The sequence below is a fragment of the Populus nigra genome, chromosome 1, assembly GCF_951802175.1.
Source record: "Populus nigra chromosome 1, ddPopNigr1.1, whole genome shotgun sequence".
Classification (NCBI taxonomy): Eukaryota; Viridiplantae; Streptophyta; class Magnoliopsida; order Malpighiales; family Salicaceae; genus Populus; species Populus nigra.
Genome location: NC_084852.1, coordinates 13580568 through 13651219, shown reverse-complemented (window position 1 = coordinate 13651219; position 70652 = coordinate 13580568). Strand labels below are relative to the sequence as shown.

At 32.6% G+C, this 70652-nt stretch overlaps 7 protein-coding genes and 4 non-coding genes across 16 annotated transcripts; 8 read left to right on the top strand and 3 right to left on the bottom strand.

The window, feature by feature from the left end:
• Positions 1 to 1631: 1631 nt before the first annotated feature.
• On the bottom strand, positions 1632 to 9994 carry LOC133702833 (uncharacterized). 5 transcript variants are annotated; one of them, XM_062127160.1, is made up of 10 exons: positions 9874 to 9984; positions 8739 to 8889; positions 8366 to 8634; positions 7811 to 7956; positions 6378 to 6477; positions 5279 to 5812; positions 4492 to 4829; positions 3807 to 3951; positions 3552 to 3629; positions 1632 to 1947 (listed from the first exon to the last, which is right to left on the bottom strand). In XM_062127160.1, the coding sequence occupies exons 3-10, from the start codon at positions 8538 to 8540 to the stop codon at positions 1826 to 1828; spliced, it is 1638 nt and encodes a 545-aa protein (XP_061983144.1). In that variant the 5' UTR covers positions 8541 to 8634; positions 8739 to 8889; positions 9874 to 9984; the 3' UTR covers positions 1632 to 1825. The 5 variants fall into 5 exon arrangements, with proteins under 5 accessions (XP_061983144.1, XP_061983136.1, XP_061983152.1 ...); XM_062127152.1 differs by lacking the exon at positions 8739 to 8889 and having other exon boundaries at positions 9874 to 9994; XM_062127168.1 differs by lacking the exon at positions 8739 to 8889 and having other exon boundaries at positions 5279 to 5785; positions 9874 to 9994.
• Positions 9995 to 14745: 4751 nt separating this feature from the next.
• LOC133681112 (uncharacterized) lies at positions 14746 to 21850 on the top strand. Its single transcript, XM_062104220.1, has 9 exons — positions 14746 to 15158; positions 15257 to 15391; positions 16286 to 16396; positions 17281 to 17565; positions 18631 to 18830; positions 19312 to 19606; positions 19922 to 20032; positions 20789 to 20980; positions 21477 to 21850. The coding sequence occupies exons 1-9, from the start codon at positions 14814 to 14816 to the stop codon at positions 21822 to 21824; spliced, it is 2022 nt and encodes a 673-aa protein (XP_061960204.1). The 5' UTR covers positions 14746 to 14813; the 3' UTR covers positions 21825 to 21850.
• A 2640-nt stretch (positions 21851 to 24490) lies between these two features.
• Positions 24491 to 26960, top strand: LOC133680766 (large ribosomal subunit protein eL32z). Its single transcript, XM_062103750.1, has 4 exons — positions 24491 to 24633; positions 24739 to 24842; positions 26348 to 26529; positions 26627 to 26960. Exons 2-4 carry the CDS (start codon positions 24753 to 24755, stop codon positions 26754 to 26756), a joined length of 402 nt encoding a protein of 133 aa, XP_061959734.1. The 5' UTR covers positions 24491 to 24633; positions 24739 to 24752; the 3' UTR covers positions 26757 to 26960.
• Positions 24907 to 24989, top strand: LOC133681209 (small nucleolar RNA U31b). The gene has a single exon (XR_009836459.1). It is a non-coding gene; the product is annotated as a small nucleolar RNA U31b (small nucleolar RNA).
• Positions 25488 to 25564, top strand: LOC133681212 (small nucleolar RNA U31b). The gene has a single exon (XR_009836461.1). It is a non-coding gene; the product is annotated as a small nucleolar RNA U31b (small nucleolar RNA).
• LOC133681242 (small nucleolar RNA Z195/SNORD33/SNORD32 family) lies at positions 25641 to 25718 on the top strand. Its single transcript, XR_009836477.1, has one exon. It is a non-coding gene; the product is annotated as a small nucleolar RNA Z195/SNORD33/SNORD32 family (small nucleolar RNA).
• On the top strand, positions 25784 to 25866 carry LOC133681243 (small nucleolar RNA Z196/R39/R59 family). Its single transcript, XR_009836478.1, has one exon. It is a non-coding gene; the product is annotated as a small nucleolar RNA Z196/R39/R59 family (small nucleolar RNA).
• Positions 26961 to 30765: 3805 nt separating the features above from the next.
• LOC133681038 (vacuolar protein sorting-associated protein 29) lies at positions 30766 to 33166 on the top strand. Its single transcript, XM_062104125.1, has 3 exons — positions 30766 to 31085; positions 31704 to 31841; positions 32686 to 33166. The coding sequence occupies exons 1-3, from the start codon at positions 30954 to 30956 to the stop codon at positions 32989 to 32991; spliced, it is 576 nt and encodes a 191-aa protein (XP_061960109.1). The 5' UTR covers positions 30766 to 30953; the 3' UTR covers positions 32992 to 33166.
• Positions 33167 to 46292: 13126 nt separating this feature from the next.
• On the bottom strand, positions 46293 to 50300 carry LOC133693775 (pentatricopeptide repeat-containing protein At5g46460, mitochondrial). Its single transcript, XM_062115091.1, has 2 exons — positions 47024 to 50300; positions 46293 to 46642 (listed from the first exon to the last, which is right to left on the bottom strand). Exon 1 carries the CDS (start codon positions 50038 to 50040, stop codon positions 47866 to 47868), a length of 2175 nt encoding a protein of 724 aa, XP_061971075.1. The 5' UTR covers positions 50041 to 50300; the 3' UTR covers positions 46293 to 46642; positions 47024 to 47865.
• Positions 50301 to 52256: 1956 nt separating this feature from the next.
• LOC133693782 (membrane protein PM19L-like) lies at positions 52257 to 53672 on the top strand. Its single transcript, XM_062115105.1, has 4 exons — positions 52257 to 52577; positions 52693 to 52912; positions 53132 to 53177; positions 53290 to 53672. The coding sequence occupies exons 1-4, from the start codon at positions 52448 to 52450 to the stop codon at positions 53380 to 53382; spliced, it is 489 nt and encodes a 162-aa protein (XP_061971089.1). The 5' UTR covers positions 52257 to 52447; the 3' UTR covers positions 53383 to 53672.
• Positions 53673 to 56309: 2637 nt separating this feature from the next.
• Positions 56310 to 60097, bottom strand: LOC133672017 (nucleolin 2-like). 2 transcript variants are annotated; one of them, XM_062092601.1, is made up of 4 exons: positions 59632 to 60097; positions 57314 to 58623; positions 57114 to 57213; positions 56310 to 56616 (listed from the first exon to the last, which is right to left on the bottom strand). In XM_062092601.1, exons 1-3 carry the CDS (start codon positions 59729 to 59731, stop codon positions 57124 to 57126), a joined length of 1500 nt encoding a protein of 499 aa, XP_061948585.1. In that variant the 5' UTR covers positions 59732 to 60097; the 3' UTR covers positions 56310 to 56616; positions 57114 to 57123. The 2 variants fall into 2 exon arrangements, with proteins under 2 accessions (XP_061948585.1, XP_061948584.1); XM_062092600.1 differs by having other exon boundaries at positions 56310 to 56619; positions 59632 to 60096.
• Positions 60098 to 70652: the final 10555 nt, after the last annotated feature.

Below are 70652 nucleotides of genomic sequence, written 5' to 3'. Positions count from 1 at the left end.
CCTAATTAATTAGGTTCTTTTCTTGTGGAAGTTTTACTATTAAAATCAGAGTCCATCTCAACTAACATAGCATGAACATCTTTTGCATACTCAGCATCATCACAAATAAATATTTTTGCATCAAAATCTTCTCTTTTAACAACATTTTTATTATTATCATCAAATTTTAGTGATTGATTTTTTTTCTTTGAGCATAACTCTAAAAATAGCTCTCAAAACTGATCATGGATTCATGCTCACTCACATTATGATCTTTCAATTTTCTCTTCTTTATCTTTATTAATCGACATGATAATTCTTCAACTTGCATTTATAATTTTATCATCTCTAATTGATGGGTCAACTATGTAATTTATCTTTGCATGTCCCCCTCCTACATGAGCATGTTATATTCTACGACCATCTCTCCCAACCATGATTATTTAATAGCACATAATAACTAATTATTAAGAATTGTTAGACTCTGATATCATTTGACACCGACAAGAGCAAATAATAATGGAGTTTGATATAAGTCAAAATCTTCAAAGATGAATAACACCATAGCTATAAGAAAATTTTTCAAATACTTAATTTTATTAATTAAAAGGGCGAAAATTTTGTTTAATGGGATAAATCCTTTGTTTTGATAAAAAAAAAATTCCTTATGCGATTGATATGCATGCAAAATATAGATTTAACTGGAAAGAAAATCCTATAGAGTGCAGATTGCGTTTGTGTAATGGTTGGAAGAGTTTTCGTATAAAGAAAACATTGTCCGAGGATTAAAAAAGAAAATTCCTCATTGATGCCATGAAATGATGGGTTGTGACAGTTGATTTGATAGAAATTGTAATCTTTTAGCTTTTACACGTCTATGATTTCAGCCAGTGGCATGGCCTTCATCTTTCAATTTTGGGATACATCTTTCATAATGACCCCATCCTGGCGTTTATAAGACCAATTTGTTTCAGGGACAAATCATGCAAATTGCTAACAGCGAGAGACTTCTGTTTTTTTGATGTTTTTATGAGTTCAAGATCTTGTAGTCTGTATGTATTATTGCAGCAGCTGCCCTGGGGTTCTACTTGGCAGAATACAGGCGATACACCTAGCTGCCTTTCTCACGACGACATCTTCATTATTGATCCAAAAAAACATGCTCGTCTGGGACTGGGATGTACGCGCAGTCAGTTTCACTTGCCTCCTTTCCAGTTTTCAGCGAGGGTTTCGTTCAATTTTCATTTTTTCCCCTTCCAAACTAAGGCTAGCTTGACTTTCCGACGCTAGTTCTTATTGTTAGTGATGATGGTATTTGCATGTCACATGCCAAGATACATGGCAGCTGCTAGCGCAACTGTTACTAGCACTGCAAAGCGCAAGACGTTTTTCTATTTTGGAACAAGCATGAAGGATTTGGTGGCTGCACAACCCTCCATCTCTCCAGGAAAAACCGGTGCTAAAAAAATACACGTTTTATTCAACAATCTGTAGGCAAAATGATTTGGCATATGCATTTCACTCTAAGCAAATTAAAAAGGCAATCCCAGAATTCAAATTAAATACAGTGAAGATACACAGAAAGGCAATGAAACTGAGCTAACGCAACACATATAGAGACCATCAGATCATGCTCTGCCCTTTTGCAAATATTGGAGAAATAACTACTAGTATAGTAGCAATTATACCAATTGGATGTTCTATGCTAGTTTACATAGAGATCAGTCATTGGTTTAAGAACAGAAACTGACCACGCAGCCAATCCGTTCTTATCAGGATACAAACAAGACTACACAACAAAATCCATTCTTAACATTGCTTAGTAAATTCATAGAACAATGAATTGTCAGCAGAGTCCATTCTGTAGCAAAGTGCCGTATCTACAAAGTAACAGGAAAAAATAGCAAAATAACCCAACGTACCTATACTTTCCATTAGCAGATAATCTAGTATGTTTCCTCAAATGACCTGCAGGTAAGGCATGCGAAATTACGAAAGAGAAAAAGATCATTCAGCAGATGTTAATATGACAGGCACGCAGGTCTTTTTGTATATCAGACACTTCGTCACCATTTTCTTCCCAAACCATGGGTGAAGGAGCATTTCAAACCCATGTTCTTTTAACAATCCGCTTGATGGCCTTGAAAAAGACCTACATGGTCACCCTAATCAGATTTGGATATTTACATAATCCACCCTATATATCATATTTCAGACTCAAATGCATAGCACTAACTCCAGATCCCTTACTCTCATAGTCTCAGGATATCAAACCTAAAACTCACATAAATTTTCACATTGGCTATTGATAATCCTCGGGATTTTAGGGGGGGGATTCTAACCAATAAGCTACAGCCACATGTTCATAACGCATGCCAAGTGAATTGAGTACCTAAAGATAACCTTAATTCCTCCAAATCTAATGAACCACACCTACAGACATGGTTGTGCTCAACTTTAAAATCCACACTTTCTCTGGCTATGATCATCTCTCAAAGAATTTGTACCGAAAGGAGTAAGAAAGCCCTGAAGCATGATATGTATTATCAAAAGGACAAGTATCATTATAAAGGAAGCATTGTTATGCATTGCAAATAAGCAACATGTAAACACTGAGGAGAATCATTTAATAAGCCGCATTTAAGGTGTAATTTACTCGCAGACAGCTTGCCCACAATCATCCTGCCTAAGCAACCACCCCCTATCAAACCACACACTAACTTGAGATAGTGCACATAAGAAATCAGAGGAATGAAGGTATGTCCAATCATCAAGATCTAATTGAATGCTTAAAAGATATGAGGACATGAAAATGTAAAAAATAAATGCGCAATAATTGATAAGAAAACATGAAAATTAAATCAGCGCATAAAAAATCCATAACAAAACTTGAAAATTAAATCAGTGCATAAAAATTCCATAACACAGATATAATAAATTGTGCAATATAAATAGTATTGTTTAAATAAGACTTAAGTTTTTTTTTACTTTCCATGGCTTTTAAGTGATAATAGATGGCCATGCAATTAAATGGCGTATCATTAAAATATTTGCTTTTAAACCTACTCTCTTAAAAAATATAAACTAACCTACTCCTTTAAAAACTATAAAATTATCTATACTGATTGAGTCTGTTCACAAAGCTTCTTGAAATACATAGAAACCATTCCCTGCTTATCAACCATCATTCGCCTTAAAAACATGTTAAGATATGCAAGTTAAACAATAGTCAAACTATGATCTCAGAAGATAAATAATTATGCTTGATGAAGTAACTATGAAGCCTCAACAATATTTCAAGACTAAAGAAGCCATGTTGAAAGGAATGGGCCTAGAAGTTTCAGGTTCAAGGTTCTAATTTATTACTGCTAGCCTAGAATTTGAATATTTTCATACTGAAGAAAAACTAACACAAAAGATAGCAGTACATGTAGATGAGCACCAATTAAGATAGCAAACAAGAGTTTTGCAAAATTATATTTCACAAGATAAAGTTCATATACACGCCCTTATGAGTTTGGTTGCAACTTAACTGTACAGTAAAATGAAAGGGAGACATTCACTACAACTACCTTGTGGGAAAATTAGATAGAGCACCCCATGGAGTTGTGAGCTTAAAGGAGAAAAGGAAAGGGTCCAATCACCAAGAGCTGACCCAAGAATGAGACAAACACTAGTTTATTCTATAGTTAAATATATCAAAAGCTTCAAGAGAAAAGAAAATGGACATTCTAAATCAGAGACCAAATTTTGCTTAAAAGATAAACCAGAGGAAAGAGCAAAATTCAAGCTAGTAAGGAAAAAGAAGCTCTTTTATTCCTTGTTACCAAATCTCTTTGCAATTATGGGCCGGACATCATCAGCATCAACCAGGGTCTCTAAGAAGGGTAGTAATGAAATTAGTGCGCAATCTGATGGATCAGTAAACCAACTCTTAATAGGAATCCCATTATTTACTTGCAGCCTGAAAACCTGAAATCACCGAAAGAGAACAGTTAAAAAATCAGAGTAGATTCAATAAGAAGACTTTTCTTTGTTCCTGCCATTTTGACACCCAAAATCCTTTTTCTCAAGGAAGGGGAAGCTAGACAATGCTTCCCATGATACTAGCATTGATAAAAAAAAAGAAAAAGGAAGGACCTTATTTTCATCTCTTTCCACTTTTGATGTAATGAGTTCTACTGCCTTCTCCACTCTAGTGCCCTGACCTAAGATAAGAACTTTGGTGTGTTCCACTTTCTACAGTTTACCCCCAGCGTAGTCAGCTCAGAACATCCCCAAATCTAATTGTAGAAGATTAGATACATAGATTGACACCTAATTTGGTATCGGAACTAAAATGACCACACAACACTAACCCATTTACCTAGACAACAATCATAACCAAGGATGATAACTGCAGCTCATACAGCAATAAAATTGGACAGATGAGGAAATATGGAGGAGGCAGGGAGGAGGGGAATAGCAAAGTGCAAAACTAGCAAAGCAAAATGGGCAGGTAAATGTAAATACCTGTGGCGAATTATCAATTATGGCAACTTTAGCAAGATCAACACCTAAAACTGTCAAATCTTTTGTGTAACTTCCATCTGAAAAAATACATGATTCACGATAAAGCCGCTGAGATATAAGCTTTCTATCAGGGTCCAGTATGTCCAAAAGCTGTGCAGCATAGATGCTCTGGCTAGCTGTGAAGATAACAACTTCAAACATCTCTGCAACTCTCTCCAAGAAAGTGTGGAGATGAGGCCTCTGTTTTACGTACACTATGTGCTCTTTCATATTGAAAAACACAGTAAAGGTGAAGTCTGCATCATCACAGTGTTCCAATGTTGAGTGGACAAGTGTTTCTGAGAAAAGAAAAGCCATCTGTGACTCAACCTTTGTATTGTACATGGGACATAATTCTTCAATTAAATTAATTAAGGAGAAAATGATGCTGAAAACACAATTATAACCAAAAAGTTTATGACGGAATTTCAAATCAACCAACCTATCACTATCTTCTCAGAGATGGCCATTAAAATAGTGTTTAGACTTCGGATAAAGCAGAAGCACAAGTAAAAGAGTCAAAGGATCAAACTCAACAATATCACGTCCACATATATTAGAAACACGGAGTATTGTATTCAGACCCACTGACCTATCCACTAACTTATCTCAATTGTTATGATTCAAATAGTTTTGTCAAAAGGCAGCAGGATTAATAGAAAAGTTGAAGAATCAAACTCAAAAATATGAAAGGAGAAGGCATATTACATGGACCAGTAACAAGACATAAATAACGTAAATTTCTTACCATCCAAATCAAGCACTAGGGTTACGGACTTTCTTCTGCAAGACTCCTTAGGGTGGATAGAGGGCAGAAAATTTGAAACCACATCAGATAATTCAGGTAAATTTTTTATAAAGAACTGAGGATCAAAGTCTTCTGCTTGGTCTGAGTCAATGTTTAGATCAGATTCCCGGTCACAAGATCTTATCTGATTAATTGCTAGATATAAGCTACTATTATCTGATTCTATCGTGGCTTCTTCACATGATTTCATATCATCAGAGTCGCTCATTTTTGCAGTATCCTCAAGAAAAGGTAGTATCATGCACTCTTCAGCCACATCAAACAACATACTTGGCTCAGCGTACTTGTAATCAGGAAAAGGATTGGCATCGGTGAAATCATTAGCAACAGTGCTCCCATCAAATGGTAAGCTAGCAATAATCATGTCAGAAATAAAGAAATCTGATATGTTGCAAGTTTGATAATCACATGAGCTTCTGTTATCATCACTGTCATCAATACCCAGACCTGGCACGTTAAGATCACTGTTACTCCCTACAAAAGAAATTAAAAGAAAACTAATCAAACTGGATATTGTCATAGAAAAAGTCACTAAAAATGAGTAGCTCCAATGCAAAACACTTGGGAGTTTTCCATTAAAGTTTTATCTTTACCAATACACTAATTAATAATCAGTGTTGTTGACTTTATGTTAGCTTCCATATACAAGCACATTAAAGTTAGATCCTAGCAAAGCTGGATACCAGAGCAAAAAATGAAATTGTTACTGATGTCCAATGCAATCCTTGCCTCTACCAGCCAGCAAATGCTTTGAAGGTAAACATGTCCTCGAAGTCCTTGCTTTCAAATAACCAACATTCTTCAAAATAAATTTTGCAATACCACATATAACAATAAATTGTCTCATTATGATAGCATAAACAAGAGACAAACAATAAAACATTCATTTGTATAGAATTGGCTGTCATGCAGGCAACTGAACAGGAAAAATAGTGCTGCAGGTATTGTAGGGATATGGCTTTCTTCCATTTCTTTAGTATTGAAAGTGCATTAATGACTATTTTTTTTATGCATTTAGATGCAGAAGTTTGAGCTATACCTGCATCATCATAAATATTTGCCACACTGTGGACTTCAATGAGCTCCAGAACAGGAGAAAAAATTGTCTCCAAGTTTGATGCAAAGTTATATATAGATTCCTGCATAAAATGAACTATCATAAGAAACCATCCAAAAAAATGATTAAAAACACAGTGATGATGCTACTGAAAGCATTTCCAGAAATAGATCGAGGGAAACATGAGTACATTGAAATCTATCCAAAAGTAGTTCAATTTTAAGCATCTTTAACTTCCTAGGCAAAGGGAAGTATTAGGTAGTGAAGAGTCACCTTAATCGCTAAAGACTACCAATTTCCATGGGCTTTCTTATTCTACGAGCCTGTGAAGAAAAAGGAAGAACCTTCGCACCTAATGCAGTTTCAGGCATCACTTGATGGCTTAAAAGGAAGTATTCGGAGTTGTTAACATGTGGTACTAAGATATGACAAGTGCAGCCAAGAATTACTGCATTGCATGAGTTTATTATGCAATGTATTGTTGGAAAAGATGTCTATATCAGTTCTTTTATTCTATAGTGCAGTGTGGGTAAATTCTCCTTAACCCGAAAAGAGAACATCAAATAAGTCACCAGAGATGGGATGCAACCTAGACAAAAGAGTACGAAAAGCAGAAGAAATATACAGGGAAGAATAAACAACAGGTGGCAAAAGCTAGATTGAAATGTACAAACTCCGGACACTAAAAGAAAGAGAATTGAGTTACATCATCAGTGAACTTCCCATTAAAATAGTACCATTGAATAATAGTTGAATGAAACAAAATGTAAAGTATAACATATATAACAGAAAGAATATTTGAATTGCATAATCATGAAAGAAAATGACAGAAAGAAATATCAACTAGTCTGAAAACAAATCATAAAAGTTTATGAGTTAGTCAGATACAGCAATTAAAAAGTACTTAGAAATGCAACCAAAACCAAATTCTGATAGAAGATAAACTACTATATCTGTACAAAATACAAATCAAATGGGAGAAGAAAGATGGCAACAACAGTAACAAAACCATATGTACAGATTTGAAAAAAATAATAATAATGAATATAATCTACTACCATACTTAATATTAAAAATTTGAACGCACTCAACTAATGATAAATGTTATAAACAGCACTTGTATAATTAGCATGACATTGTCTACATGCTTCAAATTCATAATATCATTATTGTAAAAAGTTAAAGTTTTGAACGAACTCTAGCAATGATAATGATTATAAATGCGAGGTGTAAATGAACATAATTACGCATGCAGCACATGCTTGAAATCCATGCCAAAGTTTCCGAAAGGTAAATCAACGAAGAAAGGTTCTGTTTAGACCATAACAAATGTGTTGCAAGCACATCCAGTAATTGATGTCCAGGTATTGAAAAATGAAAAGCAGAACATTAGAGTCTCCACATTCAAAACTTACCATATCCCCAGTTGTGCCAGAATCTACAGAGGTTGGTGGCTGCTTCAGAAACTGAGAATTTCCATCACGTGGTAAGTCTTGCTGGTCAACGGCTTCATCAGTTTTAATGTCCTCCCCCTGGGTGTATATTTCCATACTCGAAGCAACTAGAAAGAACCATTAGAAGTTTAGTTAATAAACAAAAATCTCTTCAAAATCAAATGTGCAGTATTGATTGCAAGTCTACAAATCTGGCAATCAAACTGCTTGTAATGTATCAGAAATGGAGTCGTGATAAGAGTAAGTCCAGAACTATTGCATGTGCATTTTTTGGGGTACACAATGGAAGATGAAATATACAAATATTAAAAGACAAATATAACTTCTTCAATGAACAACATTCAAAATATTTAACAGTTCTTCAAAATTAAAGTTGCTGCAACGAGGAAAATGGTTAGGGCACTAAGCCAAAATTGTGAATTTTCCAAACAAAGAAACAAATCACCAAGCAATCTTTCACAGCTGTCTAAGAGAGCAGTTAACATAAGCGTTATTCAAGTGGAGCTAGTTGCTTACCATAGCCATCCTGACATTTCTGAACGACCTTGTCAGATTCTGCTGCTTGTCGAGAAACTGAGACTTGGGAGCATGATTTTTTGGATATTATTTTAGACTTTTGACACACATTGAGACATTTTTTTTCTCTTAGAGAGCTCATGTTTAGGTTGGTCTTCATTTTTAATGATGGCATTTGATCTGTTTTTTTTATATGTACCACAATCTCGACTTCGAAACATCAGTGGGGAAATAAAACCCCTTTAGGTGATCAAAGCAACCGGCCGAGACTGTTGTGAAATAAATCAGAAGGATATTAGAATAGACAGAGATGTGGAGAAGCTATGAGAAAAGGACAGAGATTAGCACAAAAAAAGTAATAAAGCGACATAACTTTGTTGTGTTATGAGAGTGTGGGGTTAAGTGTGATAACACAATAAAGGAAGACAGGAAAATTTTCAAAAGCTAACTGAAACTGCCGCCACTGACTAGCTGTTCAAGGAACAATTAGCATCATCCAAGCACGATAAAAGTAACTTGTAGATCTGTAACTCGCAAGATTGCAGAATAAGAGTTAACAATACTAAAAAGAAACGTGTTCATCAATGCTAAATGTAATCCCCTGTCAATTATGTTGATTTAAGGTTGCAAATTCATTTTTTTTAAATAAAAACCATTTATGAAAACTTGTGGGAAAATCTAAGTTAGAAGATTAACATACCAGTCCTGCAACAGGGACAGGTCAAACAAGTCATAAGGGAACAAGACAGTTTTCTCAGAGGCTAACACATCAAAAGGTAATGAGCAAATCAAAGACTGGAAAAACATGAACTACTTAACTTTGCTATTGAGATTCAGAACACGAAACGAAAATAAAACTAGAAAAAAAAGAGGGTTGACTGTGTTTCATGAACTTGCAAAAAGCGTAAAGAGAAATTACACAGTACCCTATAAATTTAACTCAGCAAATAAAAAAAAAAAAGCACCGACAACAACAACAACAACAACAAGCCATGCTCACAAAAATTCTTTCAAGATGAACTATATCATGGATGAGTTTTTTTCTGTGATATTTACTTGTATATCCCAGATCACAATTCGAGAGAAAGCTTTACCTTCTTCAGTTGTAACTTTTAAGAATGCGTTTACGCCAAAGAAGTCTCAAATAACAAGAGAAAGATAGTCTAACCACATCATAGAAGACCATAAAACTAGAATAAAGACCACCATAACTCTCAAGTAAACACCAAGAAAAACAAAGTCAACTCAAGTCTTTCCAATCAAAACCCATAAAAACACAAAGACAGGTCATAATTGCACACAAAAACAACACAAACAAAACCAAGAAAACCCTAAGAACAACCAGCTCACATGACAGTTATATACTTTAACCATAAAACAAAAAAAAAATGAAACAGGAGAGAGAGAAATCAACCGCAAGAGAAACAGTTCATGGAGAATAAAATTCACCTCATACAAGTAAAAAAAAAAAAAACCAAATTTGGAAACATACAAAGGGAAAAACATACCTGTATGTTTGTGTGCAAAGAAGCTAAAAACTCTGAGAGACTTTCTCTCTTTAAAGCCTAGAGCTTCATTCTCTCTCCCCCTACCAAAATAAAAAAAGCAAAGGAAAAGACTTTCTTCTCTCTTTTATATTTCTCTCCGATTAAATTATGCTTTAGTCTCTGGGTTTTGATCAGATCTATAATTTAGTACTTATTCTTCTTGAAACTACAAATTAATCCCTTGACTCTTGCATACTTGGGTTTTCTCAAAACTCTCACGATGTTTATATCGATTTATAAAGTAAAGCTATTTAAATCATAAATTTGGGATTATGAAAAATCCAGAATCTATTTTAACTTATTAGAAAGGATATATAAGAAACAAAGTAAAGGACTAAATTGAATTTCTTAAAACTATGGCCTACAAAGCTGTAATACTTTGAAGCATGCAGGGACTGAATTATAATGTACTATCCTCTCCTCCTTAAACTTCCACAAACTGTCGAGACAGAAGCTATGTTACGAGGTGAACGGTCGAGATTAAATTTGTTTTGGACCGGTCGGGACAGAAGCTACGCTGGCTTTTTACCACGTGGATGAGGCTCCTGACGCGTTAACACGTGTAACTGAGTGGAAACAGAAGCAGCGGGGGAGTGGATGTTGCATTACAGTCTCTTACTTGAGCGCGTGTGTAATAAAATCATTCGTTGCTGCGGACTTTGTAATGGCTTCTTTTTAAAAAACAAAATAAAAAAATCTAAGGTTTGGTATTTTAATTTGAGTGACCCTCTGTGTGTACAAAGCATTCACATCATTAAAATTAAAATTAAAAAAAAAAAAACAAAAAACAGAAGGGGAGTAAATTTTATCGTGCCCTTGTCGCGTAACAAGATTGACGGTTCAACAAATCCAGAATCAAAACTAAGTCGGATTTTAAAAAATAAAAAGATATAAAAAAATTAAAGTGATCTAGTTAAAAGACCGGAGTTAATCTATAATAAGTTATAACTTGTAGATTATTTATTTAAAAATAAATAATATCATTTTATTTTATATAAAAAAAAATTAAGAGTGAACTTGAAATGATCCAATCAAAACCCATGAACGGCCTTAAACCGAGACGACCACCAAGTCGGGTTTAAAAATTATAAATAATGTTTTTTACTAAAATAGTGTTTTTTAAACCTATTCAATATTAGATTTATTAAAGGCGAGGCTTCATAATTTTTTACAGTTTATTTTTTATAAAGTTATCTTAGTCTCATTACCTGGACTGCAGATTTGACGAGTTAACTCGTTTAACTCAAGTTTTTTTTCTTTAAATTGATTTTTTTTCATTTTTATTCTTTAATATAGGGTTGATTGAAAATTAGGCTTCGTGATTTATTTCTATTTGCTTTTTATGAGGTTATTTTTGTCTCATGACTCAGGTCACGAGTTTGGTCAGGTAATTCAAGTTGACTCGAGTTATTTTTTGTTTTTTTATTGATTTTTTTTGTTATCCTAGTCTTATGAACCGGACCACAAGTTTAATGAGTTAACTCGGTTGACTTGAGTTTTTTTTCTTCTTTTTATAATTGACTTTTTTTTTTTAATTTTATCCTTCAATATTGCGTTGATTGGAAATTAGGCTTCGTGATTTATTTGGTTTGCTTTTCTATGAGGTTATTCTCGTCTCATGATTTAGGTTATGGTTTTAGCGGGTTAACTCAAGAATGACTCAAGTCTTTTTTGTATCCTTTTTTTAATCAACTTTTTTTTCAATTTCATATTTGATTAATACTATGTTGATTTGGAATTGAGCTTTATAATTTGTTTTAATTTGCTTTCTATTGGGTTATCCCAATCTCATGACCCGGGTCGTAAGTTTGGTAGCTTAACTTTAATTATTTTTTCAGGTCTTTATTTTGTAATTAATTATTTTCAATTTCATTATTCAACATTGAGTTTATTGGAAATTGAACTTCATAATTTGTTTTGATTTATTTTGTATGGGGTTATCATGATTTTATGATTCGGCATACAGATTGAGAGGTCAACCCAAATCAGTCCAATATATTGTTGTCTCAATATTTATATTAAAAAATTCATCTTAAATATTTTTTCCGAGTCAAACTACATTTTCACCCGTCATCTAAGTTATCTTTGGACACGTCAAAGCAATCGGATCACACTGGGTCGATCCCCACATGGTTTAAATTTATTTTCTACTAGAAAAAACAATAACAACATTTAGATATTTATTTTTTAAGTTAAAAAAAATAATTTGTTCTATAACGTAGCACAAGTCAATGAACTAGTACAAACTCCTTATTCTATAGCTAAACTAGTTATTTTAATCTGACTCTTTAAAAAAATAAATTGTAATCACATTCATACCTTTTAAAATAGAATCATGAATTTTTTTTATTTTTTTTATTATTCAAGTTACATGTGAGATGAATATTCATTTGCAAGCATGTTATTAGTTGCTTTCCAATTATATCGATGAATTTTCTAACTACTTGACAGTTTTGAAAATTAATTTTATTATAGCAGAAACAATAAATAATAAAAATAAAATACATATAGTTAAAGAAATAATGAAAAATAAAATACATACAGTTTTTGCACTCCAAAAACTTAGATCCTTACTTGTTTTTTAATTGTAAACACGTCCAAAAATTCAAAGAACTTCAAAAAACTAAAACTTGAAAATCGAACTGAATTAAAAACTTTTAAAACTCTAATTTTTACTTTTTCAACTTGCTTAAAAAAAAATCACTTTTATTAAACTCTTATTTTCATGACAAACTCATTAGCATTAAACTTAGCTTTTTTCGTAGTTGAAAAGTGGATGAGTAATATCTTTTTCTCCTTTCTTTTTTAGCAATTTTCTTTTTCATCTCTTAAAACTAAAAGACTAAAACATGATGAAAATAAAATTTGAGGATTAAAACAATAAAACCTAAAACTATAATAACCAAATATTACAAAACTAAAAATTTGTGAGTAAAATAAATTTTTATAATGCTTCTTGATGTCTTGTTACAAATACAAAATGAGAAAAAACCACTTATACCCTAGAAAAAGGGTTCAATTGTCACTTACCATTCTCTAAAAAGAAAGCAAAAGATAAATTAAGAAAATCATCATCTATTTTGCTATAAAGCCTTGTTCTCACTAACTTCATTGTAAAGAGAAAGCTCATTTTATAATTACATAGATACATAAAGAGTTAAGATTAGTTGAATTATTTTATCAATTATATTATAGATTTTTTATCTTTCCAAAGTCGTCATTGCTCTACACAACTAAAAATAATAGTCAATTTTTGAATGTTTCGATATATCAAGCTCATAATGTTGCAAATAAAACCTCGAATAAAGTTTTCATTGCTCACTAAAATCTTTGGGATAAATTTTTTTCAACCAAATTGCATACATAATCAACATTGAATGAGCTATAAGAATCTTAATGACATAATGTTGAACTTAAAATAAGAATCTTAATTGTTTGATTGCCAAATCTACTATTTAACTTTTGTAATTAAAAATCAATTACAACTATAGATATATCGATTTTGAAGTGATGTTTTAAAGCTGTGAGAACTTTATTTTAGTGACAAGACTTGCCACGAGCTCTTGTATTTGTGCTTTCAAATTAGAAATATCAATATCATTTCGTACATAAAATTCTTTGACACTCTAAAGTAAAGGTTCTCGTTCATCATCCCGTAACTTTTGAATCAATGACTTTGTAGTTGAAATAAAACTAATGGCATCAACAAATTATTGATTTTGTTTCTAAAACATTAGTAATTCCTATAATTTGTTTGATTAGATGCAATATGAAAACATATTCAAAAGTTTTTAATGCCAAATAAGTTGCTTCCACATCACCTTACTGGGAATAATTTGCTTCATCTTTGGAGCAATACTGATAACTTTACAAATTGCACTAAATATCCTTAACAAGTTATAAATTAATTGAAATTGAGAACCACATCTAGTATTGCCATGTTATTATAAGGTATCGGCTTGATTTGCTCATTTTCCCGTTTTTATTTCATCTTAAACAATTTTATTGCTAGTTTCAATTGCTTTTGCTAGTTTCAATTGCTTGAGCAAGTTGCAACCCATCATTTCTTTTACATAAACTAACAATAATATTGATAATAAAAGTCAAACTTAATTCAAGACATAACAAACCTAAAAAATATCATTGCTTTTCATTCAAAAATTAATATTGTACATTAATTAAAATCAAAATAAAACTAATATATTCAGATGATTGTGTGTCTAACTGGTATTATCAAACATTTAAGTAAGTAAAACTCTAAAGAATTCAATTTTATATAATCCACAAAAATCCACAAAACCCTAAATGCAAAAGAAGAAGATGGAAATAAAAGGTTGCAAATACCAAGATTTAGAATTACAATAAACTATTGTTTGGTTGTGTATTTGTAAAGAAAATGGAGATCGTAGCTTTCCTATCTTGGCACAAGAAAACAAATCAAATCTATTAAATAAAAACAAACCATAACCCCTTACAGCCTATCTAGTTGCTGTCGTGAGAGAAAAATTAGAAATTGAGCATGGAGATTTATATTTTGTTTATTTTTATGTTTTAAAAATATTTTTTAAAAATTAAAATCTTTCATTTTTATTTATTTTAAATTAATGTTTTATTTATTTTTAAATTATTTTGATGTGGTAATATTAAAAATAATTTTTAAAAATAAAAAATATTATTTTAATATATTTTTAAATAAAAAAGATTTAAAGGTATTATTATTATTATTATTATTTATCTTTTTAATCCTATTTCTGGAAATAAAATACAGTGACTCCACGTCTAGTCGATGGTCCCCACTCGGGCTTCACCTCTAGACTCCTGAGTCCTGAGTAGAAAGACGAGCAAAAGATATCTTCTTTTCATTTAGAAGAACAATCTCTGCCTGTTGAGAAAAAAAAAGGATGCAGCAGGCAGCTACACCTCTCTGTTCTCATTCACTTCCATTCTCTAAATATCCCCTTGTTCCTCCTCTTCCAGCCCGACTTTCTCCCGCCCTCTTACCCCCTTCTCCTCTTCAATTACTGCCCTTCAAACCTCCACGGAGTTACCTTCCTGCCATCCTCTCCCCTCTCCACAGAACCTGTACGCGCAGACACTCTCTCTCTCTGGATACTCAAGAGATTGTTGAAACTTCAAAGAGTGAATCAGAATTTGTTGAAGTTGGGTATATTTCCAATGTTCATGGCCTCCAGGGAGAGATTTCTGTAAAACCCACTACAGATTTTCCGGAGCTACGATTTTCCAAGGTAACTGAAACTATATTCTCTCCATCTGGGTTCTTGTTCGTCGTGCATATTATGTATTGTTTTATTGTAATACTAACAATTTAAGGCCTATATTTTAGCCTGGGAGAAGATGGTTAAGGCAACTAGTTTCAGGCAAAGATGTAATTCGGGAAGTGGAGCTGGTTGAAGGAAGAGGACACCATGGACGCAAGAGTTGGATACTTAAATTTGGGGGTATTGACACTGTGGATCGGGTGAGCTTGTTCATATCTTACAGTACTCTATCTTATTCAGTTCAGTTTTCTTGGTCTGAGACTTTGTATTAGCAACATTAGATATGCGTATTAAGGTGTCATTGTGTTGTTTGATGCAAAGTTTAAGATCTTGAGCTTGCAACCATTATGGTCTAGTTTTAGTTTGAGAGCAACCATAACATGCAAAAGTGTAAAATGCTGAAGGGTCGGTCTGCTTCGAATATAGCACTTTCAGGGACCCCTCTTTTGGGCATGAGAAGTCTGATACCATCCAGGTTGTTATTATTGGATGTTGGATTTCATGTGTATTCCCTCAGTTACCTTGACATATTTTTCTGCTTCAATGAATTCCTTGTTGCAGTAGTTTTGCAATTGTTGAACCATGATTTTCATCTCTAGGAGAAAATATAGCATAGATTAAAATCTTTTTGATTTGAAAACCAACTCCTGGTGATATTCTAGTGATTTAGTGTTGTTGCTCAAAACCAAATCAGGATGTTCTTCTTAACGGCTCCATGTTAAATGTTTGGGCAACACGATTTCCGGATATAATTGATAAAATTCTCAATTCTGTGAGGCACTACCACTGTACTGCAGGATGATTCTGGTTGTAGCTCTGTGCAACTTTACTCTGGATGAAATTTTTATTTCCATGTCAGTTCATAGATATAGGGAAGCCGAGGTTGCTTTAAGATTGCAACACTAATATATTTACTCTACTCCACTCAAAATAAATCCTACCACAAAGTGACTATCTATGCAATTTTTCCTTCGTTTCGCATTGTTTAAACGGAAATGTAAAACTTATCAGTTATGTAGACATATATTAGAGATGATTACTCTATATTAGCATGAGTTCATGTATCTTATGAAAGAGATTTATGATTTGTTCAGGCTAAGCTGCTTGTTGGGTCAACTTTACTTGTAAGAGAATATGAAAGGCCAGAGTTGGAAGAAGGAGAGTTTTATTCTCGTGATCTCATCGGAATGAGAGTGATTCTTAAGGTTTGTACATTTTAAGACCTCGATATTTTGTGAAAAGTTGTTAACGTAAATACCCGTGTTTGTATCTTTGTTTCTCTCTGCCTCTAAGTTCTATATAAAGGGGCTTTGTGCAATTTAGGGTCTGTTTGTTTTGCATAAAATATTTTATGGGAAAATGTTTTCTAGATTTTCCCATGTTTGTTTTTGAAAAATGATTTCCAGAAAATGTTTCCAGTAAAATATTTTATAGTTAACCTTAAAATTAGTTCATTTAGTGAGAAATATTTTTAGTTCATGAAGTTCCATAAAATATTTTATGAATAGTAATTCATTTATATCATCAAACTATTTCAAACACCACCTCTATCTCACCACCCCTCCTCCTTCACCTCCTCTTTCACGACCATCTCACCACCACCAACTCACCATTGAAAAATATTTTACATTGAAAGTATTTTACGGGAAAACATTTCTTAAGCCAAATATTGAAAAATATTTTACATGTAAAACATTTTACGTGCAAAAGTTTTACATGTAAAATATTTTCCATTTGTAAGATATTCTACACAAAACAAACGGATCCTTAATGTCCAAAAAGTACTCCCACTCATGATTTATGCTTGGGCACTTTTATATTCATGATACAAATGAATTGTAAAATATTTTAGGCATTGAAGACCATTGTTTTCCCAAATCATCCTTCTAATGTTGTTTATGTTTTTTTATTATGAATTTTCCTTGCATATTTTCAGCATATCTTGCTTGTCTGTTCCTTATTTTTGCATTATTTGTTCTCATTTCTTCTTGTGGTGTCTGTTTGAATATTATTATCTTTTTTTTTCTGATTTATTATTGATACACCAGCTTTTATGTATCAAGACTGTAATTGCATGTCTCCTTCTCAGGAAACTGGTGAATGTGTGGGAACTGTTGTTAATGTTTTCGACAATGGAGGTAATGATCTTCTGCAGGTAATGCTCTACACATCTTCAGATGTGCCTGATGGAACCGGAAAGTCAAAAACAGCGGAAGCAGGGGTATCTGGTCATCTTGCTTGGGTACCTTTTGTTGAAGCAATTGTTCCAGATGTCAATATGAATGAAAGAGAAATGAGGATTACACCTCCGAAAGGACTTCTTGAGTTAAACCTACGCCTGGATGAGAGGTCCAAGAAAGAAAGGCGTGAGCTTGTGAGGCATACTTCTTTGTGCTCCACTTGATATGTTGTTTAAAGCTTAATTGTTGACAGAATTTCCTTCCTTACTTTTAAATGAAAGCATGTTTTATTCTCATATCTGATATACTTTTATATGAAAGCATGGTTTATTCCCATATCAGACAATTGTTTTACCTGCTCCCCCTTCCCCCACCAGCCCATGTTTTAGAGAATGGGGAGTAGCAATTTTATTTTAAACAGAATCCTACTTCTTTAGCCATAATAGGCTTTCAGATACATCTTTTCCTTGCATTTGATCTGCTACTGTCAATGTAGCACAAAGTGGGTATGATATGCTTCTTGGGCCATTTTCATTTCATATCTTGCTTCCTTTCACATCTTATGGATGCTGCTTAGTTCTTGCTAACTTTTGGTTTTTAATTTTCTCTTTATAGGATAGAAGAAAAGGACCCTCTCTCTTTTCTTTAATTCTATCTTTATCCAATTTGGTGCGCTGTTGATCAAACAGTAACGTGATACTTTAATGATCAAATTTAGGGTAGAGCCATTCAAAATTACAGGATCTGTTTCATTTCATATGCTTAGGCTACAACTGAAATGGTCTTGTAATTGAACCTTTCTGTCTATTTATCTGTACAAATACCACTATTTCCCATACTTCTGAGTATATTTTATGTATATTCAACTAGCAAAATCATTTTGAATTAAGTTTAGCTCTAACATAGGATTGAAAAGTGGAGAATGCAGACCAAGGGAACTAGCTTAGTCAACTTTTGTGAATACATTAGTAAGAGCTTTCATGTTTGATACCCGTGTGGACTGATAGTTTATTGATGCCAAGTTATTAGGGCACCATATATAAGATCTTTTTGCTGTTTCCCAATTCTAACCACCTCCCCTCCAAATTTGTGTTAGTGGCGGTAACAGCTGTGCATCTTAGTTTTAGATTCCTTATTTCTCTGCTTCTTTCTTTCTTTTTTTTGCTTCGTTTCCTTTTCTCCTTTCTTAAATAAATGCTTAAGCATATGCTTGCACTGGTTGTTGCTGGTGGCTCAGGAGCATCTTTGATACATTTCAGGAATGGAGAGAGAGAAAGAAATTCCAAAGACGCCTTATAGCAGCAAAGAAGAAACTCTGTGAAATGGAACAAAAGCATGTATTTGATGGACTAAGATATGGGGACAAATCTAAAAGGGGATTGCTGGCAGACCAGATTGTTGGTGTAAATTCCAAATTGCTTCAACAAGCCCTGGAAAATATAAAGATATCCTCTAAGAGGTGACTTTTGCATGAAGTACATATATTCTTCATGTTTGGATTCACACTGAAGGGGGACAAGATGCACATTATTGTTTCATCTGAAACAAATTTGGAGCCTATTGAATCGAGCTTCTTGTGAGGCATTAAACATATAAATACGATCACTTTTAATTGTAGAAAACCCGTATGTTTTGTATTGCTGGTTAAAGTATATGCTGCGCACATGATACTATTCAAAATAACTGTTTTTTCTGTCTCTATATTTTCCTGAATTCATATTGGTAACTCCATAGATCATGTTTTATTTATTTCTCTAGATAAAGCTGGGATTGTTAGTTCATATTTCATTAAGTCAAAATTTTGTTGAGATAAGGAAGCCTTATCAGCATTGCATACTATTTATTTTATGGACCTGTTGAATCTCTTTATTTCCTCTTTGACTTTAAGTGGTGCCAGTGCCAGATGTGTTGAGCCTCGTCTTTTTGTCTGCTTGAATCAGATGCTCTGCAACTGAGTTAATCAGTGCCACAAGAACCAAGCATATAAAAAGTTCTTTGATGATATCAAAGGAGTTCATCACTTGTGCAAATGAGGAGAAACTGGGAGCAAATTTCAAATTGCAAGAAAAAGGATTGTCTCTCATTTCTAAAGGCAAAGTGGCCATCGTTTTAGTTTTGAATGACATTGAGAAAGGAAAAGGTGATAATCCTGGAGTAGTTGACTCTGAAAGTAGTGAGAATTCACTGCTTTTCTTCCTTCAAAAATCACTTTCTGATGATCAGACATTTGTAAAGGTGATACTCATTTCTGAAATCTTGTACATAAAGCTCTTTCTATTTTTCTTTTGTGAGTACGATGGGAAGAAAATCCTTTTTGTTGTTCTATTTGCTAATGTCTTGAGGTTCTGACTGTTATTTCCCCCTCCTATTGTTATATGCATGTTAGATGAAATTTTTATTAGCATGCTTATTAAGATTGATTTTTTTTAGTTTATTTTAAGTTACAGCCTTAATGACACTTGGCAATGATCAAAGGATTTTTTCCCTTGGCATTATCTAAAGTCTTCAGAGATTTTGCAACGTGGTTTGACGAGCATGTGTTGATGGCAGATAGAAGACCGTGTGTCTGTGCCGTTGATTTTGGTTTGCCCTGCACAAGAAATCCAGGCTTTGCAGAAGCTGTTCTCAAATAATGATTACTTCGCATTTGACTCCAACAAGGTTAGTGTAGATGTTGAATCGTCACCTCTCTCTATTTAGATAACATGTAGTTGCAGATTAAAGCTGGGTTATTCAGCAACTCGATTTGCTTGAGTTATATGGATCAAAAGGCATACTGTAATGGTATAGCACTATATCAGACTATCGGTAGAGCTATAGCTGAAGTTTTGTATTGATTTCCTTAAGATTACTTATATTCTGCTTTGTTCTAATAAGGGTGGAATTATTGGGATTTTATGCTTGTTTAGGAGTGTGGTATAAGTTGCTTTTTAAAGTGCTTTTTGTTTGGAAATGCATTAAAATAATGTTTTTTTTTTTAAATTTATACACATCAAAACGATCCAAAAACATAAAAAAAAATTAAAATTAATTTGAAGCTAAAAAAAAAATCAAAACTTTTCAAAAGTATGGTTAGACTGCAATGCCAAACACCACCTTTCATCTCAAAATTCAACCTGGCCTGACCAATTGTTTGACTGTCTCCTTATATATTCAATCCATTTTTAGCCTGCATATCATATGGTTTTACTAACACTATTAGCACAGATTCTCATGGAGTTGGAATATACAGGAAGGTGATTGCTATCTCTGCAGAACTACTAGCTGTGTCTTTCAACTTGTTATGCATGCATCTGAATACGAGTCCTTGGTTCTTGTCATGTGTTAGTTGAAGTAGAAAAAACTTGCAGGTTCTCCTTCACCAGTCCAGTTTTGTTCTTTGTTCTTCAATCTTTAAAGGTTTCAACCCTCTCACAGGTATGGTTTTTGGAAGAAGAGAAAATTCCAGTTGTTAGTAGTTCTGAAGAAGAAGGGAAGAGACATAAAATCATGATGAAGTCGCCATGGGAAATACTGCAATCACCAGTTGGATCTGGAGGAGTTATTAGCTTGCTTTCTTCTGTCAATATTCCTGAGAATCTCAGCAAAATGGGCGTGGAGTATATTGAGGTTAGACGTGTCCTTTCAATTTTATTCGTGTGTTTAATATGAAATTTAACACCATCCAAATTACAAACTAGTGGGACAAAAAACTTCTGCTAGTGGGTAGCACCTTTTTTTTCTCGCAATATCATGCTAGAAGGATTGTACGCGGATATCAACAATCTGCATCAGGCAGCATATTTGAGGTTTATAAAATAACTCTGCATGAAGTAAAAACAAACCTTTGTATCATCATTCTCCTATTATCTGCAATCACAGCATGCTAAGACCACAGACATGCTTTTCAAATAACCAAACTGATCATCAAATTCTCCATGGTATAACCTTCCAAAGAAATATGGCTTTCTCATCATGATAGACAACTTTTGGTCGTCTCTTGGGGAATAGATGATTTCAGCCTAGGTAAATGATAGAGCTCTGTATCAAGATTATAGATTTCAACGTCACATCTGTGTGTGATTGCCGTGACAGTTATTTGACTAGTTGCAGCACCTTCTTCCAGATATGCAGTAGCAGCCAAAATTGTGTTACTGGGAGTCCACTTCTACTTGGGTTTGTCGAGTCCCGCAAAGCAGAAATAGGGATCAAAATCGTTGAAGATACAAAAGATTTAGAAGAAAGTTTTGACATGATATTTTCCTTGAATTTCATGAGGTTGCTGGCGCAACAAATCCATAAACTCCAGTTCTATGCAATCCCAAAGCCAAATCTGCATGTGGAGATGGTTGGCAAGGAGTGGATTGATGTTGTCCCGTCATCTCCCAACTCATATGAACTTCGTTCTTCTATTTACAGTTCCTTGAATGCTTGTCCCCTGGAGAAGATTTGTGTAATGGAAATAACAGAATAACAAGAATTTTTTATTTTGCCCCCCCCCCCTCCCCCCAAAATGTATAGGATTGTGTGTAAATCAAATTATATGGGATTAGTTCTATGTAATTATTTTTCCCGGAAAATCATTTGAGCGGAGAGGTGGACAGAGAACAGTGGGAGACATCAGTTAGCATGGCTCCTGCTCAAGGGTGACCCTCAAATGGAAAATGGAGAAATGGTTCCAGTTTTTTAGAGTTTTTTTTTTTAAAAAAAAGAAATAAAAATCGTTCCATATTTAATTAAATATAGTTCATTATTATGATCTAAATATAGTTCGAACTAGAAGACGAAGTGACCAAAAAATCTAATTATGCTATTGTTTCAAATAGTATTATGACTTTTTTATATTGATGCTAACCATTTCTTTATAAATAATTATGTAATGGTCTAATCTATAGAATTTTAAAAATAATTTGCTCAGGAATATTTAGTGAGAATAATAAAATTATTTTTAAATTTTTAATGATTTTCTTAAATTTATTCTTCTTGAATTTTTCATATACGTATATTAAAATAATCAAGTTATGATTATTTTATTTTTTAATTGAAACTTGCTTTTACACTCAAAATAAGTTTTCACTTAAAAAATAATACTTCTCATAAAAAGTTTTTTTTTGTTAGAATAAAAAAGAAATGCATGAATAAAAAAATTAAAAGTTTTATTAAAAATATACATTTTTTTCTTTTTAGTTCATATTGTTTTAGTTCATTCCAATATTTTTTTATGATTATTTTTTTTATTCAAAGAACTATGCCACTAATATCAGAAAAAAAAAACATCAAAACAAAAATAATGATATTGAATAAGAAAAAACAATATTTGTGAAAAGAATTTCTCTTTCCTACATAATTTTAGCTATTTATTTTTATGAGAGTTTATTTTTATTATCATATAATTAAATAAAAAAAATAGATTTTACAAAGCAAAATTATTAAATTCAGTCGAGTTTATGACTTAGATCATAAGGTAGACGGGTTTAAAAATCTAAAATAGTCTAAAAGGAGGCCGTATTAGGGCTAGTTGAACGTTTGATACTTAAAAGAAAAAACATCTCATTTTCAACAACAACTGAAATAAAACATATAATAAGAGAAATACACTTTAATTTTTATAGTAATTCAGATAATTATTTGCTTCACTCCTTAAACCTCTCATTCAAGTATTCATAATTAAATTATAGTTTTTTTAGTGCGAAAGATCTTGTTGATCATACTAATTTTTTTTTTAAGATCAAGACTAAAAAAAACTTATAATCACAATCTTTTCAGGGATCAAGATTTAAACATTTTAAATAGCTCACCACTAAAGATTATTGACATTTACAATTTAAAAATAGATAAAACTCTCATAAAAATTATCACACTTCATAAGAGAAGATCACAAAGAAATAAATTCAAGTCTTTATAGAGATATGATATAGCTCGAGAATGGAAAGATGAAAAAAAGTTTTTTTGAAATATTAAAACAATAAGTGTGTAAGATTGTAAAATTGTTAGAGAAATTTCATATGAAGTCAAACTATTCATGCCTATTTGGGAATGTAGTTTCAGTTGCTTTTTAAAATACTTTTCATTTAAATATATTAAAATAATATTTTTTTATTTTTGAAATCAGCGCATCAAAATGATCTAAAAATACTAAAAAAAATATTAATTTAAAGTAAATAAAAAAATAAAATTTTTTAAATTTAGATCTTAGCTTTTTTTGATATTTTTTATGCAAAAAAAATTGATCCGCGACATCATGCGAATCATGTAACTAATAGAGATATAATCTAGCTCGAGAATGGAAAGATGAACAAAAGTTTTTTAGAATATTAAAACAATAAGTGTGTAAGGTTATAAAATAATTAGAGAAATCTCATATGAAGTCAAACACAAAGTTATAAAACTTGATTAACTGTTACTAACATAAAAGTAGATTTCATGCAATAATGTTTATGCTCTTCATTTAAAATGAAAATGGGTGATAACACAAAAATGGGTGATAAATTTATTTTGTAACGTCAAATTAAATTTTATAAAAGCTTAATTACATGAGCTTAGATATCTTCAAATCATATTTGCATTCAAAAAATTCATATTACTTGAAATTAGTGTGGATAAAATCCGATAACGTTAAAACCTTTGATATACATATTAAATCCATCAATTATTGTTATTTTTAAAATAATTCAGCTGTCGGTGTTTAAAGATTTTTGAGCTAACACATGTTAGCCTTGGTGTACTCCGATTTAACCTATAATGTCTTTTTTTTATTGAAAAAATATTAAGATAATATTGTATTGAATTAATTTAAAAAAATTATGAGTTTGATTGGTCAACTAAATCAAGTATAAATATGCTAAATTGATTGAATTAACTTTTATTTAATTTAATTTAAAACCTAAACTGAATTAGAAACTGGATTAATAAATAAATCATCAAATTAATATATCAAATAAAATCCAAGTTTAATAACATTATAATTTTTTTTTTACAAAAATACGTAGACGGGCAACCATGCCAGCGACAACAAAAAGTCCAAGAAAAATAAAGAAAAATCGTCTAAAATGGCGTTGTCTAAACAATGGGCTTCCAAAGAATCCCATATGGCCCAACCACCATCTACTGTTTCCAAACAAACAGGTTCATGCCAGGTAATCAAGAGAACCACAATTCTCCACCGTTGATCTTTTTAAATTTGATCCGAGTGGAAAAAAACCCTAATATGCTTTGCTTCTCGCTTTATATAAAGCTGGAGCTAAACCTCAGAGGTTGAAACCTCGGCGGCGTAGCAAATCACTGTGAGTTGTCTTTCTTATTTTCGTCTGGTCTTTCTGAAATCCCATTACAATATAATATGTAAATAGCTAACAAAGATAAGTGGTTCGTGTTTTGTTTAAACGCAGGAAGGTAAGTGAAAATGGCGGTGCCGTTGCTTACGAAGAAGATTGTTAAGAAGAGAGTTAAGAAGTTCAAGAGGCCACAAAGTGACCGCAAGATCTCTGTCAAGGTATATGTATACGTAGCTGATCCTTTTGTTTTTGCTTAGAACATCTGGGAGTGGGTATTGAAAGGAAAATGATGATAATTGTTGTCGCCCCAGTCTTACTTGCACTTTGAGATGCAAGGTGGTGATTGACTTTTCTTTGTCTGATTCCTTTTCTTCATATTTTTTTTTAAAAAATTGGTCTTTTCTTTTAGCCTTGAAATGAAGAGCCCATTTGACACCCAGTCTCACTTGCTTCTTTCTTTGGTTGCAACGTGGTGAGCTAGCGATCGACTATCTGATCCCTTCTATAGGCTAAACAACTACTTTTTTTCCCGAGTAATTTTATTGTGTTCTTGTGTTTTTCTTCTTCTTTAAAATTTTGCGAATTATAATTTTATTTATTTTTCGGGGCGTGTGGTTGGATTCTGTTTTACTGGATTTTGAGGGACACGGTGATACCTTTTGACACTCCGTCTTTCCTTCATCTATCGATGGAAGGTGGTGATAAAGATTGACCTTTTAGCTGATCCCTTAATACCTGAAACAATTTCTTTCCCCTTTTATTTATTTCTTTGTTAACGTGTGAAACCTTTTTATGGTTTTCTTGTTTCGTTGACAAGATAGTAGTTCTTGTCTTTTTATCTTTTTTCTTTTGCTGTGTTTGAAGGATATGATGAAGCATTTTTGACACCCAGTCTTATTTCCTAATGGAAGCTGGTGATTAACCTTTTTTTATCTGATCCTTCATGGCAAATAGTGACTTCTTATCCTTGTACTTTTATTTTTTACGAGTATGGTTTTCAATTCTGGAGATATGCAAGGAGGCGTGATGATATGTATCCACTTTCCCTGCAATAAGATGATGAATTTTATACATGCACTACCATCTGATCTCTCTGCATATCTATGTAGCTGTTTATTGTATTTTTTTAAAATTTAATATTTTCTGTTCTTTTTGCCACTGCAATCTATGATGCAAATTGTTTTTTAGTTCTGATTATCCTGTGATGATCATAAAAATCACCATCTTTCGACTGAGGCTGCAGAATTTGATTAAAATTGTTTGTCGTGTTTTTTAGTGCTTAGTGTCTCGTCTATAAATTTCTTAGAGAGGTTTGCCCATGGTATCTAATGTCCAGAATCTATATTCGTGGCTGGACATTTCGTTTTAAGGGCAGAAATAAATTCCAAACAGGTTTTGCGACACAGTTAGCTGGTCTATACAAGCTTTACTGTTACTGTATCCCTGCTTACATCTTTCTATTGAATTCATTTGTTTCCTTGCCATTTTCTTGTCTCCCCTCTCTCGTCTACTACAAGCTTACCTAATTTATTACCTTTGAGTCTTTACTGGTTTCTATCCAGTGGCTGACACTGTTTTTCTTTTCGTTTTGGTTTACATGCTCATATTAGCTAGCCTGGCTATCTATTTTACCAGTTAGCTGGTCTCTGCAAATACTCTATGAATATTCTTTATAAACTTTTACTAGGAAATTGCTGCTGACAACTAATTAAATCTTCAACAGACAAACTGGCGCAGACCGAAAGGTATTGATTCTCGTGTCCGAAGAAAGTTCAAGGGATGTACTCTAATGCCCAATATTGGCTATGGTTCTGACAAGAAGACTCGTCATTATCTTCCAAACGGTTTCAAGAAATTTGTTGTCCACAATGTCAAGGAGCTTGAAGTACTGATGATGCACAACAGGTGAAAAATACAGATGAGATCATGTTGGAGTGTGTTATTCCAGGGTAGAAATTCACTTGTTTGGTCATTAATCTATATTTTCCGTCACGTTTTCCAGGACTTACTGCGCTGAGATAGCACATAATGTGTCGACAAGGAAGAGAAAAGAGATCGTGGAGCGAGCTGCTCAGCTTGACGTTGTTGTTACGAACAAGCTTGCCAGGTTGCGCAGCCAGGAGGATGAATGAAGTGGATCCTGAAATAGTGTGTTTAGCAGTAATAAATTATTTCTTTATCAATTTTGCTGATTGTGTCGTTTTCCAGTCACTGGTGCTCGTTGAATTAGGATCCTCGTTATGCAAAGGTTACTGTTTTTATCGATTTTGTATGAGATAAATCTGATTTTATTGTTTCCGAGTCAGCTGACCGAAAAGTTTTTTGTTTGTTTTTAATTAAGCAAGGCTATTTATTTTTTGTATATAGTAAAATGCCATGCGCTGCTGCAGAGCGATTTTCAAAACCTATTTTTACTTAATTCCATGATAATGAGAATAATTATTTTAAGGAGTTCAAATGATTGAAATCATATATAAAATTATGAAAACCACATTAAAAAACTTCAATATCATTTAAAAATATTTAATAGTTGGATTATTTTAAAAGTCATACCAATTAATTATATGAATAGCCTTTTTTCTTTGTTTTAAGATATAACAAATAGAAGAAAAGAGACGAAGTATCTAGCCTAGCCTGCTTGAGCTTTCTTTTCATGGTGTTAAAAAGAGATTAGTATCTACCTATCTCACGATCCCGACCCCTGTTACTACAATCCAGTTCTCTTGTCTTGTTAATCTAATCAGTCGAATGACTATCCCGCATGCTCATCTTCTTAAAAGTTGCTTCTTATTATTATTATTATTATTTTGCTAATAGCTTTCTCCTGCCGACTTTTGTTCAATCACCCGCAATATCAACCTTTCCACTAATAATATAATAATACATAACAACTAAGAATTTTATTTTCGAACCAACATATGATGAAAAATAATTATTTTCTATCATTACTCCACTTATCATGAGGTAGGCTCATGTGATCGAGGTGTATATACATTTTGAGTTGCCAAGTAAACACATGTTTATTCACAAGGTCATAGATCACAAACAAAAATCATAACATACACTCCCCCACACTCTTCATTCTCCTTTTATTTCCTAAACATTATTTATCTTTTACAAGAAATACCTAGCCCATAGATAAAGACCATATTCAAAGTCTAAACACTTCAACCTAAGATGTAGCCATGAAAAACCTAAAATTAAATGTAAAGTTTTTATAACCTCGTTACTGGCATTGTCTATGAAAAACTTAAACAAAAGCTATTTTATTCTAGTTTTACTCTTCACCTAAAAGTTCTTTTCATGGTTGACTTAGAAATGCCAGGTCATATGAGAGCAATCGATCCCTAAATTGTAGGTGCTCCAGTTCCTCCAAATCTCTAACAAATTACTCATTAAGTGAAAATCGTTAATGATATTGTTTTAATTATACAACAATAACTTCACACTCTTCCACCTTTTCTTTTAACAAAAAACACAGCACCTAACTCTATTTTATACACCATTAAATGAATAGAGACAACTCAGATTCTCTAAAAAAATAGGACATAACAATGTGTAAGCAAGTAGGCACGAGGACACTTGTACTCCAACCATTTGAAAAGATGCTCATGTTATAAAGAGCATTCCTTAATAAGTCTTAGCCATATAAATGAATATCTTCATCAATCTTCCTCTAAGCCTTACTTATGTACTCATTATAAAAAAAGACCTCGATGCAAGATGAAATCAATAATTATACGAGCTCTTGAGAATGAACTCCACCCTTGTCAAATAGGAGATTTTCCACTTTACCATCGAGTGTTACATACCCATCTCTTTAAAGATTATTTATCTATCAAAGCTAACTCAAACAACTTTAGTGAATTTACATACCCAAGACAAGAGAGTATATAGAAAATGCAAAGCATCCTATAGTTTATAATACAAGATAACATCATTATGTGTAATGTCCTTGCAATAACATTTCATAGATATGCTCGGGTGTGGTACCATGACCTAGAGCTTGGCTTCATCCTTAACATTCACGCACCAAACTCATATCCATCTTTAGTACAAACATACTAATTAAAAAGAGCACAACTAATCTCTTTTCCATCATGCAATTAGAAGATAAGATCACCAAAGCATATCTCCTAGGGGTTAATGAGGAAATGCTTTATGAGAAGTCTACTCAAATCCATTGCTATTGAAGCCCTGGTTAGTGGAGTCTAAAACTATTTTTTATGGGAACAACTATATACTCTTCCTAATTGAACTCTCCTTAAAGTAAAACATGTAATGAAAAAAAAATTTGAGTAGAAAAAAATGAGCATGACAAGGTAAGAACACCCCATTTCCAACAGTATAGAGCAAAATCTCCCAAATACAAAAACTTGGTCATGCTATTGCATCCTTTTTTGGCAGTCATCAATTTGCATGTATGTTTTAACAAAAAGCTTCATCAGGCTTGGTTCAAGTCCAAGAACTTTAGCCTACAAGAAAAAATTGTTGTTAGCTAAATATAGTTATAAAAAAAAACAAATAAAAAAAGGATGCAATTAAAAAAGAATCTTACCATCCGCTTTGCATGCGAAATGAATGGAATAGAGCCGCTAGTGTCGTGGTAATGGAACCGTGAACACGCTGGTTCCGGTTCTTCACATCGGAGTGTGATCATCACACAAAATGATCGGACATCTCGTGCTGAATATATTCCACCCATATAGCCTTCAAGATGTATGAAGGTCTAAATTCCTTCCAAACCGCCACCTTCTTCCAATCTGGAAAATCTCTTTCTTACGCATATTGTTTGGCTTCTTTTGTGCTTCGTACAAAAAATCACATAACCTATATGGTACAAATGAGTTATATGTTAGTAAATGAATAATAAAATTGAATAAAAAAATTAAAAAATTTATCTTGATTTCAATCTTACCTAGTTACAAAGCGATTCTCCCAAACCCTCATTGCAATAACGTTGTTAGCTTTATCCCATTCAAAATTTTCCTTGCAGTTAAATTTTTTACTAGAAATTTTTTATTAATATTAATAAACTAACTGAATTAGCATAATAATAAAATATTTAAGTTAATAATAATCTTAAATCTTTTGAACCATGTATCAATCATCAGTTTCTATTTAGGATGTTTGCAAACCTCACTCAATTGAAACAATTGAATTTCCATTGATGATTTCATCGTTCATGTTATGATTCTGGTAGCCTTAATATTTGTAAATCTGAAATTGACAATGTTGCTAGAAATTATTTTTTAAAAAATTATTAACATGTCGATGTGAAGGGAAAACAAACTTATATTGAAACGTTGTTTTTTTTATTGAGCCTTGTACTTCCGGGTAAATGGATCCCGCTGTGAAGGGAACCCTCTTTGACATGGCGACATCACACTCGACAAGCTAGCGTTGAGCGTGGCTGTCAATGTCTCAGGTGCATGTTCTTGGTTGACACCTAACGACTCATGGTCGTCAGAAGCGCTGCTAAAAGAACTAGCAACGATCATATTCGTATGGCGTGCTATTGACTTTCCCCCTGGACATCTACATAAATTAAAGAATTAAGATACTGTAAACCATTCCCATTTTAAAAAATCCAGCAACACCTTTTCTATACGGAGGATTACCTAAAATTTTAAAACCTTCAAATACAGAACAATTTAAATTGAATTGCTATAAACCAATTGATTTTATTTCAATCTATATCAATTCAATAATTTCAATTATGTTAATTTAATCATATTTTTAATTAACTTTGCTACAACCATTTACTAAATGATTATAAGAGATTAATATAAACACATTAAAGAATATATAGTATCAATATTTCATGTTAAAAACTATTCATTTATCATTTATGTAACTATTATCATCTCATCTCTTCTCATCACAATAAAATAATTCATAATTAAATAATTTAATATAGTTAATCCTATAATATAGCCCAAGAAACCAACGACAACACAACAATCATACTGGGACAAATTCTAAGGCTATAAGGTAAATGAAAGGAAAATGAATTTTAAAATTCACAATGATTGTGATATATATATATATATATATATATTTCTTTTAAGTTATAAATTTGGGGGACAAATATGTCATTTGCTCATCAAGGACACCCACCTGATTCGTTTGGAAGTCTTGGACGGGCAGAGAACGACGCCGTTCATCCCAAAAGCGATCAAAACGAAACTAGAGAGAATCAATCTCATTGATCAAGAACAGGACCAGAGAGAGAGAGAGAGAGAGCGAGAGAGAGAGGGTTTTGCGAAAAAGAGGAAGGTCTTTGTGTGTGTGGGAAAAAAGTTGGTGGTTAAATCTGAGTGTTAGAGATGGTGTTGGTATTGGCGCTGGGGGATCTACACATACCCCACAGAGCACCTGATCTCCCTGCAAAGTTCAAGTCCATGCTTGTTCCTGGCAAGATCCAGCACATCATTTGCACTGGCAATCTTTCTATCAAAGTATCTCTTCTTTTTCATTTAATTAACCTTGTTTAATTCTACTATTGTATTATAAATAATGGGTTTCCTTCGCCTCTATCTCAGTTCACTTATAATTGGATTCTTATTATTTGGTCAAATCAAATCCTTTTTTTTCTTTTTTTATATCATCACTGTATCCTTGCTTCATTGAATTTGAAAACATTAATGCTGATGGCCTTTTCACTTGGACTAAACCTCTGTAGGATATTTCCCGTTTGGCAAACTTTCTAGGAGCTGGGTTTAACCCAACAGCTTGATGTTTGACTAAAGTAATTTTGGTTGCTAATGTATTAAACTACTATCCTGCTCTCATGTTAGGCTCTTAGATGCATCTCAATGGTCAACCTTGTGATTGCAGAGTTGCCCATCTTGGCTTTTTCGGCATTGTCTCTGGTTTTTGAATCCTAGGAGCCTTGGTTTTTATAGTCCAAGTGTTCTCCTTTTGGAAATTAAAAGAACCCCATCAACTTGTTTGCCGATAGCAGTTTGAATGTCTTTTGAGATAGTGCATATCCACAAGAAGCATTTAAGCACCAGTTCTGTTTAACTTACTGAAATAAATTTCACCAACTCTTTTTTTACTTGTGAGATTTTCAGGAAGTTCATGACTACTTGAAGACTCTTTGCCCTGACTTACATATCACTCGAGGTGAATATGATGAAGATACTCGATATCCAGAGACCAAAACATTAACTATTGGTCAATTCAAGTTGGGACTGTGCCATGGTCATCAGGTTTGATTTCCTATCTCTCCTACTTTATTTTTATTTCTTTTTTCCCTAAACATAGTTCATTTGTCTATTTTACTAGCATACGATGCCTGTTGCATTCTTCCCAGCATAAACAGGATGTTACACTAGATCCTCATGCTATTCTAAATTTGTGGCCTTTTTGTACAACACTCGAATATAACAACCTCTTTTTCAGTTGTTGTGGTTCATTAGACATGTAATTTTTTCCGTGGTGCAATTTTTCTTTCCGTGTCAGCTAAGATTAAGATGTCTCTTTGTCAAACCTTATTCTTGTTTTCATTTGTCCTTAATTTGTCAAACTTTCTTCGATAAAATTAACCTGATTTTTTAATTAGTGCTGCCACTATCGTCATATTCATGTAATTCGCCACTGGTTCATTGCTCATAGCTTTAGGACTTCAACTGATATTTTTGGGAATACCTCACCTTTCATTGTTAAGCATTTATTACCTTTTTGGTGTGAAACTTCCTTGAGTAGACATCAAGTGTGATGTATATCCATTTCCCCTAGTTACTTCTTCCTCTGTTTGTTTGATTTGTCATTTTATGAAGTAAGAAAGAACAAAGATAGTTGCAAAGATGAGACGAAGTCCTCTCCATTCTTTCCTGTGTTGTTGTAAATCCCATTGGCACCCATCTTGCTTATTCTTGATCGGAACATCCGCTAGCCTCATAATTTGTATTCTTGAAAAACCATATTGTGCTGGCAAAGGCCAAAGCTTTTGTAGAAAGTTAATGATTTGTTTGTCATGAGTGCTGTGCAGATTTTGTGATGAGTTTCATCCTGTAATTTCTAGTTTTGTTTTGTTGGTTTGATGTTTTAAAGGTTGTTCCGTGGGGGGATTTGGACTCACTAGCAATGCTCCAGAGGCAGCTGGATGTGGACATACTTGTGACCGGTCATACCCATCAATTCACAGCTTACAAACACGAGGGAGGTGTTGTTATAAACCCAGGGTCTGCCACCGGTGCCTACAGCAACATTACCTATGATGTGAACCCAAGCTTTGTCCTCATGGACATTGATGGCCTACGTGTTGTGGTGTATGTTTACGAGCTCATTGATGGCGAGGTTAAAGTTGACAAGATTGATTTTAAGAAGACGACTGCTGCCACTCACTCCGCTCATTGAATCTGCAGCCTGCAGGTTTTTTATTTTTTCCTTTTCTTTTCCTGGTATTGTATTTGGATTCCTTGAAATGAAATGTGATCCACTATTTGTGCATATTTGAGTGGAGAAAGCCTTTGGTTCATTTATGAGTTATGACAATTTAGAACCATCAATGAAATTTATAGTTTATGAATAATGATTTATTGAGAAAGAAGAAAGCTGATGACCAACCATGGTCCTGCATTTGAATTCAACACTATTTTTCTCAGTCAAGTTGTCATGGTTCTCTTCTGGTTAATTTGCAATGTATGTCGTGTATTATTCCTTTGGTTTCTTGTGTGCTGCAAAGCCTCCACTGGCAAGAATTCCTAATCGATCTCACTGCGTCTTCCATATTGAGTTCGTCCATGTAAGCTTGTACCTGCGAACTTTCTAAGAAATATGATAAGCAAGAGCCGGCACGGATATTGATGGGATAGAATAGAAAGAAACCGATCGAGTTTGTGAGAGAGAGGAGTCGGCTGTTTTTTTAATTATTATTTTTTGTTAAAAAATGTATTAATATAATTTTTTTTTATTTTTAAAAATAATTTTTGATATTAGTGAATTTAACAAATATAAAAAAAATAATTTAAAATTTTAAAAAACCTTAAGTGGGCAATGATTTTCTAACTAATAATCCTCCAACAATATAATCTTATATCTATAAAGCATGATAATATAATTTAAGCAAACATTATTTAGCTATTTTTAAACATTTATATATATCAAATATTAAATTTTGTTTATTTTTTTATTTTTTTTTATGTTTTGGGATTGTTTTAATGTATTGATATAAAAAATAATATTTTAAAAATAAAAAAATTATATTTCAAAGTAAAAAATAAAAAAACAATCGCTATCATACTTCTAAATATCCTCTTAACAATTAAAAAGTTATATTCAACATCCAGATCCAAACATTATACAAACATTCAAATTTTCTTTATTAAATTCTTTTGAGTGTAAAGTGTGTTCATAAGATCGCTCAAAGAATGATTTAGTTTCAGTTGATATGAAAAACAACAGTTATTTATATGTTCCTCTACGTATTAGACTTAATTTGATGATTGACTCGTATTATATTAATACGGTTTATATTAAAAAAAATTAATATAAAAAAATATGTAGGTTTCTTTAGCAATAAGGAAAGTTTTAATCGTGGATTCAATTAAATCTAATATATATTTTTAATAAAATAGATTAAGAATTACAAAGTTAATAAATATTAAAATAATTATTAATACCTGCTAAAAATTAAGTCTTGAAGTTGATAACATAAGAAGAATTAATAAGATATCTAATTATTTTGTGCTCTGGTTAGCCCTTGAATTTTTTTATTTAATTATACAACAATAATTTATTTTATATAAAAAGTAATAATTTAAATTTTATTGAATCAAACTAATTTACTATCAAAGTTATTCCTTTCTTTAATAATGTTTTGAATTTCATAAAAATAATATAACTTTTTGTTATATATGTCATTCATCTAATAAAAATAAAAAGTAATCAAAACCCATACTAGAAAAAAATAGACCACTAAAAATAAGGATAAAAAAGTAACTCTCTAATTAAAATTACTTCGTCGTCTCATTAACGTGCTAAATTATCTTGAGAAGTTTTTACTAGAATATTCTTTTTAGGGAACATCTTATCATAATTATAAAACCAAGTTTTAATTAAAAAATTAATATTACAATAATTTTGACATAAGTGTATTAAAAAACATAAAATAACGCAATGTCTGCATATTGTTGTGGGGAACTCTTAGGCAGAGTTATTAAACCCTTTCTGACAGTTTAATTTGGAGACCTCTTAATCCGACATTTTGCCTCGTTAATTTGGGTTTCAAATTAAACTTTGTGGGGGTTAATCATATTTAATCTTGTTAAAAGAATCATCTCAACCCAATAATTTAAGTTTTTAGGTGAGGTCTCAACTTTAAACTTGAAACTTGCACAGACCTATATTACATTGTACTTATTTTTTTATCAAATAAATGAGGATGATGAGATTCGAACTCGTAACCGCTTAGTCATCAAGACTCTAATACCATGTCAAAAAATCATTTCAACCCAATAACTTAAGCTTTTAGATGGAGTCTCAAGATATGATTTATATTATTCACTAACAAATATGATTAAGTCAACGACCCCAAAGACGATTTGCACGACTCGATCAAAACTCTAATTGACTTTAAAAAGAATTTCAAGACACAAATATTTTTGTATTTTAAATATTAAGACAACAAAATCTTAAATTGACCCAGATAAAGCAACTAATTACACATCCCGAGTCGCCTTAAAATGGTCATCAAATTTTTTTTATCCATGTCATTTTTTTTTCTTGTAATTGCAATTCCAATTTAATAAAAATCATTCAATTCAAAACTTACAATTTCTATAATTCAATTCCTGAATTATGAATTCAAGATTGTTACAAATATTGAGTAAAAAATTTTAGAAAATGAAAATAATTGCACCTTTAATTATTTTAATAAATTTAATTTTCATGGAAAATAAAACACTAATTTTCTAAATACTAGAAAAAAAAATAATTCTCTTTTTTGAGGGGAAAAATAACAAGAAGATAGAATTCACATTCCCACTTGCTCCTAATTTCTTGTGTGCAAGAAGTCAATGCAATCTCCAATTAGCCAAACCAATAGAGGTTAGGAGCACAGTTTTAAAACCCGGACCAGCCCGGCAGGTCGACCCGGGACCCAGGCCCAGAACTGGTCCGGGTGGAGGTTAAAACCCGCTTGAGAGTTAGCCCGGTGAAACCTGGTCGACCTGGGATCGGGTCCACCCGGTCAAACCCGGGTGAGACTCGACCTAATTTTTTTATATTAACAGACATTAAACGACGTTGTTTTGGCCTTTTAAAAGGCAAAAACGTTGAAGAAGAACGAAGCAGAATTGGGGACAGATGAAAACCTAATTAACGAAAAATGAAATCAATTTGAATTAACGAAACAAAAACTGAGGAGCAGAAGACGACTTGACTCTTGATATGTGATTCTGATACAGAACCTGAGGATGAAGATGATTCTTACAAAACACCAGAACCTGCAGGTCCACCTCAAAGAAGTGTAAACATGCTTCAGGGGTGTAGAAGTGTTGATGAGTTTGAGAGACTAAATAAAATAGATGAGGGCACTTATGGTGTTGTATATAGAGCCAGAGAAAAGAAGACAGGGAAAATTGTAGCATTGGAGAAGGTAAAGATGGAGAAAGAACGTGAAGGTTTTCCACTGACTTCTCTTAGGGAAATAAACATTCTTCTCTCTTTTCATCATCCTTCAGTTATTGATGTTAAAGAAGTTGTGGTAGGGAGTAGTCTTGATAGCATTTTTATGGTGATAGAGTACATGGAGCATGACCTTAAAGGACTCATTGAGTCAATGCGACAACCATTTAGTCAGAGTGAAGCTAAATGCTTAATGTTCCAGTTGTAGGAGGGTATGAAGTATCTTCATGATAGTTGGGTTCTTCATCGAGATCTGAAAACGTCAAATCTGCTTTTGAATAATCGTGACGAGTTGAAGATTTGTGATTATTTATTGACAAATATTATTTAAAATAAAGTTTGTTTAATATATAATATTTATTTATTAATTGTGTTTGAAATGTAGATATCATAAATATTAATGATATTGAAGATGATTGTGATGATGAAGTTTCAAAGAAGCATGCTGATGATTTATTAGGTGTTTTGACAAGATTGGCTCAATTCCTTCGACTTTTGATTCAAATTTTGCTTCTATGGACACAAAAGAACTTAATGTGTTCATTCAATAAAAGTGAATGTGTTGTATAGGTGTTTTTGTTTTTTTTTTGGGTTGACCCGGGTCAACTCATCTGACCCATGGCCCGATCACTTGATCGGGTCGATGACCAGGTCGAGTTTCAAAACTATGGTTAAGAGTGACGTAAGAAATTTATTTTGTATTATTTAAAGTTCTATATAATATATAATATATAATATGTATGTGTTTGGATGAAAGGTAGTTTATGCTTTTTTTTTAGTAAGAAACATGTTTTTTTAGTTTTTGAAGATGTGATTTGTACTTAAAGTATGTTATATCTTTGAAAAAAACCATCATATCTCCCAGCCAAACACACTAGCTAGGGGGTAGTACCCTGCTATATTCCACCTAAATTTTTTTCAATGAGAAAAAAAAATATTCATGGGATGCAAACATTCCTGAAAATAACCAAAAAAAAATCCAACACTCATATTGTTATTGATGCAATTGAATTTAATAAGATTATCTAATTTAAATAATTTAAATAAAAAATACAACAATAATAATTTTTTTTTAAAAAAATTATCTGAAAACTAACTGTTAGATTTGTGATCTTATCAACAACTTCATATATCTATTAGCTTAAATGCATGCACGTAATCTTATTCTGATTTTAGTTTTCGTCTGCTAACAGCCACAATAGTAATTTCTTCATTATTTTTGGAGCATTCTAACATCGATCTCTCTCCAATATCTATTCAAATTGTTCGTATACCATCTGAGGATAGATGACATGTGAGGAAGCCTGTCAGCGACAGCATATTTACCTGAAGAAGTGCTTCTGTCATGTGTGATGATCACACAACAAAATATAATCATTTGCAAAGAGAAAATCTGAAGATTAAATTTGATTGAGATTACAAGGAAATATTGAGAAGCACTGAATTTGAAAATGAATTCCTGCAAACAAAACCTACTTTCATGACAAAGAAGCCCTCCACAAGAAACAACTTAGCTGAAAACTAACATCTAGAAAGAAAAAAAAACCCTAATCTCCAACTCGATCCTAGGAGAAACATCAACCTGCTAGTGGTTGAAGCTCACTCTGACGAAAAACAAAAGGCCACCATCTCCCACCGTGATTTTATGCACACCAGATGGAATAACCTTGTAACCTGTAGTATCTACAATTGCCAGGCTCTTGCAAGCATTAAAAGAAAATCTCACCTTGTTGCTCTTACCTGTTGCCGCAAACACCCTCTCAAATCCAATGACTTGCTTGGCATGAGCCCCACTAACACCATCTGGAGGTTTTGAGTAAACCATGACCACTTCACTGCCGTCCTTATCCCCTACGTTTTGGACTGTCACCTTATAAATCATCAACAAAAATTGCAAGACAACTTTGCCTGTAGCCTTGATCATTGGTGTAGTTCAAGTCAGGCATTAATTGTTGATACTTGTTCAATTTGATTTCAAGATAGGCTTCAGCTGAGGATGCTAGCTCGTTCCCAAACTCTGTGTAGCTGAGTCCATATTCAAATGGATAAACTGTTGAGCCATTGTAGAATTAATATGTTCTTCCAAGATAACCGAATTGCTGTCAACAGGTCGCAGTGGCATGTCATAGGTAACATATCAACATAGCTACTCTCATACCATGTGAGTGGCATTCTCCCTCCTATAATAATAGAAAAAATAGAATTTCGGTTAATTAATTACTCGCAGGAGATATTAACAGATTAAAATAGAATGCTTACCGGGATTATATTTTCCAAAAACAACATCGGCAATGCCTCGACCTCCTTCTTGTCCAGGATGTCCAACCCATAAGATAGCTTGAATCTTATCATTATCCCTTGCAAAAGAGATATCAAGCCCACTTGCTGACATGATTATCAGAATCACTGGAACTCTAGAGAATTGAGCAACTTGGTTTATCAATTGAGTCTGGTATCCTGGGAGAAGGAGATCCTCCTTATCCAAATTCTCAGCCTCAATCGATAAATCCAAGCCCATCAATAACTGATAGAAATTTTAAGTTCCAGAAACTACAGTTTTAAGTATAGGAAAAATAGATACAAAGGAGCAGAGTTGAGTAGAAAAATCAATAATATTCCATTAATTTCGAATGTCTATATATAGACTTACATAGAATTTGTAATGGATTGAAACTCTCAACAAACTTGAGAGATTATTGGAATTGAAATAACAAACTTAGCAGAAAGTTCCTGCTGCAAATCCTGAAGTAGAAAAACAATTACATAAAATTCAAATAACATAATTGCACTTAACTCTATCTTTCTCAAGGCAGAATCTCATAATTCTAACACTCCTCCTTGAGACTTGCCTTGGACAAACCAAGTTTCATCCTTAGAAATTCCAGCCTTGATGTAGGAAGAGCTTTAGTCATTATATCAGCAAGTTGAACATCTTTTGGACAATAGTGTAGCTTTATAAGCAGATTCTTCTCAGCTTCTCTTATAGAATGAAATTTTACATTGATATGCTTGGTTCTGCCATGTTGAACCGGATTTAGAGCAATAGCAATAGCAGATTTGTTGTCATAATAAAGCTCAATTGGTGAGCTTTGATCTTGACCCAAATCAACAAACAACTTGTTTAACCAAATTGCTTGATTTGCAGCTGCTGCCATGGAGATATACTCTGCTTCTGCAGTTGATCGTGCCACCACCTCTTGCTTCTTTGCATTCCAACAGATTGCACCTAAACCAATGTTAAAAACATACTCAGAGGTGTTTTTCATGTCATCAACACTCCCTGCCCATTCACTGTCTACATAACCAATTAGTTTTACTCCTCCTGTCTTCAAGTACCAGATGCCAAGATCAGCTATTCCTCTAATGTACTTCAACACCCTTTTAGCAATTCCCATGTGAATATTGCTAGGTGAGCTCATGAACCTTGACAGCAAACCAGCTGGAAACATCAAGTCAGGTCTAGTTGCTGTTAAATATAGTAAACTGCCCACTAAACTTCTAAATCCAGAGGGATCTTCAAGTTTCTCACCATCATTTTTTGAAATCTTCTCATTTTGTGCCAAAGGAGTTGCTACTTATTTGCAGGACTCAAGTTTGAACTTCTTGAGTATATCAACAACATATTTCCTTTGTGAAACAAAAATACCCGAACTACATTGATGTATTTCCATTCCAAGAAAGTAGTTCATAATGCCAAGATCAGACATTTCAAAAACATCTTGCATTTCTGTTTTGAACTCTTCCAGCAACTTTGCATTGCTTCCAGTAACTAGCATGTCGTCTATATAGAGTGATATCACCAGCTGCAGACCATCTTCATCTTGTTTCAGATACAAAGTAGCTTCATTTTCACTTCTCTTGAATCCCACTTGAATCAAATGAGTGTCAATTCTGTTGTACCAGGCCCTTAGTGCTTGTTTGCTTCAAGCCATAAAGAGCCTTGTGTAGCTTGTATACTTTGTGTTCATTATTAGCAACTACAAAGCCTTCTGGTTGCTGAACATAAATTTCTTCAAGAAGTATTCCATTTAGAAAAGCAGACTTAACATCTAAATGATATACTCTCCATCCTTTTTGTCCCACAAGAGCAAGTAGGAGTTTTATAGTGTCATGCCTAGCTACTGGTGCAAAAGTATCTCCATAATCCACTCCAGCAACTTGAGCAAAGCCTTTAATAACCAATCTAGCCTTGTGTTTGAAGATTGAACCATCTGGATTGAATTTGGTTCTGAAGACCCACTTCACTCTAATTTTCTTTTTATCTTCAGGAAGTTCAGTCAATCTCCAAGTCCCATTTCTTTCAATGGAATCAATTTCTGATTTCATTGCTTCAATCTAAGCTGGAACTCTTGCAGCTTCAGTATAGTTTGTAGGCTCAGCATGTATAAGATTACATTTTTTGTACACATTAGACAATGGCCTAACCTTAAGTACTGCTGTATCTGAAGTTGCTTCAATGTCTTGTTGAACTTTAACACCAATACTTCTTACTGCTGGTTCAAGTGCAGCTGTGATATTCTGATCAACTCTTTTTAAGTCCCAATTTCAGCAGGAATTCTCATCAAAATGCACATCTCTGCTGACCTGAATTTTAGTTGCATTCAGATTGAAAATTCTGTAACCTTTTGATTCTATCGCATATCCCACCAGAATTCCTTTCTCTGCTCTTTCATCCAGTTTCCCTCTTTTGACAGATGGTACAAGAAAGTAGCACAATGATCCAAACACTTTGAGATGTTTGGCAGTAGGTTGGACACCATACTATGCTTCTAATGGTGTTTTGCTTTGAACAGACTTAGTTGAAAGTATATTAAGCAAATTTACTGAAGTATTTACTGCTTCAGCCCAAAGAAACCTTGGCAACTTCTTTTCAAACAAGATACATCTGGACATCTCCATCATAGTTCTGTTCTTCCTTTCAGAAACTCCATTCTACTGTGGAGAGTAAGGAATTGTCAGTTGGTGTACAATCCCAGATTCTAAACAAAAGGCATTGAACTCCTTCGAAATATACTCTTCTTCATTATCAGTTCTCAACACCTTGATCTTCTGTCCACTTTAAGTTTCAGCCATGCTCTTGAAGTTTTTGAACATTAATAGTGCTTGTGACTTGGTTTTCAGAAAATAAACCCAAGTCATTCTACTGAAGTCATCAATGAACAATATAAAGTACATATTATTGCTCAAGGAGGCTGTGCTCATTGGTCCACATATGTCTGAGTGGACTAACTCCAGCTTGTGAGTTGCTTTTTTAGATATACCTTTGGGAAATGGTTGTCGGTGTTGCTTTCCCAGTTCACAGCTTCCACATGTATGAGCAGTAACATGAATTTCAGACATGTTTTCTACCATTCCAGTATCATGCAGCAACTTTAATGAATTGAGATTGTAATGACCAAATCTTTTGTGCCAAAGAATGCTTTCATAAATCTTAGCACTAAACACATGTCCTTTAACAGCATCAAGCTTCAAATAGAAGCTATTACCATCCATTTTGAGATTTGCTATCTCTGAATTATGTATATCAGTGATAAAGCAAAATTTCTCTTTAAAAGAGACTTCATAACCATTCCTAAGCATCTGTGCAACACTAAGGAGATTTGTGATAGTTTTAGTACCTCTATTTGTGCTGACTGCAACAATGCCTTTTCCCTTAGCTTGCACAATATCTCCATTTCCCAGCTTGATTTTTGGTTGAATTGATCTGTCAATAGAAGAAAAGATTGACAGAAACTTAGACATGTGACTAGTGCAGCCATTGTCTATAAGCCATGTATTTAGCTCAGAAGTATTGCTAGCTTGTGATGCCATAAACAGATGCTCCTCATCATCTTTGCCTTCTTCAGAAACATTTGCTTGTTGTTGTATTTGTTGCTGAGATTGTTTCTTCTTGATTCTGCAAAATTTCTCGCTATGGCCAAGATTATTACAGAACATACACTGGAGAGAAGGTTTACCCTTAAACCAGCAATCTTTCTCAGCATGGTTAGTTCTTCTGCAATAAGGACACGGTAAGAAAATCTGTCTTCTTGAAGGTATACTTGTTTTTCCTTTAGAAAACTTGACAAGTTTTTTTCTTGGCAGGTTACCAGCACTCCTTCCCTTGTTGTTTGCTTGGAAAGCCCCTTCAACAGCCTCATCATCTCTCATATGAACCCTTTGCTCCTGTACGTGAAGTTTGCTAATTAACTCTGCAATAGTAGGATTTTGCAAATCACAAGATTCTTCTATTGCAGAGATTTTGGCTTCAAACTTTTGTGGGACTAACATAATAAGTTTTTCTACTACCTTATGATCTTTAAATTTATTTCCAAGAAGTCTCATTTGATTTACAACATCCATTAATCTGCCAGAATAATCTTTGACAGATTCATTATCTTTCATCTTCATCAACTCAAATTCCCTTTTAAATGCAAGAAGCTTAACTGCTTTGACTCTGTTGCTCCCTTCAAATTCAATTTGGAGCTTATCCTATACTTGTTTTGGTGTTTCTAGATTCATTATTTTGGTGAAAATACGATCTGCAAGTCCAGAATGTAGGCAGGTAATGGCTTTGTCCTTCTTGAGTTTTTCTTCTTCATGTGCTTTCATTTGAGCGATTGTGGGATTTGCATTCAATGGTGGTGGATCAGAATCAGTCACCACACATTCCATAAGCCTTGAGATATTAGATAAAATCTCATTTTGATAGCCCAAATATGATAGAGTTCACCACTAAACATTAGAATTGCAGATGCTATATTACTTGAAATAGACATTGAAATAGAAGGAAAATAACTCACTAGTATTTCTACTCACCCTCTCTGTGTTTAGCACTCACAATAATTGCCTCACCCTCTCTGTGTTTGTCACTCACAATACTTGCCTCACAGCCCGTAGGATATAAAGCTCTGATACCACTGATAGAAATCTTAAGTTCCAGAAATTACAGTTTTAAGTATAGAAAAAATAAATACAAAGGAGCAGAGTTGAGTAGAAAAATCAATAATATTCCATTAATTTCGAATGTCTATACATAGACTTACATAGAACTTGTAATGGATTGAAACTCTCGACAAACTTGAGAGATTATTGGAATTGAAATAACAAAATTAGCAGAAAGTTCCTGCTGCAAATCCTGAAGTAGAAAAATAATTACATAAAATTCAAATAACATAACTGCACTTAACTCTATCTTTTTCAAGGCAGAATCTCATAATTCTAACAATAACAAAGTGGCATCAGCTTTCTTAGCAGCTTCCATGGCAGGAAAAATCAAACTATCATTCCTGCATGCCATTTCACCGCATCCCATTTCATATATCACTTCTCCAAATGAAGAGATGCCATCAAGTGGCGTCACATATCGGCAAGGGACACCTGTATAAAATTCGTAGTGTGAATTAAATTTCTAAACAAAATTGCCAGCCATAAATTAATGCTGTACTGAGTTGTAAATATAGTTAAAACCTGATAATTTCCAACCAATGCTGCTGTAGAATTGGCATGTGGTCCAATCACTGCAATGTTTTTAAACTTGGCAGAGTCCAAAGGCAAAGTTTCATTAATATTTTTAAGAAGAACAACCCCTTCTCTGGCTGCTTCAGCTGCTAATTCAAATATGTTCGTGGGAGCAAACATGATCCTTGCCAAGTGATTTGAAAGGACTCCCATCAAAGAATCCAAGTCTCATTAGCACAACATATAGGTATTTTAGTGACTTGTCTATCTCTGTCTCAGCTACTTCTCCTTGCATCACTGCACTTTGGAGAGAGTCGGGATAATAGGCTCCACAATCAAGATCCAACCCTGCATTTACATTGACCAAAAAACAAAAAGTTATTCTAACCAAATATACACTCCCAAATATTAAAAAAGCTAGCATGCATTCCAAGATCTCAGCTTTAAGTTTCGTCTAAATAAAGGTTCTTTCTGACTTGTAAGAGCTTCAAAAGGTTACGCATATCCATCTCAGAGACAGATAGTGCAACAGTAACATGCCTTGTGACATAAAAATCAACAGAAATGTCCTCATAACATTAACAAAAATGCCTGCATTACACGTATGGTATGCTTGCCTGCCTTTAATTAACACTTGGGCAACAACATCCTCCTTTGTGTCACCAAGCCATTTGTGGTTGTCTACCATCACCTGAATGGAGTCACAATCCGAAACAATGTATCTGTAAAAGAGACATTCATTAACTAACTGGGTAATTGATGTAACATATACCCATGTAAATCCCATTCTCCTCTGATAGTGTCTTTTAAGAGTCTTGGATCAGCACATGTAGCTAGGAATGCCATTAACACGGTTGTAGGAGCACATAACACTACTAACATCACCATCTTTAACACACATTTCAAAGGGAACTTGACATAGATATCTTGCTCAGTCACCTTGAGAACATTAAAAATTGAAACTCCTTAGAATTAGAATTAAATGATGTAAGAAATTGAAGGTTTTATACATATAATTAATGAAGTTACGTACCCTTGCATCATAATGGTATCGGTCGATTCCCAACCATGCATCAACATCGTAAGCAGCATAATGCTTACAGCATGTAGAAACCTTGAGAGGTCTAGAATTCAAATCTTTGGTCTCTCCGGCTCCTTCAACATCTTGCAATCCTTTTACATAGTTAGAAGCATATGTGCCTACCACAAAAGGGTCTTCTCCTGGTGTCTCTGTAATTCTTCCCCACCTAGGATCTCTAATAACCACGTTTATGTTAGGGCTCCAATATGTTAACCCTGCTCGTCCTAAATTGTACATTGCCCTCGCTTCAGCTGAAACAACCTACACATAACAGAAATAAAATCATTTATAAGCACATATATAGTATTCAAACATATATAAATAGCTATGAAAAATCTATTTATATAGACCTGACCAATGGTTTTCCATAGTGACTTGTTGAAGGATGCAGTTGTATGGATGACAGTGGGGAAACTTGTTGCGCCAGGTATCAATTCATCAATGAAGGTACCTGGGCCGACATTGGAGACACCATGGAGTGCCTCGGACCACCACTCATAATGAGGTAGGCCCTATTCTTGGCACACCAATGGCTTTGTTTAATTCCCAGCTGCTGCACCTTCTCAATATCTAGTGTCATTCGATCCACCAGATCTTTTGCCCTATCCTCAAAGGATAGAGAGGAGTCACAGTAGCCAAATTCTTTCATTTCCATACCTTGGTTTGCAAACCGTGTATGATCACAAACATGAGTGTAGTTAATAGGGACATCAGCAAGGCTAGGAGTAGTACTTAATAGGGATCTGTGGTGGTTAAGCATAGAGAGTAAAGGAACATCCCTAGCTGTGCAAACAGCTAAGAAAGCAAGAACAAGAAGGAGAATGGCTTTAGCCAATGCGTGTGTTTGTTTTTTTCTCTCTCAAGTAAAGGCACTGTGGATTAAAAAGAAATCTTCACTCCATACATATTTACATGCATGTATTTCAAACGGTATACGAAAGAGATAGGATAGGATAAAATCAAGTCAAACACAGATTCGAAGGATTTCTTGCATATATTTAGAAATTACAAAATCTAATAAACTGTTTAAAATCTTTACTGTTATATGGTGGTTGGTTTTCTTAATTGAAAATCTTAGTCTTAGCTTGTATTCCTATCTGTTAACTAGAAAGCCATAAAATCTTATGATTTCTTTGTTTTTATAGTTAAATTTAATTTATTGGTTAGTTTTTTATTATAAAATCTGATGAGGGTTTTTTTTTTTGTTAATATTCTGGAATTATATGAATGTTTACTAAATTTGGTCATAAGCTCCCTGCTAGAAAGCCATTTTGCTCTTTGGAGCAATAGTACATCTGTTTGCTTGACAGTGAACGTTAATCAAGCCTACAGCCGTCAGCAGCTACCAAAGAGTACTTCTCAATTCATCGAGTTCGTCCCAAGCTTGACACTTGATGATGGCCGCAACAGGAACTTGCCAGAATGGATATTTAAACAAATCTGGAATGTGCTAAAAGCATGAAAACTAAGAAGAAAACATGATTGCTAGCAATTCCTCAAACACATAATCTTATCTCTGTACGAAGTGAATTGTATTGATTTTAATTTCTCTCCTCCACAATTCCTCAAGCAACTGAGATTGCAACCACAACCTAAACACTACCATTTGATTAATTTCTTGTAGATTTTCCTGACAGCTAAAACAACAGAGAAAAAACAGACCACACCCATTCCTATTGCCCAGTAACCATCTCCTCGACTTTTATTTGAGCTTTGCCCTTGCATTTCCAAGGAAATACAATGCAGTTGTTGCAGCAGCCACATTTCTAAAACACAGCACAATTGCATATTCCAACTTAAGCTTCAAACCCCAATTGCCTCCTTTCTTCTCCATCTTCCTTTCCTCCATCTTGCAACACCCTAAAAAAATAAATAGAAAAGGGCTACATTATCCTTTGATGAGTAATTGTAGGTGACAATGGTTGATTGGCAATTAAGACATTTCACACAATTTGGAGTGTGTGTGTATATATATATATTTTTTATAATAAATAAAATAATTTAATTAATTAGGTTTTTTATTATGCCCTTTATATATAAAGTAATTTTATGATCATGCCGTGATCATAATATATATATATATATATATATATATATATATATATATATTATGATCACGGCATGATCATAAAATTACTAAAACCATTTATGAACAGTGCAATTATGTAGTTCAATAAATACTAAGGAAGAGAAAAAAATCGATTACTTGTCTAGAAAACTTCCAGTGCTACAATTAATTACCTGTCACTTGCGAGAGCTGATGAGAGTTCTTCAGCAAACAATCATATGGATGAGCGTTAACCTTCATGAAACTACCCATTATGTTAAAATCAAAGTCTCTGAATGCTTTGACAGCTCCTCCAGCAAACTACTCCTCGGGTAGACAAGCTTGTTAGCCATGACAGATGCAATACAGCTTTGTGCCTATCTGGAACAACCTGCTCTGTTTCCAGCAAGGCTTCAGTTTCACTGCCTTTTACCTAACAACAAGTCCCACCCTCACATTATGAGCTTTATCAAAGCTTCCAAAAACATCCTCTTACCGTCCCATGTTATCCACAAAACAATTTATTCACACATCTCCTTCCAGACATGGTTGTAGCTTTTCCTTTTCTTCACTGGGTCAAAAAGGTTGTTATCACTGCAATACCCAGAAATGATACTAACATCAAGTTAAGACAATTCTTTGGTTGTTCCTTTCCAATGGATGTCAGGAACTCAGACAAAGGTTTTGATCCCCAGCCTACGAACTCCTTAGCTTTGACTTACCTTTATTTTCATCATGTATTGTTTTTTATTGTTTCTCTTCCTTCCTTTCATTAGTCTATGTTCTTTCATTCATTCAAATTATCAGACATGAGAAGTTTATCTGCAAAATCACAAATCCCTCGTCCTACTTCAGAATCATCATTTAAGCCACAACCATAGTTCTATTTAAACTCAAAATTTATCTGCGTAATTCTATTCTCTTCTTCTTCAAAATATTTGTTTTGGTCATCATAAAGACGCTTTAATGTGCCTATAGGCATCCCAAATCAGCACATTGATCCAGCAGTTTTAACAAGGAAAAAACCGCAATAGTGCTACCAATAATCACTGCAAGAACAAATGCCATTCTTGAAGTGGTGAAAGCGGCCAGAATCTCTGACAACAATCTTGCGTCCTACAATCTTTGACATAAGCTTAATAACAGAGTGACAATCCCCACATACACGAAGATTCTTCATGACTATTATTGTGCTACCCTCCACAGTGCTAACTAGCCCAAACGCAATAGCAAGCCTCTCACTGTGAAAAGACAACATCTCTTCCTTCTGCTCATCCTCAACATCATGTAGAGCAAATTTTTGATCAGGAACATAACCAAATTCCTTCAACTTTTTTCCCAACCAGTCCAGCTTTTCATATATTCTCTCACTTAGAGGATGGGATCTATCTGCAGAAAGAAACTCATGTTTCTTTCCCCTCAAAACTACCCAACTGGATCCTGGTTGTTTCACAAGTCCTCCCTGTTTCATCTTCACTCTCATTCTAGAGACATCAGCCCATCTATCAGCAGATGCATATATATTAGACAACAAGACATAGGCAGAAGTACAATTTGGCTCTAGATCAAGAATGTGTTTTGCAGCTCTTTCAGCAACCTCCAAATTAGAATGCACCCTACAAGCACTTAGCAAAGCAAGCCATATCATTGAATTCGCTTTCACGGGCATATATCTAACCAACTCCTCTGCTTCATCCAACTTCCCACATCTTCCCAAGATGTCCACCATACAAGCATAGTGCTGAAGCCTCAATACACTGGATTTATATCGACTGATATACTCAAAAAAGCACCTCCCCTTCAGTAACATCCCAGAACGGCTACAAGCAGAAAGCAAACCGGTGAATGTGATCTCATTTGGATCTACCCCTCTACGTATCATTTGGTTAAAGAAAATCAACGCCCACATGCCAAAACCATGCTGTGCGCTTCCAACAATAATTGAGTTCCACGAGACAATATCCTTCTCATTAATGTTCCTAAAGACAGCAACAGCAGAATTTACATTTCCACACTCTGTGTACATGACTACAAGAGAATTACCAACGAAGACATCAGTTTCCAACCCTAGTTTAATAGCCATAGTGTGGATCTCTTTACCCTTATCAAGAGCCTCTAATCCACAACATGCATTCAAAGTAATAGAGAAAGTAGATTGATTTGGAAGAACACCCATCTTAGTCATGTCACCAAAAACCCTCAATGCATCCTGATGCTTATTATTCCATACATATCCCGTCAAAAGAGCCGTCCATTTTACAACATTTTTAGTCAGTGTCTCATTAAAAATCTTGTGAGCATGCTCTATTTTCATGAAATTTGCATAAAACGTTATAAGTGATACTGATATAAACTCATGAATAAAACATCCTAACTTAACAACATGACCATGAACTTGAACACCCAAATTAAACTCCACTGCATTGGCACAAGCTGACAACACACAAGCAAACGTGCTCCAAGTTGGCTGAACACCAGAACGCAACATCTTCTTAAAAATAAACAAGGCTTCTTCACTCTTCCCATTTAGGTCAAGCCCTCCAATCATCGAAGTCCATGAAATGACATCTCTAACAGGCATTTCTTCAAACAACCTGACACCCTCTTCAACTCTCCCATTCTCAAAATACCCATGAACCATAGCATTCCACGCCGCAACATCCTTTACTTGCATATCCAGAAACAACCTCTGGGCAAGCTCGACTCTCCCAAACTTCAAGTAGCCATTTACCATCGTCGTCCAAGAGATAACATTCTTCTCAGGCATTTCATCAAATAACCTTGTGGCCATACCTAAATTCCCACAATCTAAACACCCTTTTATCATCGAATTCCAAGAAACCACATCTCTGACAGACATCCTATCAAACAGTTTCAAAGCATCACATAGCCTGTCATTTCTCGTATACCCAGCAATCATCTTGGTGTACAGATGAAGATTTGGAGATGGGATTTTATCAAAAATGAGGCGAGCTTGGTCCAGTCTTTGGTTCTTAAGGTGATTAGCGAGTGAGGTAGTGTAAGAGAGAGTGACTGTTCTAGTGTAACGCGTAATATGAGCCATGAAAATGACGAAGGGTTTGCACTTCGCAGGCTTTTGGTGTGAATAATGGGGAATACAAGGAGTGAAGTTGAAAATTGGAAAAGCTGGGGCGAGGATTTGAAGTTTTGAAATATGGCGGCAGTCTGGAAGACGAAAGCCAACTGTCATTAATAATCAACACAGCAGGAAGGATAACAAAGTTATACCAGTAAACCTCTGGATAACAAATTTATGAAGTCAGTGGCTTAATTAAATAGAAAGAAGCAGGAAAACACGCAACGGAGCGTTTTGTAATTCGCTGTTCATTCACATAGCCGGAAGGCAGTGTCCAAACTGATAGAAGGTACTGTTGAATGGAGTAAAGTTTTTGTTTTTTTTTAAGAGAAAAAAGGAAAGAGATGATGATGGAATATTTCTTTGGGAAGAAATCCTAAGTTTCTCTTTTGGAGAAGATCGAAGAAATTGAAATTAAGATGTTCAATAGAGGTTAAATCTACGCAATTAATTAAACTAGTTTTAGACTTGCATTTCTCTTCACAACGGTTATTTTTTTAATAAAGATTAAATATATAAGCTTTTTTTATATATTTTTAGAAATAAAAAAATTATCATTCATAAATCAAAATATTTATACATGTATCTAATTAATTAAATCAATGTTTTATCAAAATATTTGATCTCACAACAAACATTATATACTTGATTATGTTTAACAACCATGTTTTTTAATAAAATATAATTTTTATATGAAACATAATTTTAAAATTTAAAAAAGTAGTGATAGGCATGTGAGGCCGAGATAGCAAAAATAGATATTTGACAGCAAAGAGTGAAATTGTAATATTCTAGTTTTGAGTTAAATAAAAAAATGATCATCAATAAAAAAAATTGTATTTTTTTTAAATTAAGAGACAAAAAAAAGCATTAAACAACAAAAAAGAAAAATAAATAATAGCATAGATATTGTGGATTAACCCGTTAAACCTGCGATCTGACTAATGAACTCAATTGGGTTTAATGATTTGTTTTATTAATTTTTTTTAAAACCAAATATAAAATAGCAAAATACAAAACAAAAAAACAAAAGAAGCTTAGTCATGTGAGTTTGACATTAAAAATACACCCCGAGCATGTGGGTCTTTTATCCTAACCTGCGTATCGAAACCTATTTTTATTTTTTATTTCTTAAAGGGTTGAACCCTAGCTTTTTTTTAAGTAAAAAAAAAAACAACAGACGAAGCGCTATCTGCTTTCTACAGAATTCAACGATTAAAGGTTGTTGAAAAATCAAAAAATTAGTTTTTTCAATTAAAAACTTGTTTTTGAACCTATTTTTACCCAAAATACATAAAATACACCCTAAAAATCTTAATAAACCTATATACATTGTCTAAAAAACCAAAAAAATAGCTCAAAGAATCCAAAATCTACTCAAACCTGAAAATTCTTCCCACGATCAAATCTATATCATCAAACAAGTTGAAAGAGAAAAAACACTTTGGTAAAATTTCTCTCATTAAATGGAACTTATTGACGCTACTATTTACCATTTTTGAGGTCTCAGAATAGTCAAAAACAACTATTTGTTCTCTTCATGCCAGAATCCAACAAACCTCTCTATCTCATCTCGCAATTTAGGGACTGAAAATAAAAAAAATAAAATTTAGTACTAAAAGTAAATTTAGAACAACTAAAGATACTCATCATCCAATAACTAAAAAAGATAAGAAACTAAAATAAACTTTTTAAGTGAAATTAAAGGTGGTCACTTATTTTATCCGTCCTTTTCACTTTAATTTTTTATATTTTAATTCAACCCTTTTCTTTAAAAAAAAAGATTGAAAATTGGGGTCAATTGTAAAAAAAAAGTTTGGGAATTGTTGGAGGTTGAACAGTAAAAAAAAAGCTACAATGGTTTAGCTTCTGTTAATTAATTTGCTTTTGTAAAAGAAATATGTAAATCTCTAACCTCGCCATCCCACGGCTATACCCACCCTTACGTGGTACAATTTGCTTAAAAAGATATTTGACTTCTATTCATAGAAAAATAATTAGGAATTTCGATGCAGCATATGAGTAATTCATACAAAAATAAACTTTGATTGAAGTCATGAAATTAAACAAACAAAATAGAGCGAGGTGTAGAGGTAACTGGACACACCAGCTCCTCACCAACTGGCACAGAATATCACTTTTCCTCCCATGATCAACTAAAGCCTTATGGAGGAATGTCCCTTTCGCAAACAACTAGAAAACAAGAATTTAAAAAAAAAAAAGAGAGTAAGAATCATGTATTTTGGAGGATTGCCTTGAAGATGAAGCATGCATGCCCTTTACAACCCCACATGATAATAATAACAATGCATGCATCATCTTTCGGATCAAGCAGCCTTGACGACGACAAGCAAGGAACCTAAACCCTCCCTCCGCTCAATGCCATTTATATAAGACTCCATCTTCTTGCACAAAACACATGTACTTGAACTAGTGTTGCCTGCATTGCGCTGTTAGAGTCCTCGAAATATAACTCCAAAATCCTTTCATCCTTCTACAAATCTTCGTTTACTGTACAACAATGGTACTCTCGCAGCAGATAAAACTTGTTGCCTTGCTACTTCTGGTCTTAAATTTCTGCATGTATGTCATTGTTTTGGGGATTGGCGGTTGGGCTATGAATAGAGCCATTGATCATGGTTTCATCATTGGTAAATCACCCTCTCGCCTTCTTTACTCTCTTTTTCTTTATTAACTCTAATGCACTACTTGTCTTCGGCTAGCACGGTCTGTGTGCTGATTATGTTGTCTACAAGTTAATTTCAGGACCTGGGTTTGACCTTCCAGCACATTTCTCACCTATTTACTTCCCTATGGGAAATGCTGCCACTGGATTCTTCGTGATGTTTGCTTTGATCGCCGGAGTTGTTGGTGTTGCCTCAGCAATTGTTGGTCTTAATCACATTCGGACTTGGACCGGCGACAGCTTGCCATCTGCAGCCTCCGTTGCTGCCGTTTCTTGGACTCTCACTCTTCTAGCCATGGGGTAAGCAACCACCATCCATCACCTTTCGCCCTTTCTCTCAGCAACTCTTTAAGCCATCAACAAAGTATTAGACAAGGTTCCATATTTGGGGTAAAAGAAGAATGATTTTCTCAAGCCACGTTAAAATGCTCAATTTACGTTCAAAAAGAAAGAAACTGAAAGATACATATGCTTCTTTCGTGCTATGCTGATCACTGACTGACAACAAAATTTGTGCAGCTTCGCCTGGAAAGAAATTGAGCTCTCTATCAGGAACGCCCGTCTGGTAAGTATAAACAGAGATTCGTCACTTGTCATGTATAATTCATTGGCCAAGATTTCAACCTTGCGCATAACCATGCACCAGAAATTGATCACAAGTATTTTTCTTTCCGCAGAGAACCATGGAGGCATTTCTGATAATCCTTTCTGCTACACAGCTTCTATACATAGCAGCCATCCACGGTGCCTCGTCATTTAGGAGACCTTAAGAGAGAGTCCCTTTACGTATGCTTGGTGTGTTTTCATTTTCTTTTTCCGGCTCTCTCTGGGGCATGCATGAAATTAGCTAGGAGATTGATGTTTTTCTGTGTGATTGGTGTGGATTTGTATGAACAAATAATTAACAAGGAAATGGTGTGAGCATCATTTATAATTTCATTATGAGGTCTCTTGCTTCTCTGAGACATCAATTGTTTATTCTGACAGAATAAATAAATTAGACTGTATTATTTAATGCACGTTGTTTTGGATCATCATTTAAATAAATTGGTTTTTTTTTTTTTGGTTCTTGGGGTAACCCCTAATCTAGATAATGGCAAATATATATATATATATATATATATATATATATAATGGATGTGGGTTTAATTATAATTTCAATAAATCGAGCTTTGAAAGTTTTATAATTATTTTGTGTCATTGAAATACGCTGACAATAAACAGATGGCCACCATTCACTAAAAAGAAAAAATGAAAACTCTACCCACGGGTTGTACTCAATTTTTTTTAATGCCAAAAAATAAATATGGAAATAAATTGAAACAAAAATGTATATTAAAATATATGATCTTGTTATATAAAAATTTTTAAAATTTTTTATTTAATTACACAACAATAAAATTATTTCTTACAAAAAAAAGTAATTATTTCAACTCCATTGAAAAAACAAATATAGCTAGCAGGGTTCTTAATACACAAAAATGTGTATTAAGACATTCATATGAAAAATAAAAGAACAAAATCATTTTTGGAAAAATATTTTTTTTTCCAAAACTTTCTTCTATGATTCATGTAATATGCTCTCTTTTTTAAAAAAACAAAAACAATTATAAAAAGAATAGTTCATTCCCGAAATGGACCCTCTTAAATATTTCACATTTTCTATTAAAATAAATTAAAAGAAAGATATTTGGATCTTAAATTAATTTTTATAAAATATTCATGACAATAAACATAAAAAAATATGCATAATAGGTTCACATTAAATAATTAACAAAATGATTACTAACATAATAATAAAATAATAATAATAACAACAACAACATGAATCAATAGAGAATATATGTTAAATTGATTAATATCTCAAATATAATATTATTTATTCAATTGTAATTAATTTTAATTATATTCTAAGAAAAAAACATGAAGGGCATTTTTTAAAAAAAAAGTAAAGATCTTAAAAAAGAGAGCTAAATAAATAAACCCATTCGTCTCACTAAGTTATTTATTTATATTTTTTTTATTTTATTAAGATTAAAGGATGATTTTATATATATATATATATATATATAGAAAATGACATGTTATTTTCACTAACAATATAATTTCTAGTAATAAAAAAAATTAATTATTAACTCAAAACCCGACTTAACTAATCAATCTTGAAATCTCCTAACTTTAAAAACACAATTAAAGAAGAAAAAAAACTTTTTCAACCCCAATAATCTATTTTTTCCAACAAAAAGCCCAAAATCATCTTCATTGACTGTTTATTTGAATATTATTTTTTTTTCTCATCAAAATCACTGACCTTATCTCTCACATCCATCATTTTTTCAATAATTATCTCATTTTTGGCTAAATCATTAATTGCAAAACTAAATCCTAAGCGAAAAAGACAAGGAAAATTAAGCAGCTGACATCATTTTCTTTGTTTTAATTTTGATACTTAATTTTTATGTTTTTCAAACAATAAAATCAAATTCTTTTTCATGAAATAAAACACCAACCAGGTGACTTTTTTAAGATCAAAATAAGATCAACCCCAAATCCCAAATGGCACAGCTTTGAAATATAAAATTGAAAATAACAAAAAAAAATATCAATAAAATAAAGCAAAAAGAAAAAAAGAAAAAAAAGAAAATAGAGTTGACACCATGACTTTTTAAAAAACAGGAGGGATATCATTTTTTTTATTTCAATTTTAATCCTCAATTTCTTGCCAACAATATTTTTTATGAAATTAAATACCAACATGATATCTGGTTATTTTTTAAAAATCATCATGATAATAAAAAAATTAAAAAGAAAAATTTGATAATCAAAGCAAAAAAAAGAACAAAAAAAAACACTATTATAATTCATAGTGTTGTGAGGACGAATACAGTGTTTTCTCCATGTCCTTTACTACTTTTTATTTTATTAATTTTAATTTTAATTTTAGATAAGGAAAATCCTGAGCGAAAAAGACAAGGAAAATTAAGCAATGGACATCTTTTTCTTTGTTTATTTAGCTTTTTCTATTTTTAATTTTGATACTCATTTTTAATATTTTTTAAGCAATAAAATCAATAACTTTTTCAACATCAAGATAACCACATAAAACCTAAATTAAAACAAATTATCAATCTTAAAATATTAAATCAAAAATAACAAAAATATCAATAAATAAAGCAAAGAAAGAAAGAAGTAGATTTGATACCATGGCTTTTTAAAAACAAAAGGGATATTATTTTTTTTATTTCAATTTTAATCCTTTCATTTTTAATTTCTTGCAAACAATATTTTTTTATAAAATTAAGCACCAACTAATATCTAGATATTTTTAAAAAATCATCATGATAATAATAAAATTAAAAAGAAAAATTTGATGATCAAAGCAAAAAAAAAAAAAAAGTACCAAAAAAAAAAAAACACTGCTATAATTCATAGTGTTGTGAGGACGAATGCAATGTTTTTCTTCGCATCCTTTAATACCTTTTTATTTTATTTTATTAATTTTTAATTTTAATTTTAGACTTCGAGTGCCCATTATAAAACTATAAAACGAAAAGCGGTCATATGGCATCCATTCATACCAAAGTGCACCATTGAAGCAGAACCTAATAGAAGGTAAAATTTAGTACAAAAAGATAAAGCAAAATGACTACATCAATCACAACTCAGCTAGTAGCAATAATAGGAGAAGAAAGGGGGAGGAGAAAACACCAATCTGCCCATGCTAATCAAAAATGGAAGGAAAAAAACACATACAACATGCGGTCTCTACTAACACCATAAAAAATTAACAAGGAAATCAGGCTTAGGCTTGGTCGAACTAAGCTAGGCACCATTGATGAAACTCAATAATTGCCAAGTTCATATAGTTGTTTTATCTATTTAGGTTTTCTGCCATTTATTGTTTCGGTAAATTTTCTAAGAGATTCTAACTCTCGTATCTCAAACTTGTACAAACCAGATCCTTCTCAGATTCCCAGTCCACGACAGCTTCCTCGTGCTAACTTCTGCTGCAACAGATGTATGGGGTATCACAAAACAAAACGATAAGACAACAGCCATATGGAAATGTGCAGAAATCTCAGCTTTAGAGGGTAGTTGAACAAAGCAAGAAAACAAAAACCCCATTACCCCTCAAACCATAGTTGAACCAAATCCAAAATAATGAGAAACAAGACCCCAGTAAAAAGAATCTGCAGATGGTGCCAATCTGAAAAACTTTAAAAAGGGTAACCACCTCACAATTGGTTTTTTGAGTCAAGAACCTCTCCGGATTTTTTTTTTCAAAAAACAAAAAGAAAAGGAGAGGGTACGACTCAAAATGAGGAAGCACAACAGGGCATCAAAACAGATCACAACAAAATGATAACTGAAAGAGACATCAGGTCACATATATATATATATATATATATATATATATATATATATATATATGCAGTACATGTACAAGATCTCAATATCCAACCAAATCACGTTTTGATTAACTTGAGGCAATACTACTAACCTGAAATTATCTATTTGGAGCCTGTAAGAACATCAAATATACCACAGCAACTCATCCACAATGTTCTTTCTGCTACTCGCGGACCACAAGCAAGAAGAGGCTGCAGATAAATTAAGCAAAGCAGAACATATTCACTTGCTAATGCAACAAATTCAAGAAAAAGAATGACAGGTCAATCTCATCAACATGAAGAGACAAACCTTATTTTCAGTACTTTGATGAGCATCAGTGTATTTGGTTTTTTCTTCACCATTACCAGTTTCATCAGAATGACTGACTGATGATACCAATGTTTTCCCTACATTTCCATATGCAGAAGAAGGAACCACATTTGCAGATGCCCTAACATTCTCATCTGAAATAGGAAAAACTTTATCTTCATTTTTCTTTGGCACTACAATAGCTGGAGAAACTTCAGCAATCTCATTGGATACAGGCAACAATTTGTCCTCATCATCCTCAAAACCAGATTCAACCACTTCCAGAACCTCTGGATTTTCAACTTGAGCAATCTCAACAACAACTTTTGCTGTCTCAGATATAGGCACCACAGGATTAACCAAATCAGCAGAAGCAGTTTCCAAAACTGAATTACTATCAGCTTCCTTGACTGGTTTCTCATTTTCAGGGATCTGCTTCACCTCTTCAGAAAAAGAACCATTTTCCTTTTCTTCATCCTTGGCTTCCTTCGATTTCTTCTCGAAAGCTTGAGACTCATTGCTGAAACTACTACTGCTAGAACTCCTGTCATCTTCATCATGAGATTCCTTTGAAGAATCAACTTGCTCAATAAAAACATTTTTACTCTCCACATTTTGCTTAGAGTTCACTTCTCTCTCAATATTTACAGCAATGTCATTGGATACAGGCAACAATTTGTCCTCATCATCCTCAAAACCAGATTCAACCACTTCCAGAACCTCTGGATTTTCAACTTGAGCAATCTCAATAACAACTTTTGCTGTCTCAGATATAGGCACCACAGGATGAACCAAATCAGCAGAAGCAGTTTCCAAAACTGAATTACTATCAGCTTCCTTGACTGGTTTCTCATTTTCAGGGATCTGCTTCACCTCTTCAGAAAAAGAACCATTTTCCTTTTCTTCATCATTGGCTTCCTTCGATTTCTTCTCGAAAGCTTGAGACTCATTGCTGAAACTACTGCTAGAACTCCTGTCATCTTCATCATGAGATTCCTTTGAAGAATCAACATGCTCAATAAGAACATTTTTACTCTCCACATTTTGCTTAGAGTTCACTTCTCTCTCAATATTTACAGCAATGTTGTCCTCTGATTCAACTTTTAGGCTTCCTTCTGCATCCCCAGTGACTACCTCCATGGGCTTGTTCTGGTCGGCTAATGAGTCAGAAGGCAACGGGCCTCCCTTCTCAGATTGTCCATTCCCCTCATTAAATGGATGCTGGTGGTTGTGTTGGTCCTGTGATACAGGGCTACCAACCTCACCACCATCACTCTCTCTTTCATCATGGCTTTTTGGGTCATCATTTCCTGAAACCATTGATAAAACCACAAGAACTTACAGTTAGAAAAATGGTTAAAGAAAACGATTCCAATCAAATTTAAGGACAACAAAATGAACTAAGAAATGCTCATCAAACCAATATGTTTCTGTAATTAAAGGTAGGTGGGAACCCAATGATGGATTCGATACATCAATTCAATAAAAAAAAATGCATCACTTTTACACTAGTGATAAGAGATCAACTAACGCTGTAACTCATATCCAATCAATTTCATTAAAATAAAAAAAAAAAACTGTTGCAAACAGAATGGCATGATGATTAAGCTGCAAACAAGCATTTCAACTATACTCCAACAATATTCAAGCGAAGCAAGGAACCTCCATTAACAAATGCACAATACAATGAATTGATCGCTAAACTTAACCAAATTTAGAAAAAAGTTAAACATCAGGAAAACAGTGCTGTAGGTTAAAGTATCACAATCAAAATGTCAAAGAAATTCTTAAGCCTAGAACACCAGGAAAAAAAAAACACATCCACGCAATTCCAATCAAATCAAGCAAAACATGAAACATAAACAAATACATCTAATCCAAATACTAAAAAAAATAAAAACAAGAATTCAATCAAAACCAAGCTAAAAGAAGGACATGAAAAGATACCCATTAACCAGATTGCCAGAAAAACACCAAAACCAGTAGATAAAAAAAAAACTATCAAACTCGATCGACAAGGGATATCTACAGACTCATTAACCCAGAATCCACAAAAACACCAAAACCACGACAACAGACCCAATCAAAACCAAAGGGTCATTGGTAAGTACCCATCACAAATTGCATGGAGAAATGCACCAATCCAATCAAACGCAATCAAAACAAGACTTATCAACAAAAACCCATTACTCGGATTCAAATAACATACCTAGCAGGCTCAGTAAGTGAGTGCATGATCGAGTGACAGATTGGCAAGTGATGGGTTATTGTAGTTAAAAAGCGAAAACCCCTTGGACAAATTTGAAAAAAGAAACTACCTTGAGGATTGTTGGTACTGACTGAAGAGTTGTTGTTGTTGTTGGCCTCCTGTTCCCTCTTTTTCTTGGCTGCTTTCCTCTTCTTAGCACCGGATGGCATGATTGATTTTAGCTTTAGCCCTTAATAACTCGATAATCTCTTTCTTGTGGGGCTGTCAACCCCAAAAAAAAAAAAAGAATATGCACAGATCGCTGGCTGTCTCCCTCTCTCACTGTGGGCTTTGTATGTACACTAAACTGCAACGCAAGAAAAGAAAAGGAGCACCTGGTAGTAGTTAGCAGAGGTAAGGTGTGAGGCGCAGAAGAGGATCGTGAAGACGATCTAATAACAGTAGTTATTTGTGATTTGTTTTTCCTAAATGCCAAATCTTCATTTCAAGCGTCATATACGGCAGAGAGTGTCCTTCTCACTCCCTCCCTGTACAATACGTGTGCGCGTCTGCATTTTCTTTGTTTTTTTTTTTTTTTCTTGTTAATATTTTCGGAGCAACCTTGAATGATAATATTAATTTTGTTCTCGACCTCGTTAAGAATAGGCTACGTTGAAAATTATCTTAATTCAATAATGCTTGAAGCAAGGATATAATTCTGAGAAGTGTTACTGTAAGAACTTGAACTGGGGTTTAAACTTTAATTACTAGAGAATTACACGTTCCTTAAATTTAAAAGCAAATCTATTGGAAGAGCAGGATTATTAGTAGAGGGGATTTTGAAAATACAGTACTTATAATTGTTTTATAAATACTTTTTAAATTTTCAAAAATTATTTCTAATATTAACATCTTCAAAAATTTAAAACACATCATTTTAGGACCCGGCTCGGTTTAAGGTTTGGATCCTGAGTTTTGACCGGATCACCCAGATTAATTTTTTTAAAATTAAAATAGTGTTGTTTTAATTAAAAAAATAAAAATTAATGAATTACCATTAAATTTTTGAACAAATTACTAGTATTTTTTTAGTTTTTTTTAACCCGATCTAATTTTAATTTTAAATCAGTCAGGATCGACCCGCCGGACAAGTTAGATGAAATGGTGGAGCCGCGTTACTAGAAAAGATATTTATATTTCAGAAAATGGATGGGTGTCTTGGGAGCATTTACTAGGGATGGAAAGGCAGGCATGTCGGCGGCAGAATTTGGCTTGTAGTGGAGGGGAAGAGGTGTAGAATTTGGCAGACGATATTTGTTTCTGGATTGGGGTGGTGACTTTTCTAGATTTGGGAAACAAAGGGTGACATAAGGGGTTTTTTGGCACTATGTCTCCTCTGTGGCCCCTTTCTCCTTTTTTTTTTTTTTTTTTTTTTGAGAGAAAAGCTGCTATTTTTACCAAATAAAGTTTCTTGAGTGGGGATTTTGGTGGGATCTGGTTTTGAATTTGAGATTAAAAAGAACTGCTCAAAAAAGTTACATTGACCTCGAATGTAATCTGTGCTTTAAATTTTGAAAACCATATTGGCATAAGGTCTGCTGTGGCTCCCATTGCCATAGGATAATATCATTATTACAAGACTACATAGTGTTGGTTCAATTTACGGTAAAATGCATCTTAGGTTATAATAAAATTATTTTTATGCTCTTTGGTCTAAAAAAATTAAGCCTCTTGGGTAATGGTATTAATGTTTTTTTTTTCTTTTATGGTAAAAATACTCTCTTACCTTTAAAATTAATAAAATATAGAATTGTAGATCAGAGGCTTTCTTGACTTTATATAAGCTTATTAACAGTAAAAATATAAATTTACCCCATAGACAAAAAATTATTATTTTGTTGCTGGATAAGGGTGTTTTAGGGTTTTTGGATTTTATTGTACAATGCAAATATATCTCTAATCTTAGAAGAGACAAAACATAAGCTTAACATTTTAGGGTATTTTTGTACTTTTCATATGTGTATTTTGTGTAATTGTTGGGGTTATGGGGGCATTTTGATATTTTGATATTTTTTAATTTGTTAATGCTTAAAACTGCTGGAGAGTACTCATCACGCCCCAACACTTGGGTGGCATTCACGTGCATTCAGGCGGCGCATGTAATGCCACCCGGTGGACATAATTGGTCGTTTGTCGTCTTCTTAAATACATCGCCTTGTCCTTTTTTATTTGGAGTAACACGTGGCAATTTACAGTGATTGCATTATCGTTGGTGGTTGTTTGATTTTTTTCTCCTCTTTTCTCTCTTCTGACAGGTAACGTACACTATTATCCTCTTTATTTCTTACTTTTCAATTTCAGTCCTCATTCTATTAATTTTTTATTTTGTTCTTTTCTCATTTATAGAATTTTTTATTCTTTTCAATTTATTTCTTCAATTGTAATTTCTCATATCTTTGGTTTTTCATTTCAGTCCTCTTTTTTAAAGTTTCTAATTTTGTCCTCGACACTTTTGTTAAATTTTTTTCTTTCAATTAAATTTTTTGTTGTTTTATTTTTTATAATTTGACTCTCATTCTTTTGATTTTTTTTTCTTTTATTAAAGCTATTTTTCAATTAAATTAAATCCTCCAATTGAAAATTTTTATCCCTCTAATTCATGTTTTTTCTCACCCTTAATTTTTTGGATCCTTTTGTGTAATTAATTTTTTTTTCTGATTTCATCATTCGATATTTAATTTGTTAAGAATTCAGCTTCGTACAATCTTATTGCTCTGCATTAGTTTTTTTTTTAATATTGATTTTATGATTATCTTCAAGGTTTTTTTTACGAGTTTATCCTGGTCTCATGATCTATACCGTGATTTTTTCATGTATTTTTTTGATATAATTTTTTTAGTTAGTGTGTTTTTATTTTATTTTTCAAGATATTATTTTAATTTATCTAAATACAGAACAATAAGATTATATGAAATAAAAATCTTTAATATTTTAAATTATTTTGTTGATGAAGTGTAGGTTAAATGGCTACAAGTGACTAGTAACTACATCTTTAATATCTTCAAGTATTGGTTTTTGACGGTTTACAAGGTTACTTATGTAGAAAATCCAAGAAACATAAATAAAAATATCTTTCAAGTTGAATGGACAAATTAGCCTCTAATTGCACAAGATAATTGATCCAATGATGTAACTAAACTAAAGTCAATTGTAATCCAAAGAATTAAGAATTAAGAATCAAATTTGTCAAATTAGTAAGATTTGTGAGGTCCGAATTTTTTTGTTTAAATTTCTTTTTATTATTATTTTAATATAATAATATTTTAAAAAACGATCATATCATTCTTTAATAAACTTCCTTAATGCCTAGCCTAAAACATTAAAAAAAAAAAAACAATATACTCAATTTTACACTTAAATGAGAAACACAATCATTATCTATGGATTGGTCTCAATTAAATAAATTAAATAGTAAACCCTGTAATCATTACATAATATTTTAATAAAAATGCCTTTTTATTTTCTAATGTCTCTCGGCGGCAGCATTAACTATAAATTTAACTAAAAGGGTCAGCCTTTCACCGTCCGCGTTCGCAGTGAAAGGCTGATTTTGCCCGCAACTTGATTTTAGAAGCATATGGGTTTTTTCCATCAAAACTTACCGATAATATATATAAATTCTGATGTGGGGTTCGGAGGAATTTAGTATTTTAATATATATATATATATATATATATATATATATATATATATATAAATTAATTTAAATTTAAAAAGCTACCAACACCTGCGTACCACACACCTGCATGTATTGCACATTTTAAGTGGCTCACACAGTATCCACATAAACACCGAACAAGCAGCATTCAATGCACTTCACCACTCTGGTTATGGTAAATGCATACAAAAATATCTTGTGAAGAACTTGAATGGCAAAGAAGGCAACCTAACTGGACAATGAGGGAAAAAAAAATGCCAGAAAAAACACCAAAAACTTGTCAGAGCAAGCATTTGATGATGTACGGGCTTACCATTACTTTATTATAGTATGCTTTCAAACATATGGGAAAAATACCGTGCATTTATTATAGATATAAACTTATTATACGGTAGATCATGCTATAGATATAGTGTATTTATACTATAGATGATATTGTAGTACTTGGAGGGTGGTTTTTTTTGTTTTTTAATTAAAAAATATTGTTGGGTTGGGTCTGGACCCATCAGATAGCATTGAGTTTTGCTCACAATAGGATCCAATACTTCAATATTTTTTTTTTTTGGAGTTTTTTATATTGTATAAAAGTTGGGTGATGATATTTTTTTTCATTTGAGATTGAGTTGATTTTTCTTATTAAAATATATTTTTTTTTGCGTTTCAAAAATAAGTTTAAAAAAAATTTAAATTTTTTTTCCTTTTTCCTTTTCTCCTATGTAATTTTTTTTATACAGTAAAGAGAAAATAAATTGATGAGACTTTTTTTATATTGTACAAAAGTTTGGTGATGATATTTTTTTTCTCATTTGAAGTTGCGTTGAATTTTTTTATTAAAATGTATTTGTTTTTGCGTTTAAAAAATGCTATCACATTAATAATGGTGGCGAATGTAGTATATGCATAATCTATTTCAATAAAAAAAAATGTCCCGCCTATTGAAGGATTATGTTATCTTTAATGGACATAAAATATGAATTAATTTAATAATATTATTTAAAAAAAAACAAATCTTGGTAATTGTAGTGTGTTATCTTTGATTTTTTTAAATTAAACTAAATGATTTATATATTTTAACCAACTTTATTAATATTCAAAAAATAGTTAAATAGCTGCATAGAAATTTTATATGTACATATTCTTAATACATGTCTCACATATAATCACAATGAACTCTTTAAAATAAAAACATTCAAAAAATTTATAATTATAATATTATCAAGTTAAAGTTGATGAAGCTCTCAATAAATTTCTTATTCATATCATATACTTTATATATTTGTATTATATAAGAAAATTTTTGAACAATAAAATCCATTAAAAGATAATTCATAAATATTATAATATAATATTATTTTGGGTAATAGAAGATATTTTAATTTTATACCATTAGTATATGACTAATGAGATTCAAAATTTTATCAATGTTTTATTTTCTTTAGATTTTTTTATTCAATAGTTTTAAATTATATATATTATTAAATAAATAAATAAATTATGCCCCAGGTCCTGCCCCAAACAAGATCCAATAGTTTTGGATTCGGCAGCCCAACAAGACCCAATAACTTTGTATCCGATTACCCAACAAAATCCAATAGCTTTGGGTTTAAAAATTGTTATTAATCTGCTACGGAGCACGGGTCAATATGCTAGTTATATTTATTTTGCTAAGTGACTACAAAGTTAGCTTATTTATTGACTATGTAGTGACCTTTACGTTAATGGCTAGGTTAATCGTTTACCATTTTTACTATATGTATCAAACTTAAGATTCCTATAAATCTTTTACTTTTAACTATCTTTTTTCGAACTTCATTCTTATATTTTTCTAACCATTATTTGGTAGCGTTTTACTATTTCCTTTCTATATTATGCCATATTTTTTTGTATTGGAGCAAATTAGATTCTAGAATTTAGTTTAAGTTTTCATTATAAGCCATGGTTGAATGCGATAGATGTCATGGAAAAGGCAATCATGATAAGTAAATAAATTGGTTAAGCTATTCAAGCTTTACAATGATAGAAAGTAGTAGGAGCTCGAAGGTGACCACAAGCTTTTTGACATACTAGAAAGTCATGTTTAGGATGTATACCTAATTATAGAAAAGAAAAAACTGCTTTTATAAAGTTAAACCCATGAATTATATGGTATAAAATGGATTAAATGAGCAATTAGTACATGCTCTTAATCCAAATACAAGTGCAATCAGAATTGAAGTTGTTGATTTCTATGAAAAGATGCATGCAAAAGATTGATTATTTGGATTGGAAGGCTTGCTTGGGAAATTATTTTGAGTGGAAACTAATGATTAAAAAAATTTAAAAAATGTATTGTTTATGAAGCTAAGCATGAAAGGCTCCACGCTTAAATGGTAGAAGAGAGTTAAAAAGATCATTACAAAAACACAAGAATTGACACTTACTTTCTAGTTATTGATCATATAATGGAGATATATGAAAAGTGTTATTCACTAAAATAAAGCAATATAGCAATGGAGGAATATACTAATGAACTTAATAATCTCTCAATTTGAGTAGGGTTTTAAAAATTTATTTCTCATTATCTTGTAGGTTTAAACCAATGTATTAGAGATAAGATAAGAGTTGCTCAATTGTTTATCTTATAGGTTTAAACCAATTGTGCTTGCTGTAAGTGTGCGCCTAGTATTGTGGCATCGAGATCAAGGAGTTGTTATCTAATTGTTTGGTTCAAGATCATTAAGAGACTCGAGTGGACTAGTCTTATATGAAATTTTAAGGTAGGAGACTGTTTGTAGCTAGGAAAGGTATTGGCACACATAATGCACTTTACCTGAGATAAGTTGTATTATATGGTCTAGATGTGACTTAAGGATATTAAAGGGTTCCTAACCGATGACCCATCCATCTATGGCTTAAAATAAAGATTTACGTTTATGAATAAATCTAGTATTTTGAATTTTTTATGGGCTCGTATATCCAAATAAATTCACATAGAAAAAAATTCATGTAGGTGCTCTGTTAAGGTTCGCCTATCTTAGAAGGTGAAAGAGTTTTCCACAACTTGTATATCATGGTGAAAAATACTCTCAATTAAAATTGATGAATATTCAAAATAATTATGAGAATTTTATAGTCAATTCCTGGTATTTAAATATCAGCCTACTTATAGGTCCAATATTTATATTAAAATATTGACTATTATTCTTAAAAAAAAATTTAGGCCTTTTCAAATATTGGCCAAGTTATTATAAACTCAATAAACTAATTATTAAATCCAAAAACAATGCATGCAAGGATATTTTTTGAATGTTTATGTATAAAAAATCCCAAATCATATCATATATTGTTTTATATTTTTTTAAGCCAAAATATAATTTTTATTTTTTGAGAGACTTAGCCATATACACATTAAATAAAACACTTTTTTTTTAAATGAGAATTTATTTTAGAAATTTTTGAGATTTTGATGAAAAACATGTAACAATCTCAAATTATAAACTCAAAATATATGATATATATTCATAGCTATAATTTTTTTTTATTTTATATATATACAATTTTCCTGAAATTTCGGCAGAGTTTCCTATATATTCTTTAGATACCAAGTTATCGACTCAATCATTTCTCAACCTGTAACATCAATCACAATATTCGTCCTATTATTTGAACTTAAAAAAAACTCAAGCATATTTCAATATTTCAAATCTATTTTCTATAGAATACTATAATAAAACTAATAAATTCTTAACATGCATCGTCTTTTTTTTTTAGTATTTGTACTCAAATATATACACAACCAACCATAATTCAACTTAATAATAATAATAACATTATAAATTACATCATACATAAGATAATAAGTTAAACATTACATTTTTAGATATTGAAGTATATTACAACAAAATATTAGTTCTTCCAATTACATTAATCACATAACAAAATTATTTATCCAAGTATCTACTTTTCAGATCAAGGGTGCGATGTACCTAAAAACATTATCGCATAAAACATGATTAAAACAATTGCATATTTCAATAAGTAATTGATTCAGGACTAATTATTCATATACATTAAAGTGACTTTCCCATTAATTTGTAAATTAATTTTATTAACATGGCCATGCAATCAGGCAGAAATTTCAGAAATCAGGAAATGATCTTCAAGGCTTGTCCATTCAACAAAATATTATTTTCAGTAATTGCCCATTAACCAAGGCATTATTTCCAATAACCAGGAAATAATTTTTCAAGACTTGCCCATTCACCAGGGCATTATTTCCAGTAACTGTCCATTCACCAGGGCATTATTTCCAGTAACCAGGAAATAATTTTTCAAGACTTGCCCATTCACCAGGGCATTATTTCCAGTAACTGCCCATTCATCAGGGCATTATTTCCAGTAACCAGGAAATAATTTTTCAATGCTTGCCCATTCACCAGGGCATTATTTCCAGTAACTAGCACTAAAATTTACAATATATAAAAATTCATTCTAAAATAATAATAAAAAATTTAAACTAATTAATTACTCCAAGGTGTCAAACACCTACCTGGTGTCTGTGCGCGTGAAGATGTCCCTTGTTGCTGATTAGGTCCTGCGGCCTCCTCTATACCAATAAAAATTACTTTGTCATTGTTCATTCATTCGAACCGGTAAAAATTCTAATACCCTTTACATATTCTTTGATTAAATCCAACACCCTTAATTAAGTTTAATTGACTTTTAATTCAAGGAGGACAAAACCCTCCTTTATGAAACATTTACTTTTTTTTTTTTCATAAAAGTCCCTATACAATTTAATCTATCAACATCAATTGTCTTCAATTTGGTAAGATTCCTCAATAATATTATTTAAACTTCATTCTCTAATTTTTCTTCTCTATTTAGCCAAAAACAACCTAGGGAAGGAAGTGAAGATTTTTATTTTTTCTTTGAAAAATTCTTACTTCATTCATATAACAACACTTATAAACCTTCATCTTCCCATATTTTCCAAACAATTGTATTTAACCTCAATTCCCCCAAATTATTCCTCTTTTGGCCAAATATTCAATTAAAATAAGGAAAAATAATTTTTGTTTCTTTTACTTAAAATTAAACACTTACCCAATCATAATACATGCTTTCTAACATGGTTCAAACATAATTTGCATCATTCCTATAAATTATAACATAAATCCACAATTTCACATAATCATAATTTTGCATAATCCTTCATCAAACATAAAATTAAAGGAATTAATCATTTGGAGCATGTTATTTACCTCACTTTGATAAAGATTTAAGAAAAGAATGCAAGAAAAATCAAGTTTTCTTCTTCTCCCTCTTCAAACCCTAGCTTGAAATCCTTCATTCAATGCATTCATCACCTTAAAATCAACCCCCTCTTTATGTTTAATTAAGTTACTCACTCTAATTACTCACTTTAATTAGTGAAATCAATGAGCATTTAAGTAGAAAAATCACACAATTCTTCCCCCTCTCTTTCTTTGAAGCTCACGGCTAAAAGAGAAAAAAATGGAGCATTTATAGTCTAACTTTTACTTATTTACACATTAGCCCTCATTTCTTCTCATTTCTATTTTTGCCACTCAACTCTTCTTTTTACTTAATTCTCACCTTAACATCTTATATTTTATTCTATTGAATCCAATTACAATACTTGGAATCCTTTTATTTAATCTATTCGGTACTTTATTTATTTTACTCAGATTATAATTTAGCGGGTTTTCACAAACATGTATTTTAATATCAAGTCAACATCTTATAGTATAAGTTTACAACTCCGATATTAAATAAAATTATTGAAAAAACATGTGAAAGACCCACAAATAATTTTAAATTGATCCTTGGAATGTTTTAGAATTTTTATGGAATTTATTTAGGGTCTATTTAGAAAAAAAAATCATTTTTATTCAAAACAAAATTGTCAAAACATTCTTAAAGGTGTGTTTGCCAAATATGTCTTAAACCTGAATTTTTTTTATTAAAATAGTGGCAAACCAAAAAAAGCATCAGTCATTGACCCGACCAGGTTGACCTGGATTTTTTGGTTCGGCCATAAACCAAACAAAAAATCCTAGTTTGACCAGAAAATCAACCCAAAACAAAACCGAAGCAAAAAAAAAGATTAAAAACCAAAAAAACATAAAAACTAATTATTCTTGAGCAAAACAAATTAAACATAAAAAATAAAATTGAAGAACACGAAGAACATTTACAACAAACCCAACCATATGACTCTCAAATCAGACCAAACATGGACAAACCAAGGATATAAACATGTTGAAAATCAAGCAATGATTAATAATCTAGCATTCATTCACTTTAATTATCACTCAAAATTCATGATTTTATCAAAATGAGTTTTGGTTCAAAACTAAAACCCTAGGATTAAAAAAAACATGTTATTAATACAAACGAACCCTAGATTATTAACTAATCAAGTATAAATGAAGGTTCTATGCAAGTAAATTGACCAAAATTGGTCTAAATCCAGGGGTGAAGGTAATGTTCTTCTTAAAAATATAAAGAACATTGCCTAGAAACTCAGTAAAAACCCAGCCATTGCCTAGCACTACCAAGCCCTGAAAATAGCCATTTTAGACCTCTAAACATACTGCTCTTAATCCTCACAACCCACATTTTTAATGTCAAGTATAAATGAATTAAAAGAACTAACAAAAAACAATCAAATCATCACAAACATGTATTAACTTCCAATTTCATAACTGTAGCCCCAATGACAACCAACAAAAACATTAAAATTTGATTCAAAACTAACTCTTTGAACATTTGGAACCCAAATCATGCTTAGAAACCAAGAACATACACTAACAAAATAGAAAAGGCATCAAACACCCATCACCACCTTTTGACAGAATCCAAAACTACCATATTTTATCAAAATTAGTTACAAACATATTATCTTGACTCTCAGTAACATCAAAACTAACTCCAAACAAGATTCAAACAATAAAAACAACAATTTTATATATTAATCAAAACAAAATTAGAAAACATCATAACACTAAAATAAGCTAAAAAAACATCAAAAGAGTTAAGAAAGAATAATTGGGTAGGCCATGTGAACTTTACTCTTGAGTTTTTACATGGTTATACATTCTCCAAGTTTGCTGACTATAGGTTGCTATTTTTTCTTCTCTTTTCCTTCCTTCTTTCCCTTTCACTCTTCGTTTTTCTAAAGTTTGTTAGACCTTTTATGTTAGGCTTTTAAACCTTCACAATAAGATTTATCAATATAGTATTTCCTCATGTCTTCCCTTTTTTTTTATTCATTTTCTCTTTCTTTGCAACTCTGATTTGTAGGGGTATTTATAAGGTTTTTCAAGGGTTTTTTTTAGATTCCCTAAAAAATTGATCAAAGATTAGCTTTTTTATCAAAGTGGAAGGGTTATATACAAAAGCTATCAGTTGGAAGCTTTTGTAATAGG

Excerpts from the sequence above, each read along its gene's own strand:
- LOC133672017 (XM_062092601.1), bottom strand. The coding sequence starts at position 59,731 with ATGCCATCCGGTGCTAAGAAGAGGAAAGCAGCCAAGAAAAAGAGGGAA. Across the intron at positions 58,624-59,631 it reads CAGTACCAACAATCCTCAAG|GAAATGATGACCCAAAAAGC; the intron begins GTAGTTTCTTTT and ends CAATGGTTTCAG. Across the intron at positions 57,214-57,313 it reads ATCAAAGTACTGAAAATAAG|CCTCTTCTTGCTTGTGGTCC; the intron begins GTTTGTCTCTTC and ends ATTTATCTGCAG.
- LOC133693782 (XM_062115105.1), top strand. The coding sequence starts at position 52,448 with ATGGTACTCTCGCAGCAGATAAAACTTGTTGCCTTGCTACTTCTGGTC. Across the intron at positions 52,578-52,692 it reads TGATCATGGTTTCATCATTG|GACCTGGGTTTGACCTTCCA; the intron begins GTAAATCACCCT and ends AGTTAATTTCAG. Across the intron at positions 53,178-53,289 it reads CTATCAGGAACGCCCGTCTG|AGAACCATGGAGGCATTTCT; the intron begins GTAAGTATAAAC and ends TTCTTTCCGCAG.
- LOC133681112 (XM_062104220.1), top strand. The coding sequence starts at position 14,814 with ATGCAGCAGGCAGCTACACCTCTCTGTTCTCATTCACTTCCATTCTCT. Across the intron at positions 15,392-16,285 it reads GTATTGACACTGTGGATCGG|GCTAAGCTGCTTGTTGGGTC; the intron begins GTGAGCTTGTTC and ends TGATTTGTTCAG. Across the intron at positions 18,831-19,311 it reads ATAAAGATATCCTCTAAGAG|ATGCTCTGCAACTGAGTTAA; the intron begins GTGACTTTTGCA and ends TGCTTGAATCAG.
- LOC133681038 (XM_062104125.1), top strand. The coding sequence starts at position 30,954 with ATGGTGTTGGTATTGGCGCTGGGGGATCTACACATACCCCACAGAGCA. Across the intron at positions 31,086-31,703 it reads CTGGCAATCTTTCTATCAAA|GAAGTTCATGACTACTTGAA; the intron begins GTATCTCTTCTT and ends TGAGATTTTCAG. Across the intron at positions 31,842-32,685 it reads GACTGTGCCATGGTCATCAG|GTTGTTCCGTGGGGGGATTT; the intron begins GTTTGATTTCCT and ends GATGTTTTAAAG.
- LOC133693775 (XM_062115091.1), bottom strand. The coding sequence starts at position 50,040 with ATGACAGTTGGCTTTCGTCTTCCAGACTGCCGCCATATTTCAAAACTT.
- LOC133702833 (XM_062127152.1), bottom strand. The coding sequence starts at position 8,540 with ATGCCATCATTAAAAATGAAGACCAACCTAAACATGAGCTCTCTAAGA. Across the intron at positions 5,813-6,377 it reads AAATATTTATGATGATGCAG|GGAGTAACAGTGATCTTAAC; the intron begins GTATAGCTCAAA and ends TTTCTTTTGTAG. Across the intron at positions 3,952-4,491 it reads TAATTGATAATTCGCCACAG|GTTTTCAGGCTGCAAGTAAA; the intron begins GTATTTACATTT and ends CGGTGATTTCAG.
- LOC133680766 (XM_062103750.1), top strand. The coding sequence starts at position 24,753 with ATGGCGGTGCCGTTGCTTACGAAGAAGATTGTTAAGAAGAGAGTTAAG. Across the intron at positions 24,843-26,347 it reads ACCGCAAGATCTCTGTCAAG|ACAAACTGGCGCAGACCGAA; the intron begins GTATATGTATAC and ends AATCTTCAACAG. Across the intron at positions 26,530-26,626 it reads GTACTGATGATGCACAACAG|GACTTACTGCGCTGAGATAG; the intron begins GTGAAAAATACA and ends CACGTTTTCCAG.